A 72,089-nucleotide genomic window follows, 5' to 3' on the forward strand; every position below is an offset into this window, starting at 1 on the left:
AATGGCATCAGGGAGGAAATGACTCTTGGTCTTGAAGGTGGAAGATTCTGGAGCTTTAGCTGGAACTGTTTGCCATACCATACTATTACCTGCTGCAATGATACCCAGAAGATGGAAACCTCACTGGCTTTGCTTTCCTCTCACTACCTCTGCCTCCCGAGTTTCTGTCTGCAGCAGGTGCAGGCTGATTGCCCATCAAGGCTTCTCTGAGTGTTTTCTGCTCATGAGAGAATTCATAGCTAGGGCATAGGGGATCAGTATTCCCTTGAGAACCTGAGGTTCAAAGGACCTGAGACGCAATTGCATAGACAATGTTCATAAATTGTATTTGCTGAATAAATTTTAAGTTACTGGATAGGCCATTTTCCCCTTTTATTTTCATTATGGAATTATTTTTTGTTTGCTTTTGTTCTGTTGCTTTTATTTAACAATTATTTGTTTTTTCTTGTTACAAGTTAGGTTGGGCATCATTCCAAACACAGGACCAAGAAGCTGTGCTTAGGTCCAGATATAAAACTTTGCCAAGGGACTCATTTAAAAAACCATGGGATTCTGAAAAGTATGTGTAAATATGACCTAAATATAAGGGTGAATGATAGACTTGGTGTGACATTAGCGATTCAGCTCTGTCAGAAACCTGCACACCAATTTCCACAGTGGCGGAACCAGCTCAGACTCCCACCCACAGTGAGGAAGTGGAGAGTAATGATGCTGACAATTCTTCAGGCAGTGCAGGAGAGAGACTGAATACAATGTCTCCATGAGTTGTCCTGCAGAAGGTCATTTGTGAGCCATATTGTATATAGTTCTTTAGTGTCCCCTGCAGGAATGAGCTCCACTTTCCCGAGGTGTAACCCAGGTAAGTAATTCATCCATACTTAGGTTTTCTCTATCTTCATTCTGTTTTCTTCCCTGTCACTCTCTGTTGTGTTGGGTGAACATCTCCAGAAAACTTCAGTAAACTGAGCACTCTAATAGAACAGATGACCCAACATCTACGCCATTCTCGATAGCATCCTAAATTTCAGTGGCCCTGATGCTTACACTCTTTACACTAATTAGTTGTGAATATGGGGTCCAAGAGAATCACTCATAAGTTTAAAATCTCACACAATTCTTGTGAAGAGAATGCTGAAAGTCTCTTCTTCAATATGAAGCAGTGAGGTATTGGGGAATTATTATGATTAGATGAGGTCTTAAGATTGGGACTGCAGTGAAAAGGACCTGTATCCACCTGTCACATGAGAGTGCTTCCCTTTTCTGCTCTCTGAATGTGGAATGAAAGGTTGACAGTTTGCAGCCACTTCACAGCCTTCGCCAGAACTCTTCCATGCTAGCAATGCAGTATCAGACTTCTGTCCTCCAGATTCGAGAGACATCATTTTATGTTGTTACAAAGGAACTAAGCCCCCAGGAAAGTGCCATAATACAAACACAGTTTTATTATAGCAAAATGATAAAGTTAGAACCATCCCACAAGCTTCTTAGAGCAAAGTCTTAAAGGGAGGAATAGTTGAAAATTCCATCATCTTCTAGGATACATTCCTCTCTGAATTAGGGCAATACATGGGGTGCATTGCCGAACTCCTGAGCTTACCCTGATCTTTGGAGGTCAGAGTTGTATTGGGTATTGAAAATTTAGGTATAAACCACTGCTAGATGACAAAATAATACTCCTCTATATCCAGTATATTTTGAATTTGGCCCAGAATATCCCAAACTACCATAATAAATCATTTTGTTAGACTGTGCAGCCCCCAAAGCCTCCAGGAAAACATTTTCTAGTAGCTGAGGGCAGAAGGCAAGATTTTTCTTTAGCTTAGTAAGTCTAATTCTTCACTGCATACCATAAATACATAACCTTTACTTGCAACCACATCCAGGAACTGTAAGCCCCTCCAGCCACGGAGTGGCCAGGACCCTCCCCTAAGAACCTCTAACTGCCAGGTTCCACCCACAGAATACTCTAACAGCCCTAACTGCTGGACCCTGCCCCCACCCTACAGAGTAAAAAGCCCAATCTCAGGACATGAAATCCCACCAATCTCCACCCTGAAAAATTCCACCCTCTTCCCAAGAAACTCTCTATAAGCCCTGTATCCTGTTTAGTTTGCCGCTTTTTCTCTCCTGAGCAGAGGCAGCCACCCTCCTGTTTTTTTCCCTCCCAATAAATCTCTTGTGTGAGGTTTGTTGTGCAGTGTGACTTTGTGATATTCCTTGGTTTCTGGCTGCCAGGATACCTTTCCATCTGAGCTGTAATGCATATAGCAATAAAAAGTAAGATGCATACTGCCCTAACCGTTACAGAAAATGGACACAAACTGTTTACTTATGCTCACATTACCTTTCCATATAATCACAGTTTTCTCAGGTATAAGAAATGAACTGCATATATTTTGCCATAGCAACAAAGACACTTATGAAAAGGTAATAAATTCCCAGTTTTCCCATTGTATGTAGCTATTCTTTTCTCCATGTCATTTCTACTGCAAACTGTTTGGTAAATGCTATAATATCTCTTTCCTTAAGGATGTGTTTACATTTTACAATTAGTACATGCTAGGAATAAGCTGATGAGTCTCTTATCTTAAGGAAGATTGAACTTGAGTGTTTTTCATAATTAAATCAATAGTAGGATGAGTCATAGTTGATCAGAATTTTAACTTAGTTGTCAGAGAGTTTATCCACAATATTGTCATCCATGAAGTATACCTTGGTGGTCAGATTTGCACTGGAATTTGACAAATAAGTAATCATTTGGAAAATGAGTGCAATTCTAGTGGATGCTAAGAACATTTTTAAATTTTTTATTTTAATTTTTATTATAAATTAAATTTATTAATTTATTTTATATCCTGACCGCATTTCCCCCTCCCTTTCTACCATTCCCTCCCTTCTCCCCCCATCCACTCTTCTTCCATTTCTGTTCAGAAAGGGGCAGGTCTCCTCTTGTATTAAGGCTGGGCAAGGCAACCCAGTATGAAGAATAGGTTCCAAGAAGTCAGCCAAAGCCTTAGGGACAGACCCTGCTTCCACCACTAGGGGTCCCAGGAGTAGATCAAGCTACACAACTGTCACACAGCCAAGTGATGGGTCTAGCTTGAGGAATCCTGTTGAAGACAGGGAGGAAGGATTGTAGGAGCCGAGGGGTGGGATTGCAGGGTGAAGGTCATCACAAGGGAACCCACAGAAACAACTGACCTGGGCTCATAGGAGCTCCCAGACTCTGGACCAACAGCTAAGGAGCCTGCATGGAGTTGACTTAGGCCCTCTAATGTGCGACAGCTCTAAGATAGCTAAGAGCATTTTTGAGTGAGAACAGAACTATTAGAGAAAGCCTTGACTGCAAGGATGACACTCCACACAGTGATGGTGTAATGAAAATAGTGAGAGAATGATCTGAAGTCATTTTCCTGACCAGCTACAAAGCAGTGGGTTCTTATTTGGAGCAAACTGTTTTTCAAAAATTCTAAAGCAGTTTACACAAACAGAAATGTTTTGTAAAGTTTTTGTAAATGAACAAACTCTGGTGAAGTTTTAAGACCACCTATTTCTACATTATCTCACTTAGGACAGAAATGGAAAATGTTGGGCTGGAGAGAGGGCTCAGCTGTTAAAGGCTAGGCTCACCACCAACACCATAAAAAACAGGAAGTGTTTATGGTGTGTTTTTTCAAAGGTAATATTAGGCTAGAAATAAAGGAAAGGGCTAAGAAATGAAGAGATGAATTTTCAAGTTCTATGAAGTGTAACAAACATGAAGCCAACAGGGTAGAAGGGATAACTTGAATCAGAAGATGGTCTTAAAAATAAATACTTTTATTTCACACTCATATTTTTGCAATAATTTTAATCAAATTTATAAAGGACCTCTCTGGATTTAGGAAAGTGATTAAAGGAGAAAAAATTAGATTCAATGCTAACATAATACAGATTTTTCTAGTCATTAAGATATATTTGGAAATACTTGAAGTAGTATTTTCTAAAGCTTACATATGCATATTGATATCCTCAATAGTCTTCACAAGGTCCTCTAGAATAGTAGAAGATACAGGTCAGAAACTCTATTCTAAGGAAAATGAGTTTCAGAAGAGGTCATTGAATATTTATACTTTATAAGATCTGGTATAGTAATGAAGTCAGGCATCATTTAAAAGCTCAGTGTTTTACATTTCATAATTATTGAATGTAATTGAACAATCATTGTAGTTGAAGTTTCCCTGGTCCCACCTGGCTCCCTCAGTCCCACAGTCCCGCAGTTGCTCAGACCCATATGAACACACAGAGGCTTAATATTAATTAAAACTGCTCAACCATTAGCTCAGGCTTACTACTGATTAGCTCTTACACTTAAACTCAGCCCATTTCTGTTAATTTATATGTCACCACGTTTTCCATGGCTTTACTGTCTATATTCCTTTTTCTCTCTTTCAAGCCTACATACATTTTTACACACAGTGTAAATCATTTAGAGTTTATTTCATCTGAATCTATTTTATTGTGAATCTATTGCTTTAAACTGCAGCATTCTCCGCCCACCTCAGCTTCCCAACATGGTGGAATTACATTTACAGCCAGCTCTGGGAACCATGCTCCCACAGACTCTGGGAAGTAGTGGGTCTATGCTTCCATCCAGCAGCGTATAGCCCAGAATATTTTTTTTTTTTTAGTAGCAAAAGCTATATACACCAGTCAGTGTGCTGTGTGGCTGGCAGATGCCACTGTATACAGTGGCAGGAATCAGTTATGCTGCACTCAAGCCCATACACCAGGAACCCGCCATACTGTAGCTCAAGTCCATATGCCACAGCGTCTCTGTACCTTGTTGTCTCTATATCTCAACCTACATGAGACGTGAAGTTGAAAGCTGGTTTTGGCTCCATTATTGTATGTTTAGAAGCCCTTTTTAAACTCTTTTAGGCCTTATGAAAATTTGAGAGCCCCATGGTGGTATGCCAAATATAGAAGTTTTCTTTGGTGTCCTGCCCAGCCCTGTGGTCCTGCAGCCCACTTATAGAATAATCACTCAGAAGCTTATATTAATTATAACTGTTTGGCCATTAGTTCAGGCTTACTACTGACTAGCTCTTACACTTAAACTCAGCCCATTTCTGTTAATCTATATGTTGCCACCTTTTCCATGGCTTTACCTGTATGCCATTACATTCTGCTCCCTGGACGGCGGGCTGGTGTCTCCTGACTCAGACTTCCTCTTCCCAGAATTCTCCTTGTCTGTTTATCCTGCCTATACTTCCTGCCTGGCTACTGGCCAATCAGTTTTTTATTTATCAACCAATCAGAGCAACACATTCACAACATACAGAATATTCCACAGCAAATCATAGCCATGATTTGATGTTGCAAATTTTATTGATGTATATCCAATCTAAAGGGACCTTTTCTCTATGTCTTTTTATAGCATGTTTTACCCTGTTTCTTCCTATGCTGTAGATCAGAGGTTTCAACATAGAAATCACAGTACTATAGAATATGGAAGTTACTCTCAAATCCTCAGAATTAACTGTAAGTACCTATAAACTAGGGGTCCATAAAATACTACCAAGTGAAAGTCTCATGTGGAGAAGGTTTTCTTCTTCCCTCCAGTATAGGACATCTTAAGACTGGTGGGCATGTGTATTTAGAGAAGGTAATGACCAACACAGTGAATGTCAAGTAAAGTTTCAAAGATAACAAGAAGTCTGAGGTTGGTATTAAAACTGGAGCATAAAAGCTCACCAACCGGAAGAAATTCACAAAGAGAGCAATTGATGGTGGTCTTACAGCATGACTGAAAAAAAAATGTAAGGATTGTGTGTACAGAGAAATTTGCTAGCCCATTGAAGTAGAAACTAGCTACTATCTGGATATAAAATTTTTAGAGACATGACTGTCAGTTAGTAAAATGGATTACAGATGGCCACATAATGGTCTCCTGCCAGAGCTGCAAGGAGGTAACAGTCTCTGGTTGCAAGTGTGCTATATACCAACATTTGCATTACAATCCTCTATATGATATGTATCTATCTTCTACCACAAACTTTTGCAGTGTTGTGGGAGTGATGTCAGGTATGTAATACATCAACAAAGCCAGATGTTATAAGAAGTGCATGGAAATCTGAAGTCTACAATCTGTGGTGATGAGGAGGATCATTCCAATGTTACCCACCTTGGATGATATGCAGATGACAAAAAAAAAAACCAATGAAGAAAACATAGTGAGTATCACATTGGACCCTAAATCCCAGAAGATTAAAGTCAGTGACTCAGTGACATTTCCACAAGTCACACTCCCTAAATAGAACTAGACAAGCAGCGAGACAAGAGAGAAATCTGTGACCTCTTTTGAGATAAAGATGGTCTTACCTTTCACAATATTTTGGAATTTAAAGTTTCCTGACAAGCATTATCTAGGAGGTTTTACGCTTTCTAAAGAGATTTTTAAAATATTTTGATAGGAAATAATCATATAAACAGTGCATTTGAACTATAGATCCATTTGAAAATGAAGAACTCTTTATAGAAGAATATTAATTCAAAGAAACAGATTCATACTTAGTTTCTAATATATTAAGTGTGTATCTATATTAACATAGGATAATATTCAAATATGATTTTTGTACCTTTTCAATAGTTTCCAATATTTCTTAGTCACTCACTGTTTCTATGTTATATTCTTGGGTTTGGGAAAGGTGGTGAACACTGTCCTGTTAATCTTCCCACTAACTGCTCCTTTAACTGACTATTGATGTGGAAAAAGAATCACTAAAAGGGGTCTTACACTTTTGTCTATATTGCCTGTTCTCCTGATTGCTGGGATTAAAGGTATGTACCATCATTCCAGACCCTTACAGAAGGCTTTTAAAAATTTAATTACAAAAATTGATAATCTCATACTCGTATACAATGCATATGATTCCATTAACCCTTAAAAGATGGGGAGAAATGCCATAATTTTATTTTTTGAGTAATATTTCAAAAGAGGCTCATAAAATGTGTAAAGCATCAATACTTTATTCAGACACTTGGATGAAACTCACTAGTAGAGTACTTGATTAGAATGTGAGAAATATAGATTTACTTCTCAGCACTAAAGAAATGTTTATTTATTTGATAATTTAATTTTTTATAGTCTTTCATATTCATTGACAATCAAGGAATGTCTCTGTGTGACATGAACATTGGCCACCTCTCCCTGAGCTGACCAAGGACAGAGCCCAGTCACCTTGCCTGTTGAGCCATGTTGACGTGGAGACCAAGCTTTCCACTAGAAACACTTGTTTCCTAGGTGCCTCAGGGCTTCTATTACATCCTGGTTTCTTAGGCTGTAGATGAGGGGGTTTAACATGGGAATCATAATACCATAGAACACAGAAGCCACCTTCTCCTGCTCTTGAGATCTGTTGGTCCCATGAAGTACATACATGTATGAGAGCGTTCCATAGAATATGGTGACAGCGGTCATGTGGGATGCACATGTGGAGAAGGCTTTTCTCCTTCCTGCAGCAGAAGACATCCTTAGGATGGCAGCCAAGATAAATGTATAGGAAAAAATGACAACAGACACAGTGAATGTCAAGTTAAATCCCACAAAGATTGTCAATACCATGATATTGAGGTCAATACTGGAGCAAGATAGGGCAAGAATTGGTGGTACATCACAGAAAAAGTGATTAATGGCATTAGATTTGCAAAAGTTTGATAAGAAAGTAAAACTTGTATTTACAGAGGCATTTAGGAAGCCCATAGTGTATGAACCAAGAAGCAGTAGAATGCAGAGTCTCTGGGACATGATGACAGGATAGCGCAGTGGGTTACAAATGGCCACATAGCGGTCCACAGCCATAGCAGCTAGGATGAAACAATCACTGGTTACAAAGGTTCCATAGACCAGCAATTGAACTATGCACCCAGTGAAGGAGATGGATGGTTTCATGCTCACAAAATTCTGCAATGTCTTGGGAGTGATGGCAGAGGAGTAACAGAGGTCAACAAAAGCCAAGTGCTGCAGGAAAAAGTACATGGGAGTGTGCAGGGAGGAATGAAGTTTGATGAGCAGGATCATGCCGACGTTGCCCACTAAGGTGGCTGCGTAAATCACTAGGAATACCACAAAAAGTATGTGCCAAAACTCATGTTGACCAGCAAATCCCAGGAGGATAAATTCAGTCACTTTGGTGTCATTACTATGTTCCATGGTTAGTAGAAATCCAATATCAGCTGAAAATTGGCAAAAGAAAAAATAGCAGAGAAAATAACTCCTTTTTGATTATTTATTTTAGAAATTTTATAATGTTTAGTTTTGTAATGACTTCATAGAATGCTTTTCATTGTGTGTATTGGAGCATGTGTGCATAGGTGTATGTACATACAAGTGTATGTGTGTATTTGAAGGTCAAAGGTCGATGCTGGGCAACATTCATCAGGTGTTTTGCAACAAGGTATCTCACTCTTTTTGGAACTTAATGTGTCAGCTGGCTAGCAGTGGGTACCAGTGACCCCTCTGTCTCTTTCCCTCCAGTTCTGGGTTTACAATTGGATCCCACCATGCCTGGATCTTGTTCTACATGGCTTCTGGTGGTTAAAGTCAGGTTCCTATGCTTGTATGCGAGTTCTTTACTGGCTAGACTATTTCCCTTGCCCCTCAAAGGATCTATTTTCTATGACATTGATGGCATTTAAAGACTGAACCTCAGCACTTAGACCACTTTCATCCAGTTTTCAGAAACTGCTTTTGAACAGATCTGTATTCTTAGCTACTGATTGTTATTTTATTAACATATCAATTAACAAAAATAAAATATGCTTATTTCATTCTTAGATTGTTCTTTATGCTGTATATTTTAATGAAAATACCTTCATTAATAATTGTGCTTGAAAATTTCAACCCTACTTTATAGTTCTATATAAACTTTCTCTAAGTTAATTCCATGTCTCATTTTGACCTTCTTCCCTCCTAACTACTCTAATTTACCCAGCATGGACATATTGTCATGTAGACTTCAGCAGATATTTTTAACCAAAGTGTGTGTAAATATTATTTTCTTTGTAAAATTTCAAAATTTTATGAAAACTAATAAAATATGTCAGCTTTGTCGAAAGTTTTAAATAATATTCAGTAATCAAGATTACTTCTTGTACTTTCCTCATTACAGGTAGATTAGGTAAAGTCCATGGCTTGGTGTTGGTCACATATCACACTCCAGGATCTGTGCTTCACACTACTGCTCATTGCTCACCATTCACCTGTGTCCTCAGTGTTGAGTAGATTGGCTACAGCTCACCTCTGCTACAAATAGTTCTTTGTGACAATTTCTCCGTGAGACATAAGGAACAAAATTACTGAATTTGGGTGTTCCTTAGATGCCCGGGTCTTTTCAGATTCACAAACCAAATATGCTATTTCCCTTGTTTAGGGATAGGGTAGATAAAATGAAGAGAAGGAAGCCTCCCATAAGTTGTATTTGCAAGAAAAAAAAAACAGCATAAAGGGAAAAATCATTTTTTCTAAGCAACCAAGACCAAGTTACATTGGCCTTAGGAATGACAACGTTTGTAATATTTGAAAGTTAGTAGATACAATTTTCTACATTGATGTAGTACAGGATTGCAGTCATATCATTTCAGAAGATATGAAACATTATTTGGCAAAGGTTGACAATCTTTCTTGGGAGACATTAGAGAACATGAATGGAGAGGAACGATGTTACCCTGGTAAGTGGTTTCATAAAATTTCTGTAGTGAGCATTATCATGACCAAAAAGTTATGAGAACTAGTGCCTATAAGTGAAGGAATAATATAAGATTCCTGAAGTGACCAAATACACACACACACACACACACACACACACACACACACACACACACACACATATGACCACTTGCAAAAGACCCTTGCTGCACACAAAACCCAGGAAAACAAGAAGAGGACTAGCTGGGGAAAAGAAGAAGTTTTAGCAGGAGTTGGAGGTGATGACAGAAGTTAATATGGGGAGGGTATGATCACAACATTTTGTGCATGCATGAGAAACTATAAACCTCAACCAAACCAAAGTCAACCAAAGCAAAACAACTAAGACAAAGACAACAAACATTTTAGCCTGATTTAAAAATCTAAATGTAAATATAACAAAGCATGTTCATGTTTTTTATTAAGGAAATAATTTTGCCTAAAGGCTTGAAGATACAAACAGACCAATTTCTTGGACGAAAATGCAGAATTGTGCCATTAATTTATAAATTCTCTGTAGTTCCAGTTACATACTTGAGAAAATTTTATGTTCAACTTGACAACTCTATGTGGAAATTGAATGGAAAATAAGTCGAGGGAACAACTTGTTCTGCCAGACAGCAGAAGTTATTGTGAAACAGTAATTATGAAGACAGCATGGCTTGAGAGTAGAAGAGCATGTTGGTGAAGCTGAGAAAAACAAACTACGCAAGCTTCCAAAGCAAGGGGGCAACCAACAGGCCTACCCAGCTCTGCTGCCTATAAACCACATAACGAGGAGCATGGCACAATAACCTGAAAGGTGCAGTAGCGGCATGCATACTTTGGCAGTAACCACAGCTCTATAATTGGACTTAAGACCCACTCAACAAGAGAGAAATCATGCCTGGTACTGGAAACCTAGTCAGCCACTCAGTGCTAGTGAAGTCATGGCTATTGGAGGAGCACATCTAACCACTACTTTACTAAACCAGTATAATCCCTACCAACCAACAATCTATAAACATTTGTCCTTATACCCACAGATAAGTGTAGTCTTTACCCCTCACCAAGGGCACTTCTACATGCAGCAAGCAGAAGAGACCACTAGAGAAAACCACAACCAATAAAAATGCAGAGCTGTGGAGCCCAGTCCCCGTGGCTACATCTACAAAATATGCCTGTACATAAGGCTCAGGGAATGTTGCAGAAGAGGGGGTGGAAAGCTTACAAAAGCCAGAGGATCAGGGAGTTTTCTGTGAGATTGTGTCTGTTAGCTATATCAATAAAGTCTCACCACCATGACTTTCTAAACATGAGCAACAAGAATGAGACCAATATACATGCCAAAGTGGGCGGGTGAAAAACCCATGAGGCCCCAAGCCTACTCAAAGAACAATAGCCAACTAAGAAATGCGGATAATGGGAGAAATAGTCTTCTCCATGGAAGAGCACCTCAGCACCAATGGTCAGTCTTGAAAATATGCAAGAAGCCGGGCGGTGGTGGCGCACGCCTTTAATTCCAGCACTCGGGAGGCAGAGCCAGGTGGATCTCTGTGAGTTCGAGGCCAGCCTGGACTACCAAGTGAGTTCCAGGAAAGGCACAAAGCTACACAGAGAAACCCTGTCTCGAAAAACCAAAAAAAAAAAAAAAAAAAAGAAAATATGCAAGAAGTTACAGTATAAAGACTGAACAGCCGGGCGGTGGTGCCGCACGCCTTTAATCCCAGCACTCAGGAGGCAGAGCCAGGCGGATCTCTGTAAGCTCAAGGCCAATCTGGGCTACAGAGTGAGTTCCAGGAAAGGCACAAAGTTACACAGAGAAACCTTGTCTCGAAAAACAAAAAACAAACAAACAAACAAACAAAAGACTGAACAGGGTATATTTGGGAATATATATGTATATATAATATGCATATGTAATAACAGCTAATAAAAAAGAGGATTTGGATTTGGAAGAGAGCAAGGAAGGGTATATGGGAGGGTTTGGCGGGAGGAAAGGAAGTACAGAGCCACAAGAGATGTTAAAATACACTGTGGTGCTATAAATGCTTGTGCATATGAAGAAATAATACTGAATTCCAACTTTAAGCTTTACAAAAGTTGTTTCCTAATGTATTATGGATTTAAACACCTACATTTTTTGAGAAAAACAATGTTGACTACTTGTGACTTAGCAATACAGAAAAAGTTTAGATAAATCATAAACCAAAAGTCATGACTGTAGAAAAATTCTGAGGCCATAGAGAGGGTTCACAGGGTAAGAGCACTTACTGTACAGTCCCCAAGTTTAGATCTCAACATCCATGTAAAAATTGGACATGACTGCACCAGTTCCCGTAACCTAAACAGAGATATAAGGATTGCTGGGGCTGCTGGCCCCTAGCCTAGGCCCAGGTTAAATTAGAGACCTCTTTTCAAAGGAATAAGAAGCAAAGACATCCAGCATCTTCCTCTGGTGCACATACACACCCACTCAGACATATCCATACACACCACTAAATAAAAGACTTCTAACATCTACACATAAAATTTAAAAAATGTACCCCTTTTGGAATATTCAACAGTACCAAAAGAAAAAAGATTGCAATTTAGTTATGTGAATTTGTTTTCAAAACACATATAAATATTAAAGGTCCAGTATAGCTTTTATAAATTCATCTAATAGAAAGTTTTATGAAAGTTATGAACAAGACAATTGTAAAAGAAAGAAAAACTAAACATTCAACAGAAATGTGTAAAGATATATAGCTCATCATTAATCAGGTAGTTACATATGAAAACCTGGTTAAAATGTAATTTTATTCATCAATTTAAAGTACCAAGTTTTGGTGAGAAGTGTGAATACACAAGAATGCATATATTTTTATTAGAAAAGTAAATTAGTTGTTATATTGAAGACAGTCAAAATAAACGTATGTTTCTACTGGCCAAATCTCCAGTATAAGGTAAATATTCTAAATAAATTAATGACCACAATCAATGGTTGTTCGTACTCACGTACATTTACATGCATGTTTGTACATGAATGTATACAAACATAGGAATGCCCATAGTCTCAATTATTAAAGAGACGATTAAAGAAAAATCAGCAAGTGAACATCTGTAAATTTTTCCCCATAACCCTGCATTCATCAAGTTTCAGAAATTGTTCTGTACTGAGCTGTCAGGGATGGCAGGCAGAGCTATGGGCAGCTCCATAGGTGCCATGGTGGGTTTGTATAAGAACGTGTCTGTAATGTTGGGTATAGAGCACGCTAAGTTTGCAGCTGCTGTGGGCTTCTCTGGCCCTTTGAAATACCATGAGATAAACAGAGCAGGGTAGCCGGGCGGTGGTGGTGCACGCCTTTAATCCCAGCACTTGGGAGGCAGAGCCAGGTGGATCTCTATGAGCTCAAGGCCAGCCTGGTCTACAGAGTGAGATCCAGGACAGGCACCAAAACTACACAGAGAAACCCTGTCTCGAAAAAACCAAAAACCAAAAACCAAAAACCAAACCAAACCAAACCAAACCAAACCAAAACAAAACCCCCAAAAAACCCAGAGCAGGATACATCTGTGAAAAAATACAACCAGGGCTGCCATAATTACTTTGAATTAAAATAATACATAAGGTTTTGGGTAACAATTTTCTAGAGATCAAGAAATAAGGCACATGAACACACACACACACACACACACACACACACACACACACACACACACTGAGACACTGAGACACTGAACACAATGAGGGTGTTTGATAACCAAATGAATTCTGGGAAGAGAACTGGGATGAGAATACCTGAGTGTTCTAAGCGAGTTAATATTCTGATGAGTCCATACACTTCCAAAGCTTGTTCAGGTGTCCATGGACAAATAGATACACCTGGGCTTGATTCTCACCCACAGCTTCATAGTGATAGAGGACTTGACTCTCTCTGGCTCAGTTTTGACTCCTGTAAAATGGGGTCACAGAATTACTTAAGGCAACATGTTCATTGTTGTGATTAATGAAAGCAAATGTTTGCAAACAAGGTTAGCTTCATCTTACAGGCTGATATGTGGACCCTCAGATTAAAACGAATATATACACTTATGGAAATGTGCCCACATCATATTGCACATCGAGAAAAGAGTCTTGCAGTTTCATATGGACAGCGTGGAATATTCAGAATAAAAATGATTTTGAATACATATATATGTATACAAAATAATACACTTTTACTTCTTTTCTAATTTTCCTTTTTCCCATTTTTGTTACATTTTTCTCATACAATGTGTTTTGATTATATTCTTTCCCCACTTTCCTACCCTCCCAACTTGGTGTTCTTTCCTCTCTCTCAAAACAAAACAAACAAAAGAAAACAAAACAAAAGAAAATCAAACAAATAAAAAAAAGCCAGTAAGGTGAAAAATCTAGACAAAACAAATGAAACAAAAAAATGTACACAGATACACACATACACACATATATCAACAAGAATCCATGGGTCTGTTTCACGTTGGGGAACTATTTCTGGGCCTGGGGCCTGCCCTGGAGTGTGGTTGATATACCCAGTGACATTCCATTGGAGAAAACTGATTTTCCATTTCCTAGGAGGTATCAATTACAAATAGCTTCTTGGTTAGGGGTGGGACTTTGTATCCATTTCCTCCTTTCAATGCTGAAATTTTGTCTGGTTTGAGCCTGTCAAAGTCTTGTTTGCTGTCACACAGTCTTTGAATTCATATGTGTATCAGTCCTGTTGTGTCTGGAAGATGCTGTTTACATTCAGGACAGATAAAAATTTCCGATAATTAATTTAGTCATAGTGGTGGGGGTGGGGGGGGAGAGAGAGAGAGAGAGAGAGAGAGAGAGAGAGAGATATTAAACTGCAAATTCAGTTCTTCATCACTTTCATTCCATGGCTGAAAGAAACTCACCCACGACAGGGTACTGAATGGGTGCTCAATGCTCAGTTATACACATGCAAACAAAACATGAAGTCAGATTCATTCTGTCATTTAGTTATTTGATCCTTTGTTGATTCTCATTCTCCCTGGACAATTCAGTGCAATTCAGTTTCCTCACTCTACTTCCAGGATGGCACCAGGGAGGAAGTGGAACCTTCTGGAACTTAAGCTGAACCCCTTTTCATTTCACTACCTGCTGCAATGATGCACAGAAGATGTTGGAAACCCCACCAGTTTTGCTTTCTTTAAATTGCTTCCAGAAACTCTGTGCTGCAGGCACAGGCTGATTGCCCGTCATCAAGCCCTCTCTGGATGTTTCCTACCCAATAGGGAGTTCATAGTTGGGGGGTAAGGGATCAATGTTCACTCCCTTGAGAAACTGTAGTGCCAGGAGCTGAGATGAAATTGGATAAACAATGTTCTGAAGTTATATGTTGCTGACCAAATTCAAAATTTTTAGAGAGATTAGTTTTTTTTTCTGTTATTTTTCTATGAACCATTAGCTTCTTTTTTGTTGTTGTTCTCCCTTATTATCAAATAAGTATTTGTTATTTCTTGTTACAAATCGGACTAAACTTTTTTTAAACACGTATCTAAGGAATTGTGCTTAGCTTTAAATATAAAGATTTGCTACTGAATTCATAAAAACCTAGGGCTTTCTGAAAAATGGAAAATATGACCCAAATTTAATGGTATTAGAGATACAGCCTTTTGAAGAGAGAGCATCACATTGGCTATCATTTATTTACTTAAACAAAATATTAACCCCTGATTGTTTCTTTCTTTATTTGCTAGAAATTTACTGTAGACATCCCTACATAAAGACACTGTATGTAGACATCCCTACATAGAGAAAATGTTACACTTTACAGAAAATATTTCAGCTAGAAACCTTTGGGATAAGGAACTTTGAATTGCATTTGTTTATAGTGCTGTTATGAAATCCAAGTTAATTGGTCTTCAAGGAACAAACTAACTCTAATGAACTTGTAGCTTTTAGCTTACCTAGCAGCTCTAGAAAAGGGAGTTGTCAAATATGCAGGCTGGTTAGCCTTCAAAAAATGTCTGCCATACTCCAGCTATCCCATGTCCTTTCAAATTAAGGGTAAGAAAATAATGGTAAGAGTGGGACATCAACTATCTGGAAGCACTTTAACATGAAAACAAAGGCTTTCTGCCCTTAGAAATTCTGCACTTAATAGGTGTTGGCTAGACCTTTGAATATGGAGCGAGGAATCCATTTCTCACACTATCCTATACTGAACTTGATTCAGTGCATGTGAAGTAGAGAGATTTTTTTTTCTGGTTCTAAAATTGGCCTTTCTCCCATGGCAACTCTCAACTTCTTGCCTCGGGAAGCATCTCTGAAGCCACAGAGGATGACTTATCAGAGGGAGCATATATGTTTGGATGGTAACAATACCCATAAATCTTCAGCCTCTTTGAGGGAGGTAGAACAAATATCTCAATTCTTTGTCTTGCAGAGCAACACTTTTGAGAAATATTCTTCTTCTTTTTTTTTTTTTGTTTTTCGAGACAGGGTTTCTCTGTGTAGCTTTGCGCCTTTCCTGGAACTCACTTTGTAGACCAGGCTGGCCTCGAACTCACAGAGATCCGCCTGCCTCTGCCTCTTGAGTGCTGGGATTAAAAGTGTGTGCCACCACTGCCCGGCTGAGGAATATTCTTTATTGTCCATTAATGACCCAGGAGAACTGAGTTCCAGTTTCACAGTTTGTAACCAAGACAAATAAATCACTCATGCTTGTATTGATCCTATCTATGTCTCCCTCTTCTTGTAGTTATTTTCTGTGCTTTTGGATTAAAACCTTCAAAAATTCAATAAACTGTACAATTTGAGAGAGTGGTTCACACCCACACACATCCACCCCCCTCACAGTGCCATTTTAGACAGCATCCAAAATTCAGCAATCTCTATAACCACATTTTATTTACACTAATTGGCTACAAACCTTGGGGCCTATATGACCACTCTCAGATTTGTTATATCACACAACTCTTTTGAGCTAAATATTGACATCTCTGTTCTCCATTGACCTGGACCAGCAGGTCATTCTTCATTGACAGGCTCCTGAGAAAGAGGATCAGGAGACCAGAAGACAAGGAGATACAAAAGTTTGTGATCAGGAGGTACTGCATAAGCTATGTATTATGGAAAGCAAGTTTATTAATGAGTCCAGCATCTTATGTATTATTTGTGGGGGAAAATAGCACAAAGTCAGTAGAAAGCTATCATTCGATGGGAGGAAGCCAGAGGGAGGCTAAGTAAGCAATGTTATACAAAGGGAACACAAGGTATCCCATTATCATACAGACTGACCACAGGCCACAGACTGTGGTCAGTCGTATGATAATGGGATACCATGTGTTCCCTTTGGCCTGACAAGTCTAGTCTCTCCAGAGGAAAGTCTCTCCCAGGAACGAAAAGCTTAACTCCTTTGAGGCCCTGACCTTAGACTCAGACTGGGCCTTATCATGTCTGCCTCTGGGCAAAGACACAGAACTAGGTTCCTTTTCTCCTTACATCAAGGTCTCCGAGAAAGCCCTGGATTGGTCTGACTCAAAACTCCACCAATATAATGGCATTAAGAAGTAACATCATTTTGAAATGATCATGATTAGATCATAAGTCACATGATTTGTTTTGTCTGTTCTAAAGCTGTTTGTCTCAACAAAAGTAATTTGTATGTCTTTTGTAAATGAATGATCAAGGACAAATTTTTAGTGCCATCTCTTTCTAGATTATCTTACTTGGGATAGAAGTAGAAAGTGTTTGTGGTGTTACAGTTCATAGGGAAGATTAGTGTAGATTGAAAATAAAGAAGTTGTTAGTGAAAAAAATAAGGGATAAAGTGCCATGGGTAATAATAATGGGAATGTGGGATGGAAGGGATAGTTTGAAATGCAAAACAGTTTAAAAATGAATACATTTATTTCACATTCAGATTTTTTTCAGATAATTTCATTCAGATAATTTGAATAGAATATACAAAAGACCTCATATAGGCAATTATGTATAGAATAAAATAATAAAATTCAATGTTAATATTTTTTATATACAGATAAGAGTTTCCTAGCCATTGAAGTTTTTTTTATTGAAAATAGATTCTTCTTTCATATAATAATTCCTGACCACAGTTTCCTCTTCCTGTACTCTTCCTAGCTCCCCTCCCTTCTCTCCCAAATCCACTCCACTCTGTTTCCCTTCAGAAAACAGCAGGGCTCCAAGAGATAACAGTCAACAGGCCAAAACAAGATACAATAAGACAAGGCAAAATCCCTCATAGTGAGGCTGGACAAGGAAACCCAATAGGAGAAAAAGAGTTTCAAGAGCAGTCAAGAGTCAGAGACACACCTGCTTCCACTGTTAGGAGTCCCACAAAAATGCCAAGCTAACAGCCATAAAATAATATGCAGAGGATATGGTGCAGCTCCATGCAGCCCCCCTTCCCCGCTTACTACTTCAGTCCCTGTGAGACCATGTGAGCCCTGCTTAGTTGATTCAGTGGGCCATGTTCTCCTGGTGTTCTCCATCCCCTCTGACTCCTACAGTCTTTCCTCATCCTGTTCCATAGGGTTTCCTGATCTCTAAAAGGAGGGACCTAATGGAGACCACCAATATAGACTCTCCCCATAGTGTTTAGCTGTGAGTCTCTGCACCTGCTCTAATCTGCTGCTGGAAGAAGCCTCTTTGATGATGATGACCAGACAAGGCATGAATCTATGAGTATAGCAGAATATCATTAGGAATCATTTCATTAATTTTGACAGTCATGTTTTGTTCTATCCTAGGTCTATGGGCTCTCCAGTCTCTAGTTCCTCGCCATCCAGGCAGTGCAAGGCATGGGCTTCCTCTCATGGTGTGGGCCTCAAGTTAAACCAGATATTGCTTGGCCACTCCCACAAGTTCTGCACCACCATTGCTGCAGCACATCTTGCAGGCAGGACAGATTACAGGTCAATGGTTTTGTGGCTAAATTGGTGTCCAGGTTTTTCTTTCTGTAGCCTGCAGAGTACCTTGTCTCACCAAAGAGCCTAGAGTGCAGGGGTGAAGGCTCCATGCAGGCACCAGCTCCATCACTCTACATTTAGTGAGCTGTGTTGATGCTGTCCCCTGCAATGTACCCTCCCCACACTCAGTTTTTAGGGAATGACCCTCTGTTCTAGCATCAGCCTGACTTATTTGGGGATCTCCATGGGACCCCTTTGGCCAACAGCTCGACTAAATGCAACCCTGGCCCACCACTGGAAAGCATTTAAGTATTTAAAAATATTCGAAAGGGTATTTCATGAAGTTTTTTTTAATATATTTGTCAATATCTACTATAATCTCCATAAAGTCCTCTCCTTGTTAGTATGAAACATAAATTTAAATTATGAGTTTCAAATATAAGTTTCAGACTATTCCTTATATTATAAGATCAGATACATTAATGGGGGTGGTTGTCATTTAAGAGCTCACTTCTTCAAATTTCATAATTATTAAAATACAGTTGCACAATTATTCTATTTGATATGTTAATTTTTTATTGTTGTGTATCAAATCTAAAGAACTTTTTCCTTGTCAATTTTATAGCATCTTTTACTTCCTTGTTTCTTAAGCTATAGATCAGAGGGTTCAACATGGGAATCACAATGCCATAAAACACAGAGGCCACTTTCATATTCTCCTCAGAATTGTCAGAATGAGGCTGTAGGTACATGTAAGCAAGGGTCCCATAGAAAATGGTGACTGCTGTCAGATGGGAGGCACACGTGGAGAAGGTTTTCTTCCTTCCTGCTGTGGAGGACATCTTTAGGATGGCAGTCATGATGCATATGTAGGAAAAGATGACAACCAATACAGTGAACATCAGGTTAAATCCCACAAAGATAACAAGAAGCCTGATGTTGGTATCAATGTTGGAGCACGAAAGGCTGATAATTGGGGGAACATCACAAAAAAAGTGATTGATGTGATTTGATTTGCAGTATGACAATGAAAATGTAAATCCTGTGTGTACTGAGGAATTTATTGATCCAATGAGATAGGAACCAGCTACCATCTGGATGCAGACTTTTCGAGACATGACTAAGGGATAATGAAGTGGTTTGCAGATGGCGACATAGCGGTCCACTGCCATAGCTGCCAGGAGATAGCAGTCACAAGTTGCAAAGATTGCATAGACCAGTAATTGTACTACACACCCTCCAAATGAAATGGATTTCTCTTCTACTACAAAGTTTTGCAGCATCTTGGGGGTGATGGCAGATGTGTAACAGATATCAACAAAAGCCAGGTGTTGTAGAAAGAAGTACATGGGAGTCTGAAGTCTGGAGTCAGTGTTGATGAGGAGAATCATCCCAGTGTTACCCACCATGGATGTCACATAGATGACAAGAAACACCATGAAGAGGACACACTGAATATCACCCTGGACCCCAAATCCCATCAGATAGAAGCCCTTGACTTCAGTCTCATTTTCTTGTGTCATTGTCACCGAAAATCTAGAGAAGATCAAGAGGAGGGACAAAGAAGAAAGTCTCAGTGATTTCTTCATATAACAGTTTGTTCTGTTTTGATTCATTTTATTTGAGTTGGCTCTTCCTGACAAGCACTCATAATATTTATCAGCTTCTAAATGATTTTTGGTATCTATGATAAGAATCTACTTTATAAGTCAGTGTGCTTGAGCCACGATTCATTTTAAAATGGAGAATACTTTTTAGAAAAAGTCAAATTATTCCTATTTGCAGATGTGTTCAATACTCAAAAGACCATACAGATTACTAGAAAATCCTTAGATTTAGTAAACCCTTTCAATAAAGTTGCAGGATACAAAATCAACACAAAAATTAGTAGTTTTTTAATATATGCAAACAATGAGCTTACTAAGGAAGAACTTAGGAAAAAAACCATTCACAATAGACTTAAATGCATCTAGGAATAAAGCTCAGCACAGAATTGAAATACTTCTATAATGAAAACTAAGACAGTGTAGGAAGAAACTGAAGAACATGATAGATATAGAATGACCATCCACACTTCTGGATTGGTAGAATTAATTTGTGAAAAGTCCATATTACCAAAGCTAGCTAGAGATTAAATGCAATTCCCATCAAAAGTCTTAATTACATCCTTTACAGAACTAGGAAAAACAAAATTCACATGAAGAGACAAAGGCCAACTATAGTCAAAGCAATCCTAAGCAGAAAGGATATACCTAGTAATATAATCACACTTGACCTCACTGTAAAACTAAAGTGACAAAGATCTGGTACGGCACAAAAACAGAAACATAAAGAGAATCCAGGAAGAAATCCTGCAGCTATGGCCATTTAATTTTTGACAAAGGTGTCAAAACATTCTGTGAAAAAGGTCTATTCAACAAATTGTGTGAGTAAAATTGAATGCCTACCTGTATAAGAATAAAATCAGATTCATATTTTTTGCCCCATACAATATCATATCAAAGTAGATCAAAGAACTTTGTCTGAAATCTCAAATGGTAAAACAGAGAAAAACAGGGAAAATGGTTCAGTGTATAGGCATTCACAAGGAAGTACCCAGAAGACCTGACAACTGAGGCTACATGAAATTAAAAAGCTTCTGCACAGCAAAAGAGACTATTAGCAGAATCAACAGACTGAAATAGAAGAAAATCTTCTTCAGCTGCACCTCAGACAAGGGTATATAAAGACACAGGATAGCTAAAGAACTTAGGAAATTAAACATTAAGACCCCCAAACTTCTAAGGAAAACATATTTTAATAAAGCTAGTGGAAAGTTCTTAGAAGAAATACGAGTGATCAATAAGCACTTTAAAAGAGAGTTAAATATCCCTAGCTATCAGAGAAACACAAATTAAAATGACTGTGAGGTTCCATCTCATTCTAGATAGAATGGTTATTATCAAGAAAAGAAAGACAAAAAATAATGCTGAGGAATGGGGAAAGAGAATCCTTATTCACTGCTTGTGTGAGTGTAACCTAGTAAAAATGTTTTGGAAATCAGTATGGACAGTTCAGAAAACTACAACCAATCAAAATGCAGAGTGTGGAGCCCAGTCTCAATGGATGCATCTACAAAACACTTCTATGCTGAAGGCACAGAGAACATTGCAGAGGAAGAGGCAGCAAGATTGAAAGAGCCAGAAGATCAGGGAGTTTGAGGTGAGACTGTGTCTCCTAGTAACAACAGAAGTGACACCTATAAAGTCTCACCAACATGTTTGTCCAAACAGAAAATGAAAAAAGGATGACACAAATGGGCATGTCAAATTGGATAAGGAAAAGCCCATGAGGCCTCTACACAAAGAGCTACAGGCAACTGAGGAAAGTTGGGAGTGGGAGAGGTTGTCTTCCCTAGGGGAGAGCACACCAAATGGTTGTCCATTGCCAAATGGTCATCCCTGAAAACATTCATATATGTAACAATATATGGACTAAACAGGTTATATTTAGAAATAAATGTATATACATATGTGCTTTCAATAACGAAAAAGAGATCATGAATTTGAAGAGCATATGGGAGGGTTTGGAGGGAGCAAATGGAATGCAGAAATGTTGTAGTTACATTGTCTCAAAATAGAAAAGAAATAGAACTACTCTACGATACATCTACAGAACTCCTGTGTAGCTAGAGTTTTCCTGCCTGGCCCACAGTCAGGACAAATCTCTGTCTACCGCCAGTCCCACAGCTGCTCAGACCCAACCAAGTAAACACAGAGACTTATATTGCTTACAAACTGTATGGCTGTGGCAAGCTTCTTGCTAACTGTTCTTATAGCTTAAATTAATCCATTTCTATAAATCTATACCTTGCCACGTGGCTCGTGGCTTACTGGCGTCTTCACATGCTGCTTGTCATGGCGGCGGCTGGGAATGTCTCCTCCCACCTTCCTGTTCTCTCAATTCTCCTCTCTGTTAGTCCCGTCTATACTTCTTGCCTGGCCACTGGCCAATCAGTATTTTATTTATTGACCAATCAAAGCATTTGACATACAGATCATCCCACAGCACTCCTGAACATACATCTAGAGAACTATTACAGATACACTTACATATCCATGTTTATTGCTGTCATATTCATAATAGCAAGAAAATGAAACCAGCCTAGATGCTCATCAACAGACAAATGTATAATGTAAATTATGGATATATGTAATATGAATATATGCAATGGATATATTGCATAATAATGAATGTATGAAATTTTTATTCTTTAGTAGAAAAAAATTGCAGATAAATGGATAAAACTGGGGAGAAAAGATACAAATAGTATAAAAAAGGAATCTACTTCCCAATATCTCAGGTGACTTTTGAAGGGAGATCTTTTCACAAATACTTGCAAATCTTACACATACACACACACACACACACACACACACACACACACACACAGACAGAGACAGAGACAGAGATACAGAGAGAGAGACACACACAGACATACAGACAAACAGACAGACAGACAGACAGACTTACATTACATAGTGTGATTGGCTGCTATAGCAAGAGGCCATTTCAGAATATGAAGTTACATAATCTATCATAAACAATCTAGAGAAGAAAATTACAGAATTATGTGAGCTTGTGGAAAAAGACATTTGGCAGAATTCAACACTTGGTCATGACTTTAAGAAAAGGGACACCAACCCAGCCACAAAACCTTCAACCCATAACCTGTCCTGACTGCAAGATGTGCTGGGGGCAGTGGTGGCTCAGAGTTTGTGGTGTGGCCAACCAATGACTAATCTAACTTGAGACTCCTGCCATGAGAGGGAACCCATGCCTGACACTACCTGGACGGCCAGAGCCAGAAGCTGGATGGGCAGGAGACCTACGGTAGAACCAAATACAACTGATGAAAAAAGAAAAAATGTCAATGAAATAATTCCTAAGGATTTTTTGCTATGCTCATAGGTGGATTCCTAGCCCAATCATCATCAGAGAGGCTTCCTCTAGCAGCTGATGGGAGCAGATGCAGAGACCCACAACTAAACGTTAAGCAGAGTTCAATGAACCCCACAGAAGGATTGTAGGAGCCAGAAGGGTTAAGGATACCAGAAGAACATGGCCCACAGGATCAACTAAGCAGGGATCATAGGGGCTTGCAGAGACTGAAGTGGCAATTACAGAGCCTGCATGGGGGTCTATGCTAGGTCCTCTGCGTATATTCTGTGGTTGTTTAGGCTTGGGGTTTCTGTGTGACTCCTAACAGTGGGAGTGTGTGTGGGGGTGTCTCTGACTCTTTTGTCTGATCCTAGAACCTTCTTTTCTCCTATTGATTGCCTTATCCAGCTTTGCTATGAGGGTTTGTGTCTAATCTTATTGCATCTTGCTATGCTGTGTTCGGTTGATACCCCCTGGGAGGCCTGATCTTTTCTGAAGGGAAATGAAGGAGCATTGGATCTAGTGGAGAGAAGACGTGTTGGCGGGAACTGGGGGGAGGGGAGGGAAAGGAGGCTTCTGTCGGGATGTGTTGTATGAGAGAAAAATAAAGAAAAAGAAAAAAAGAAAGAAAAAAGAGAAGGTTCAAAGTATTAATAGAAGGAACTTTCTCAGTTCAATGAACATCTATAAATATGAATGCTTGCCTCCTTAGATAAACACATCATCATTGCTGCTATTCCTTATGTTTATGGAAATTCTAGTTAGTAGACCAAAGACTGGAGAAGAATAAAAATCATACATGTTAAAGAGGAATAAATACACCTGTCTGCATTTGCAGGTGACATGAACAATACAGAAGATCCCAAGGAGTCCATAGTCATCTTCTAGAGCTCACAAGTCACTTCAGCAAAACTGCAGAATGCAAGATGACCATAGAGAAAACAACTCTGCATATTAACAAGGGAAGATGGAAGCTGAAACTAAGGTCTCATTTATAGTCATTAAAGTGGAATACTTAAGTATAAATCTAATCATATCTGCATAGGATTAGTGTGATAAAACTCAGAAAACAATGATGAATGAAACCAAAGATCTACATAAGTAAACAAGCTATATGGGTTGAAAATCTCAGCATAATGTGATATTAATCCACTTAAAATTGACACACAATGGGATGTAGTTCCTAATCTGTAAGATTTTTCTCTAGATATAGAATAAGGCTATTGTGTAATTTATGTGAAGGAAAAAAGTTGTTTGACTAAGCAAGACTTCCCAAAGAGTAAAGTAACAAAGAGTAACAAGTCAGCACCCTGTTGTCAAGACTTATCCTGACAGCATACACTGTGATGCTGGTGTATGGGCAGATACGAAGATGAGGAGGAGAGGGATCTCAGGTCTAGTCCATTGAATTTTATAAAAATGCAAAAGTCGTTCAGTAGGATGCTGGAATGCTTGACTGTGTAAGAGTAAAAATGAACTGAATATAAATCTTACATCTTAAATCAAAATTAACTCAAAATAGATCACACATTTAAAGCTAACACTAAAAGCTATGACTTTTTAATAAAATAACAAGACAAAATTTAAAATCATAGAGCCTAGCAGAGAGCTCTTAGACAATATATACAAAGGTTTCATTATGTTATCTAAGATGTAACAATTGAGAAAAATTGGGCAGTATAGGATAATAGGTAAAAATAAGTAAATGAAACCTCATGAAAATTTTAAATTAATTTTTGCTAAATAAAAATGATTGAGAGTATGAAAAGGCACAGTATACAGGAGAAAATATGTTCATAAAATATGTCTGAAAAGAAGATACCTAAGGCACATAAGGAACTCTCAAGAAATATTAAGGGTGTATAATATTCATGGTTTGTAAAGTGATTGGTAGATTCGTTTTCATGTTCATTCATATAGTTTTCCAGACAATACTTAGATTCCAACCATACACATTTTATTACATCACCAGTGATGGAGAACAGCACCTTCCTGGTCTTGTGAGCCAGGCTGGACTCCGCTGCAGGTCCCTTGCATTGCCAGTTCCTTCCCACATTGCAGAGATGTGTAACTGTGGGTGAACAAGGGATTGCTTTGCTTTACTTACATCAGAGTGGCTCCACCTCACTGCCTGCAGCTGGAGCAGGCTGATTGCTGACCAAGGCTCTCTTGAATGTTCTCTCCTCTTTGGGGGAATTTATTGCTGGGGCCCCCGAGGGATCAGTATTGACTCTCTTGAGAATCTGAGGTTTCAAGGGCTGAGGCATCATTGGATAAATAACATTCTCTAGTGATTTTTGACTCTGAGGTGAATTTAAACTTTCTAGAGATGATAACAGTTTCGATGTTATTTCTAAAAAAAAAAATTTCATGCTATTTGTTCCTTGTTTTTTGAAACAAAGTTGAAGTTTTTTTTTATTTTTCTCTCATACATTACATGTTGACCACATTTTCCCTTTCCTCAATTCCTCCTAGTGCCTCCCCAAGCCCCTCCCTGTCTCTCCTAGATCCTCTCATCTTCCATTCTCTCTCTCTCTCTCTCTCTCTCTCTCTCTCTCTCTCTCTCTCTCTCTCTCTCTCTCTCTCTCTCTCTCTCTCTCGGGCAGGCCTTCCAGGGCTATTAATTGAACATGGCTTAACAAGGTACAATAGGCACAAACCCTCATATCAGGGCTGGATGAGGCAACCCAGTAGGAGGAAAAGGGTCACAAGTTCAGGCAAGAGTCAACCCCCCCCCCCCAACACACCCACTGTGAACATAAGAACACCAAGCCAACAACCATAACATATATGTAGAGGACCTAGCCCAGACCCATAAAGGGTCCATGTTTGTTGTTTCAGTCTCTGTGAGGCCCCTGAGCCCTGCTTAGTTGATTGTGGGCCTTATTCTTGTGGTATCCTTGACTGCTCTAGGTCCTAAAACCCTTCATACCCCCTTCTGCAAGGTTCCTCTGGCTCTGCCTAATGTTTGGCTGTGCATTTCTGCATGTGCTGGATGATGCCTCTCTGATGACAATTGGGCTAGGCACTGATCTATGAGTACAGCAGAATATCATTAGGAATGGTTTCATTGACTTTTTTTCTCTTTTGCCCAGCCACAAAACCTTCGACCTACAATCTGTCCTGCCTGAAAGATGTGCTGGGGTAATGGTAGTGCAGAACTTGCAGGAGTGGCCAACCAATGACTGGTCCAACTTGAAGCCTGTGCCCTAAGAGGGAGCCCACACCTGGCACTGACTGGATGGCTAGGAACCAGAGGTAGGACAGCTCAAAGTTGAAGTTTTTTTTTTTTTTGGTTTTTCGAGACAGGGTTTCTCTGTGTAACTTTGCGCCTTTTCCTGGAACTGACTTGGTAGCCCAGGCTGGCCTCGAACTCACAGAGATCCGCCTGGCTCTGCCTCCCGAGTGCTGGGATTAAAGGCGTGCGCCACCACTGCCCGGCCAAAGTTGAAGTTTTTTAAGAGAAAGCTTTTAGCATAGATTTAAATATGGACACTAAGAGAGAGAGCGAGAGCCAGAAATTATTCTTTAACACTGATGACTTTTTTCTTCATTATGAACACCTTTGTGCATCTTTGCCTATGCCAAAGAGCCCATGTTTTGTTGTATATAAAATCCCCATCAATATAATTGGTAAAATAAAAGATGGCCTTCTGTAAAACAGAAAATTTGAATGTATTCTAAACTTGAAGGCATATGACATTCAGTTTGACAAACAGAGATAGTGTTACATTAATCAATTCTGTAGTATCACATTGGTCATTGTCCATTTAAAATTTTATACTTGATTTTTTTCTTCCTTTTCTAAAAAAAAAATCAAATATAAAAACATTCCTATGCAGAGACATTTACTCTACTTTTACTTTACTAAATTAGAATATTTCATGTAACTTTCTGTGGAATGAGACTGTGAGTTTCACCTACCTTGAACTTTGCTATGATTAAACATTTAACTTAATGGCTACAGACAAAGCTTGCCTCAGTGAGTTTGTGGCTCTTTGATTAGTTGAATGAAGAGAAAAAGGCTAATGAATTGACATTCAGCAGTCCTCATTGATGGCTCCAATCCCAATTAGGAATTCGATTGCTCATAGACAATCAATATTGACTTGAATGCAGGGATTTATTTTTCCTTTAAAACAAATGTTTGAGAGTCAAGATTAGTATGCTTGTGATTTCCCTAGTGTTTCTTATACTCTGGTTGCCTCACAATCCAATATGTCTACTGCAGCTCGATAATAACCCACAAAGAGAACAGAGTGACAGCCATATCTGTAACCTGGCCCAAGAGGCAAAAATTTTCCATACCACTCAGCTGTCTTGTACTTAGTGCCATTGGTCTGTGTAACACAGAGCAACAAAATCTCTCTCTTATTTCACACCCCATCAGCACTTGATTTTAGAGTATTTGTAGTTGATAGTTTTGTTTATCCCTTTATATGTCTTTATGTTGTGACACCTCCCTTCTAGCATTGTGAGTTTCTGTCTCTTAAGCTATGGAAGAGGAGTCATCACAATTATGATATAGGTATGGAGATATTAACATCTACAAACTGTCATCCAATGGAAGAGGAGAGCCGATTGAATATCTTGTCCAAATGAGACTCAATGTATACTCCATAGATTACCAGAGTCCCTTGTAGATTTCATCATAACCCAAGTAAGCATTTTCTCCTTTTATATCTTTTTATCTACTCTATTGGCTAGCTAGGAAAATCAGTTTCAAAAGGTCAACAAAACTACACATTATGAAGAAACAGTTTTGACAGAAGTAATTTTTCTTCGTACATCACCTAAAAGGTAGTGGCTTCATTGGACACATTTTTAAAAACCTTTTTTATTGATTCTTTGTGAACTTTATATTATGTACCCCAATCCACTCATCTCCCGTCCTTCCATTTCTGCCTTCTGTCCTTGCAACATGCCCCCCCCTGCAAAGAAAACAAAAAATAAAAATAATAAAAAAAACCCCACAAAAATAGCTCGCTGTGGAAGCTGTGATGTGTCATGGTGTGTTGCCAGTCTGCCCTTTTGCCCAAACAGCTTTCCTTGCAAATGTTCATTAAAATGAGTCAAGTGAGTCATTGGTCCTGTTTAAGGCCTCTGGCTTCTGCTACACTATCAATACTGGATCCTTTGGTTCTACAGGACTGGTCCCTTCACATGCTCCAGCAGTTCTTAGATGGGGTGGATGTTGAGGTGGATGTTGAGGTGGATCAACTCAAAGCCCTGGATCTGTGCCTGGGTGGTAGCTGAGTTGGTCAGCCTACCAGCTCTCCTATGGCCATGCCACCAGGGCCAGCTCTTCCTGCTTTGCCCAGGTGAGGGGTGGAGCCGGCTCTACTGCCTGTGGTAGCTGGCTAGTGGCAGGACAGGCTCACTGGCTCTCAAGCCATCAGAGATAGCTCTTACACTGATTCCAAGTTCATTCAGGATGCTCCAAAATGACTCATATAATATTTCACCGGAATATCTCAAAGTACGTTCGTGTTATGGACCAAATGTTTATGTCTCATCACTCGCCTCAGTACCCATGCTGAAACCCTAACACGGAATGTGCCAATATTAGAAAGTGGAGTTGTTGGGTGTACATGAAGTCAAAAAGTTGGGACCCTAAGTTTCTAAGTTCCACAAGAAAGCTCTATTTCCTTCTCTTCTCTCCCTCTGCTGCTGAAGTTAACATTGGAAGTTGTTAGTCTGCAAGTCAGAATTCAACTCTCACTCAAGCCTGCTCAGGTTGTTGCCCTAACACCAGGCTTTTACTCTACAGATCTTTGAGGAATAATTCCTGTTGCTTAGAAACAAACTAGGCTATAGTAACTTGTTATAGCAGCCCAGACTCTCCAAGACTGAAAATTTTACACAGAGTGAAAGGCATCTGTTTCAAGTGTTTAAAAATAGAAAAGCAGTCTTGGATGTAGGTAGTGAGTAGAGGCTGGGGGAATTTTGAGGTGCTGCGGAAAAGTAAAATGGTTCACACCAGGACTGATGAGACAGAGCGATGGAAAAATTTTTATTCCTTACTGGAGCTTAATTAAGAAACCATATATAATATATTGGCAGAAACATAATAAGTATGATGCTCATGAGGAAGTCTCTCAATGTGAGTTTGAAAGGCAGTTTTTCCATCCCACCCCTAAAATATTCAGAGGGTAGTATATGGGACCAAAGGAGATTATTCCCCAACTTTAGAATAACTCACCTCCAAGATTCAATAGTTTCTTAGGGTCCATTACTCCTTTCTCTCTCTCTCTCTCTCTCTCTCTCTCTCTCTCTCTCTCTCTCTCTCTCTCTCTCTCTCTCTCTCGCAGTAGGAATGTCTTTCTTATCATTGTGTGTGTGTGTGTGTGTGTGTGTGTGTGTGTGTGTGTGTGTATTTCTGTTTCTGTGTAAACCAATGTTGGGTTGTTAACAGAAATATGGATGAAGAATTACCTACAAAAGCAGGGACTACTCAAAGGCAGTTGCATCACCAAAAAGCTCACCAACAGACCAGGTGACAACTCAAGAAAGCCACATCCCTGCAGTTGTCTGCACAACTTGCGTGCAGCTTGTAGATCAAGGAGCCTCTTCTGGGTAGCTTGGATGGTCTAACAGCCCCCTCTAGGCACTTGTGTCTCCTTCTCCCTCCCTGGCAACTGTCATTTTGAAGCACATACTGACCATTGTCTCAGATTCATAGTTGGAAAAGAATTTAGAACAAATAATTTCACAAAACTCGCCTGTATTTTATGTAGATGATATTGAGATAAGTATTTGGACATTAGACTTGTGAGGTTGATATGTAGCAAACACATTGACATTGTTATAATGGAAAGAAGACATTTTGCATGTGAGATGGATATGAATTTTAGGGGAGAAGAGGAATTTTACATCTGTGACTCCTGGAAATTCACTACTCCATAGGGCCATGATTTTTGGAAAGTAAGCACACAATGAACATCAAGTCCTCCTGAATGGATGTAGAGAGCTCACAAGCTTCTTTTTGGTCAAATGAGGACACAATGAGATGTGAATAACCATGACCAGGAAAAACATCCTTACCAGAATCACCTCTGCCACTTGATTTTGGATTCCAGTTTTTGGAACCATGAGAAAGAAAATACTGTTGTTTATAATCCACCCAGTCAATGATATTTTGCTATAGATTGCCAAGTAAAACCACGGTAAACAGTATATAGACAAGCACACTTTTATTATAACCAAAAAGGATGAAAATATGAACCAGATAAAGGAAGAGATGCCTGGAGCAACGCCTCATATTTGTGCAAATATAAAACTTCCTTGTCCTCCGTGATTCTTTGCTCTGTTGAAACCGAATAGAGATAGATGCACAGTATTGTCAATCCAGGGAATTCACCTGTGTCTTTGGCATCCAGAATTTTATTGAGGCTTGGTAGCATGCTGGCAACAAGGATAATCTTTATACACAAGCTGCACAGTTAATATCTCCATCCTTCACTTTCTCTGGAGTTTGAAATTGCTAAAGAATATCTCAAACTCCCATAAGAAACCACTATCCAAAGTCCCAGTCCTCTAAGCAAACAACTCACTCTTGTTAGGCAGGATATTGCAACAATTTAGAGATCACATCCTAGGAGCTGAGGGTACATGCCAGACATTTTAAATTGTAAGTTTAATTCTTCACAACACTTCATCAAGACACATAACCTTGATTAAAATCAAGACCATGTCTTAGGTATGAAAACCGAGACACATATCAGCTGCTTGAGTTACTATCTAATTCTTGTCACATTATTTTCCCCTTAAAATCACAGGTGTTTTTCATGGAGGAATGATAAACACACAAAGCACAGACATTGGTTGTATTTTTCTATAGCAGTGACCATACACATAGAATGATAAACACATTGTCTTTCTGCCTGTGTAGCTATTCTTTTTCTCCTTGTCACTCTTATTCCAGGATATTTGGTACATAATACCATATTTATTCTCTCAGGGTTTAGATTTATAACTTTCTGTTTGTTGTTTGAGAGAGGGTCTCTCTCTGTAGTTCTGGCTGTCCTGGAACTCATTATGTAGACCAGTTTGGCCTCAAACTCTTAAAGATCTGCCTTCCTTTGCTTCCTGAGTGCTGGGATTAAAAGCATGCACCACCACTGCCTGCCTAGATTTATAATTTTTATGAAGTTAACTATAATTGCTGATGACTCCCTTGCAATCCCCCTCTCTGTGAATGTGCATTCATATTTGTTATTCTTCCTTGTTTTAGAGACAAGAATTGATCTGCACATGGCTGAAGAATTTAGGCTGGCTAGCATAAAGTCCCAGAGATCCACTCTCTTGGCCTCCCTAGTGCTGAGATTACAAACTCATTCCACTAAACACAACTTTTCCATGTGAGTTCTGGGATTAAAACTCAGGTTGTTTTTCTTGCAACACATTAACTTTATTGAATGGTCACTCAAGGCCCCCTCTCCAATTCTGAATGAAGACTTGAAGGTCTACAGTAATATCAGGAACTGTTGTTGGATCTCATAAACCATGAGCTGCCATCATGAGTTTGTTGTAGAAGAGGTTTAGGCACTACATATTCTCTCTCAATGGTCATATTCAACTCATTTGTGTGCATGCTTTGTTTATTCATTTAAAGGAAGCTGTATTAGGAGGCAGAAAAGAAGGCTCAATAGATTGGAGCACTGACTGCTCTTCCAGAGGACCTGGTTTTTATTCTCAGCACTGTGTAGTGGGTAGCCATTCCAGCTTTGATATGGAAGTTCCAGCTCCCATTGAGGCTTCGGTAACTGTCACACCTACAAGGCGGGGCTGAGAGAGGACCCTGAAGACCCAAGATTTGGATGGGCCAGTTCTCTTGGTTCCTGGACCCTGGATGCTGGAGGTAGACCGAGCAGAGTTCTCCAGAGAACACCGCCGGACTGCACCACACCTTTCCCAGACCCTGTTACCTATCCCTTCACTTGTAAGTTACCCCACAAAATAAACCTCTCTTTTAACTACATGAAGTGGCCTTAATAATTTCACCAATAGCACTGACATAACAGTTCACAACTATCTACAAGTCCAGTTTGAGGGCATCTGAAGCTCTCTTCTGGTACCAGACATGCAAATAGTGCACAGACATACATTCAGGTCAAAATACTCATACACATAAAGCAGGATGGTTGAGCTTGGGGAGGGACAGAGTGGGAGAGCAATAAAAGAGATATCTTGATAGAGGGAGACATTATGGAGTAAAGAAAAAACCTGGTGCTTGGGAAATTTGGGGGAATCCACAAGGATGACCCCAGATTAGACTACTAGCAATAGTGGTGATGGTACCTGAACTGGCCTACCCTGGTAATCAGATTGGTAAATACCCTAACTGTCACCATAGAGCCTTCATCCAGTAACTAATGGAAGAAGAAGCAGAGATCCACAATCCAGCACCGGGCCGAGCTCCAGGAGTCCAGTTGAAGAGAGAGGAGAGGAATTATAAGAGCAAAGTGAGTCAGGACCATGATGGGGAAATTTACAGAGACAACTGAACCAAGCTCACAGGAACTCACGAACTTTAGAGTGACAGCTGTGAAACCTGCATGGGATCAGACTAGGTCCTCTGCATATGGGAGACAATTGTGTACCTGGGTCTGTTTGATGGGCCCCTGGCAATATGATCAGGATCTATCCCTGGTGCATGAGCTGACGTTCTGGATCCCATTACCTATGGGCGGATACCTTGCTCACCCTTGATGCAGCAAGAAGGGGCTTTGTCCTGCCTCAACTGAATGTAGCAGGATTAGCTGTCTCCCCAGGGGAGAATTTACCCTGTTTGAGGAGGGGATTAGGGTTGGGTGGGTTGGTGGGGAAGGCAGGGGTGGGAGGAAGGGGAGGAGGGATGATAAGGGGATCAGTGGTTGGTATGTAAAAGGAATAAAAAAAATTAAAAAAATAATAAAAAAGAAAAACTAGTAAATTCCTGAAATTTAATAAATATGGAGGGTATAATAATGAGTATTTTGTTTTAACAGAGGTCAAGTGGCTAGTTTTTGAATATGCATCTATGGTTGGTATATAACACAGACTGATCAAGGTGTACTCTGGAAAACAGTTTACTCTGAGTGGCAATCTACTGTTTTACAATGGGTCTTTCCTATATTCCTTCAGACCATTGATGTGAAGTACAATATGGTACTACAGTTTTCCTGCTAACAGTTGCTTTTTGACTTAAAGTGATCCTTGGTTCCACTGGAATTCCTATCAAGTTTCTGTAGCTATTTGTTTAAACAAGAGATCCATATGCCTTTTTGAAATGGATATCTACCAGTAAGTTTTTAGATTAATTCATTTAAAATTATCTCTATTGGAGACAGAAATAGAATATGCTCCCAGTAGTTCCCTTTCCCAGAGACAGAGATAATTATATTAAGAGGATGACTAATGACATAAATAAGTACTCTCAAGTACCAAGGAAGGTAGCAAATGTATAAATATCGAGTAGAGATGATAGCTTGGGTAAAAAGATATTTTGTAAATAGGGAAATTTAGGTTTATTTGCAATAATTTGGACAGAATTAGCAATGGACCCCATTGTAGATAATTTAGAGAACTGTTTAAATGATAGAACTATAATGACTTAATTTCGATAATAACAGTATACAAGGAGGAATTTTGTATGCACTTAAAATATATTTGTAATAATACTTTTTCAGATGTACATTTAATTTTTAGCATTTGAATAATCTCCATGAATTCTTCTCATCAGAAGTTGAGATGTTTCAAATGTCCTAGGATGAAAGAGTCTCTAGACATGATTTCAAAGGTCATTGTTTTCAGTTTCAAAATTACTAAAGGAGCTACAGTGATGGTTTGTGAACATTATAGGTGAATTTCAGCTGCAGTAACATACCTCTACTTTGTAATATGATGTACTGAATTTTAATAATTTAAATCCAATTTAAAGAGCCTTTTCCCTGTGGCTTTTATAGCATCTTTGACTTCTTTGTTTCTCAAGCTATAGATCAGAGGGTTCAACATGGGAATCACAATGCCATAAAACACAGAGGCCACTTTCATATTCTCCTCAGAATTGTCAGAATGAGGCTGTAAGTACATGTAAGCAAGGGTTCCATAGAAAATGGTGACTGCTGTCAGGTGGGAGGCACACGTGGAGAAAGTTTTCTTCCTTCCTGCTGTGGAGGACATCTTTAGGATGGCAGCCATGATGTATATGTAGGAGAGGATAACGACCAACACAGTGAATGTCAGGTTAAATCCAACAAAAATTAAAATTAGCATGAAGTTAGTGTCGTTGTTGTAGCATGAAAGAGTGACAATTGGGGGGATGTCACAGAAAAAGTGATTGATCTTTGACTTGCAGAAGGACAGTGAAAATGTAAACCCTGTGTGTACTGAGGAATTTATTGATCCCATGAGATAAGAACCAGCTACCAACTGAATACAGATTTGCCGAGACATGATTATGGGGTAGCGAAGGGGCTTACAGATTGCCACATAACGGTCCACTGCCATAACAGCGAGGAGGTAACAGTCACTGGTTGCAAATATTGCATAAATAAATAGTTGTATTAAACATCCCTTAAAGGTTATTGATTTATCTTCCACTATGAAGTTCTGCAGCATCTTGGGAGTGATGGCAGAGGTGTAACAGATATCAACAAAAGCCAGATGTTGTAAGAAGAAGTACATGGGGGTCTGAAGTCTGGAATCTGTGTTGATGAGGAGGATCATCCCAGTGTTACCCACCATGGACATCACATAGATGACAAGAAACACCATGAAGAGCACACACTGGATATTATGTTGAACCCCAAATCCTAGAAGATAGAAGTCAGTGACTTCGGTGTCATTTCCTTGTGTCATGGCTATCAAGAGTCTATAGTTGACAAAGAAAAGGAGAGAAATAAGAAAGAAAATATTTCATCAGATTTAAGAAAAATCCTTATTTTTCACTCCATTCTTTACTTTGATATCCATAATAAAAACTCACAAATGGGTTTGTTGCTTTGCATGTATATTTTAGCAACGGATTCATTTAAAGTAATGACTACTTCACAGAAAAGTCAACTTTGAATATACAATTCTAAGAAATACAAATCTCATACTTTTCTATTCTCTGATACATGCATCTATAATTGCATAAGGTAATATACAAATATAATTTTGATCACAAAACCCTATATAATTTTTACACATTTATCTTTTTAGTCTCTTAATTGTGCTTCAAACTCTTGAAATTAGTAATGAAAAAAGTTTTGAGACATTTCTAAGGTCTACACAATTTTGTTGGCTTCATGATGGTTTTGTATTTGTTTGTGCTAAAAGAATCCCCTCATTTTATAAGAGACTGATTTGCATTTCCCATGGCATTGAATGATTTTCTCTTTAGCTATTACCAAGGTTAAGGGAAAACCATGTGCTAACACTTTGATCTACATACATTGGTAGCTTATTTTTAAATCACATTTTTTTTTTTTGTTACAGAAACTTTGCACCTGACTGGGTATAGAGCCAAGGTGCGTTCATATGTGGTCTTTTATACAGTGTAGAACTTCCAATTCAAAGATTCAGTCTTTACAATCTTTCCATTTTAGATTGTAAAGCATTGCTCAAGGTGGAATAGTCTATCATCAGCCTTAGTATGGTAGAAATTGGTTCCTGGCCCACTGATACACCTGTCTTTTCTTCAGGGAACAGGAGGAAGTTGCAGTTCCAGTCACACTTGTGTACTGAGATGATTTCAAAGCCCATGGTCATGCTACTAGACTCTGTCCAGCTGGACACTAACAAAGGTGATGCATGTGACATCTAAGGCTCATCTAGGCTTCTTCTCTCCATTCCTACGGAAACTGAAATTATACAAATCTCCACTTTTTTTTATTCCTCATCTGCTACATGGATCAACATTTAAGAAAGTTTTGTAAGCAATATATTAGGGTGGCTGGATACCAGAAAGAACATCAGGTTAAAATTTGAATTTTATCAAATAACATAATTTTCATCATAATGGACCTTTAGATTTTTAAGGGACAATTAAAAGCAATGTTATTTATTCTTCATATGACATTCAACTTCTATTCAGTATCATGTATTTTTTATTTACGAAGTATGATATCCTGCTTCTGTTACTTATTAAAGCCTACTTCAGAAGTAAAACAGATATCAACAAAAGCCAGATGTAGGAACAAGTCCATGGGAGTCTGAAGTCTGGAGTCTGTGTGAATGAGTGGGATAATCTCTGTGTTATCTGCCACGGAATGAATCTGTAGAGCAGGGATCCTCTCTTACTATGCTTTGTGTTACTATAGCACTTGGTAATTTATAAAGAAACTCAGAAAAAAAAAGAAAAAAGAAAAAAAAAACTCTTATTATATTGGTTAAAAAAAAAGAAACAGTATTTATGTGTAAAAAATAGATGTACTTGAGTCATAGTTCTGGTGGCAGATGAGTCCAAGAGGAGAGGCTGTATCAAGTTAGGGCCTTCATTTGCATTGCTCCGCAGCAGAAGGTAGATGGGCAAGAGATGGTGAGAACTCAATCTCTGGCATGACAAATCTCTTTCACCTGATGATGGCTGACTCTGTCCTACAGCAAAGCTGTGAACTTAGCAACAGGCGTAGAACCATCACAATCTGATCACCTTCCCTTAGGGGATGACCCAACACTGTTGCCTTGTGAAATGTTTCCAGAGGTGAACTCCGGGGAACACATTGAGTTTAAAGTAGTTCTTCTTCCTGAAATGTATTTCTATCGTAGTACTCAATATGATTAAGGGTTCTATTGTTTTATGTCACCGAATTTTAGGGATTTTATTCTTTATAGTGGTCTTACTTTATTCCTTAAAGATTTATTTTATTATTTTTAGCGTATGTGTGTGTGTGTGTGTGTGTGTGTGTGTGTGTGTGTGTGTGAGAGAGAGAGAGAGAGAGAGAGAGAGAGAGAGAGAGAGAGGCAGACAGACAGACACACACACACAGACACACAGAGAGAGAGAGGGACAGAGAGACAGAGACAGAGAGACAGAGAGAGACAGAGAGATACTGCAGAAGCCAGAAAAAGCTATCAGATCCTCTGGAGTTTGAGTTATATGCACTTGTGAGTTTCACAATGTGGCTGCTGGAACCATACTGTACCCTCTGAAAGTACAGCAAGTGCTCTTAACTATGGAGCCATCTCTCTAGTTCCTGTCTGTCTTATTTTAAAGGGATGTTATTTCAGTAAAATGTACAAGAAAGGTTTTTTTTTAAATTAAAAGGCATAAATCTATGAATTTGTAGTAATGGTGGATTGTGATTATTGATTATTGATTATTGATTCATTAGAGTCAAGAAGATCTAATCCCTGTCAGCAACAGGGAAATCAAATAACTGACTACATTTACCTTGTAGAATCCCTAAAGGGTTCAGGGATTGGTATTGATAAGTCTACTGGGAGAAGACTGAAAGGAATGTTAAAATGATGGTTCAAAGTCCTCTAGAAAGCAATCCACCTTTTATAACTTTTTTCTTCTAACTTACAGGCCATCAGTTCCCCACAGACAACAGAGCTTCTGCGGCTTACAGTGTGAATACTCAACACAGATCACCTGGTACCTGAAGCCTGAAGACAGATACCATTGGAGAAAGCAGAAATTGTATTGAAAAATCATTATCTTTGGGACTCAAAGAACCCAGCTAACAATAACACGCCCTTCACAGAGAATAAGTGGAAGTATAATTACTGAAGGATAAATGCTAGTATTGAACACTAGGTATTGTTTTCATTCTGTAGCCTACTCAACAGAGTTGAATTATTGTTCACATAATTATAATTCATACAAATAGAACTTTACACCTGTAAAATATTATATAATTAAAGAAATTACCCATGAATGAACAAATTACACTCAAAGTACACACACACAGAGAGAGAGAGAGAGAGAGAGAGAGAGAGAGAGAGAGAGAGAGAGAGAGAGAGAGAGAGGCAAACACACAAAACAAATGAGTATAATTTAAAAATGTTGTGGAGAATTCACCAAAATGAAGGGGGAATTAAATACTATGTGGAAAGATGATTTGTGACTTATCTTGAGTGACTTCTCGCTATTACTTACAATGCCAGATATGGAGAATATAAAAAAAGAAAACGATTTCTCAGCATCTCACATCAATGAAGAAGCAAGATTAAAAAAAATATCAGCAGTTTAATTTGGACACACATATAGAATTGTATAAATGATCAAGTGGGATTTAGTCCACAATTACTCTGGTCTCAGATATGGAAGCCAATCAGTGTATTCAAATATGTTCATAGCAGATAGAAGAAAAAACAGTTAAATATATTTATGAATAAAGACATTTGGAAAAATTCAACACTTTTTCACTATTGCAAGAAAACAGGCTCCTAATATTAGTTCTAAACTTGATAGAAAAAAATTACAGAAACAATCGTTGATGATTAGAGACTAAACACTTGCCTTCTAAGATCAAGATCAAGGTGAATATATCCTCATCTGTTACGATATTTATCATACTTCTGAAAGTTCTACCCAATGCCTAGACCTATAAAAGTATCACATTTCAGGAACCGTAAAATAGCACTGTCCTTCTTGCAAAAGACACAATGGTCTATGTTAAGGAGCTGAAGAAATTTCAGAATAAAAGATGACTATATGAACATTAGTAGTATTTCTATACTAGCAAGAGACTGGTGGGAATTGAGGCTTAAAAATATTTTTACTGAACCAAACAAGGATACAACAAAGAAAGAGAACTACAGACCGATCTCCCTCATGAACATTGATGCAAAAATACTCAATAAAATACTGGCAAACAGATTCCAAGAACACATCAAAACAATTATTCACCATGATCAAGTAGGCTTCATCCCAGGGATGCAAGGGTGGTTCAACATACGAAAGTTCGTCAATGTAATACACCATATAAACAAACTCAAAGAAAAAAAAACACATGATCATCTCACTAGATGCAGAAAAGGCATTTGACAAAATCCAACACCCCTTCATGATAAAGGTCTTGGAGCGATCAGGAATACAGGGAACATAGCTAAACATAATAAAGGCAATTTATAGCAAGCCAACAGCCAACATCAAATTAAATGGAGAGAAACTCAAAGTGATTCCACTAAAATCAGGAATGAGGCAAGGCTGTCTGCTCTCCCCATACTTATTCAATATAGTACTTGAAGTTGTAGCCAGAGCAATAAGACAACATAAGGAGATTAAGGGGATACAAATTGGAAAGGAAGAAGTTAAGCTTTCCCTATTTGCAGATGACATGATAGCATACTTGAGCGACCCCAAAGATTCAACCAAGGAACTGATACAGCTTATAAACACCTTCAGCAACATAGCAGGATACAAGATCAACTCAAAAAAATCATTAGCCTTCCTATATACAATTGACAAAGAGGCTGAGAAGGAAATCAGAGATACATCACCCTTTACAATAGCCACAAATGACATAAAATACCTTGGGGTAACACTAACCAAGCAAGTGAAGGACCTATATGACAAGAACTTTAAGTCCCTGAAAAAAGAAATTGAAGAAGATGTCAGAAAATGGAAAGATCTCCCATGCTCATGGAAAGGCAGGACTAACATAGTAAAAATAGCAATTTTACCAAAAGCAATCTACAGATTCAATGCAATCCCCATCAAAATACCAACACAGTTCTTCAAAGACCTGGAAAGAATAATACTCAACTTCATATGGAAAAACAAAAAACCCAGGATAGCCAAAAGAATCCTGTACAATAAAACAACCTCTGGAGGCATCACGATCCCTGACTTCAAGCTGTACTACAGAGCTACAGTAATAAAAACAGCTTGGTACTGGCATAAAAACTGACATGTGGAACAATGGAATCGAATAGAAGACCCTGACATTAATCTGCCCACCTATGAACAAATAATTTTTGACAAAGAAGCCAAAAGTATACAATGGAAAAAAGAAAGCATCTTTAACAAATGGTGCTGGCATAACTGGATATCAATATGTAGAAGGCTGCAAATAGATCCATATCTATCACGATGCACAAAACTTAAGTCGAAGTGGATCAAGGACCTCAACATAAATCCAGCTACTCTGAACCTGCTAGAAGAGAAAGTAGGAAGTAACATTGGCATAGGAGATCACTTCCTAAATATAACACCAGTAGCACAGACACTGAGAGAAACAATCAATCAATGGGACCTCTTGAAACTGAGAAGCTTTTGTAGAGCAAAGAATACGGTCAACAAGGCAAAGAGACAGCCTACAGAATGGGAAAAGGTCTTCACCAACCCCACAGCTGACAGAGGACTGATATCCAGAATATATAAGGAACTCAAGAAATTAGACATCAAAATGCCCAACAGTCCAATTAAGAAATGCGCTATAGAACTAAACAGAGAATTCTCAACAGAGGAAACTCAAATGGCTGAAAGACATTTAAGGAATTGCTCACATCCCTAGTTATCAGGGAAATGCAAATCAAAACAACTTTGAGATACCACCTTACGCCTGTCAGAATGGTTAAGACCATAAACACTGAAGACATCTTATGCTGGAGAGGATGTGGAGCTAGGGGAACTCTCCTCCACTGCTGGTGGGAATGCAAGCTTGTACAACCACTTTGGAAATCAATATGGCGATTTCTTAGAAAATTGGGAATCAATCTCCCCCAAGATCCAGCTATAATGCTCAATCATACCACAAGAGCACTTGCTCAGCTATGTTCATATCATCATTGTTTGTAGTAGCCAGAACCTGGAAACAACCTTGATGCCCTTCAACTGAAGAATGGATAAATAAAATGTGGTACATATACACAATGGAATACTACTCAGCAGAGAAAAACAATGACATCATGAGGTTTGCAGGCAAATGGATGGATCTAGATAAAATCATCCTGAGTGAGGTAACCCAGAATCAGAAAGACAAACATGGTATGTACTCACTCATGGGAGGATACTAGATGTGGAACAAGGATGACTGGACCACTACTCACAATACCAGGGAGGCTACCTGGAAAACAGGACCACAAGAAAGACACGGGGATCGCCCAATGATGGAGAAATGGATGAGATCTACATGAACAGCCTGGACGTGAGTCGGGGTAATGAAGGGCGAGGGTCGAGGGAAAGAGAGCTTGGGGGAGTGGGAGATCCCAGCTGGATAAAGAACAGAGAGGGAGAACAAGGAATAGGAGACCATGGTAAATGAAGACCACATGAGAATAGGAAGAAGCAAAGTGCTAGTGAGGCCCACAGAAATCCACAAAGATACTCCCACAATAGACTGCTGGCAATGGTCGAGGGACAGCCCGAACTGACCTACTCTGGTGATGGGATGGCCAAATACCCTAATTGTTGCTAGAAACCCCATCCAACGACTGAGGGAACTAGATGCAGAGATCCATGGCTAGGCCCCGGGTGGAGCTCCGGGAGTCCAATTAGCGAGAAAGAGGAGGGTTTGTATGAGCGAGAATTGTTGAGGCCAAGGTTGGATAAAGCACAGGGACAAATAGCCAAACGAATGGAAACACATGAACTATGAAGCAATGGCTGAGGGGCTCCCAGCTGGATCAGGCCCTCTGAATGAGTGAGATAGTGGATTGGCCTGATCTGTTTGGGAGGCATCTAGGCAGTGGGACCGGGTCTTGTGCTCATTGCATGAGTTGGCTGTTTGAAACCTGGGGCCTATGCAGGGTTGCTTGGCTCGGCCTGGGAGGAGGGGCCTGGACCTGCCTGGACTGAGTCTACCAGGTTGATCTCAGTCCTCAGGGGAGGCTTTGCCCTGGAGGAGGTGGGAATGAGAGGTAGGCTGGGGGGAAGGGGAGAAGGACGGGAGGGGGGAGAACAAGGGAATCCATGGCTGATGTGTAGAACTGAATTGTATTATAAAATAAAATAAAATAAAATAAAAAAAACTGTAAAAATTTTTTTTACTGGTGATTGAAAAATGAAACGTTTAAGAATTAAGTGCATGAATTAGGCCTCTCCCCATGTCCAAGACTCCCACCATTTGGGTTGCCCAATCCTAGTGGCTGCTTGCCAATGACTGCCCATTTGTGGTTATGTAGGTTAAAGGCCCTAGAGTAGAACCTACTACTATTATTTTGTAGTCTTGAAATAGAACTAAAGCAATTCCCAATGACTCACCATTATGCCCTTAGATTAATGCATTTCTAAATTCTTACTAGAGAAGCTTTTTTTTTTTTTTTTTTTATGCAGTAGTTGGCTATGAACACAGAGACCTGCAACTTGTCAAGGTCAGAGAATGAGATTGCAGAGTTCTCAGCCTTAAATAGCTCATCTATACCACATCCTCTCCTCCTATGGCTCAGGGATCATCAAGGAAAAGAGGGCATAAATAGTGTAAGAGTCAGAGGGAGTGGATGACAAGAAAGAAACTGCTTTTAGTGTACAACAGGATAATTGCACATGTAAACTAACAGCAGTTGTGATAGCACATGTGCAAGAACTGTGCAAGCTCAAGCCAGACAAAATCCCAGTGTGGAGGGAGTAGGTGGGCATGAAAGTCAACTCTTGTTTGGAGCAACTGTTGAGGGAGGGCCAGTCAATTTTCTTCATGGGTGTGGCTCCTGGTAAGCTGACCATGCTTCAGTGGTGACCTCACATCTAAAAGTGTTTGGGTAATGCAAATTGAACTTAATGGGTTTAAAAAGGTGTGTGTGTGGTGGGGGGAGTGAAACAAGGTTGGGTTAGTAAGAAAGTGGGTGTGGATTTTGGAGAAGTTGGAGAGGTAAATATGTTAAAGATATATCGCATGAAATTCTCAAAGAACAAACATAAAATGAAGAAAAAAGTGCATACAGCATTCCACTTCTTTCAGAACATTTTGTGTCACTATGCTAATGAACACTCCAATATTGGAGGGACAGGCACCGTAGTGGAAGCACAGTAGGGTTCCTGAGAGTAAACTGCACACCGGTGCATCCGATTAGTTTTTGATCAAGATGCAAAATTATTGAAAGAAGGATAATTAGAAAATTGGTAAAGTATATGAAAAGACTATTTCTCTAAAGGGATGTATGTACAAATATATGAAAACCTGTCAGGCTTATTAGCCATTAGGAAGATGCAAATTGTCAACATGATAGGATATTATCACACCGAGCATGATGAGCTACTGCTGCACAGTCATCGTTGCTAACATAAAAACAGTAAAACTGAAGCTGGCAAAGACTCAGAGCTCTGGATCTTTTATAGATTGTTGTGGGCCTGGAAAATGGCATAATAACTCTGCAAAAATAATTTGGAAGTGTTTAAGGAATCCAAACATACAGTCCAGTCTCTGTATTTCTAGCCAATTTTGCTTACACAAAACTTATGCTGATGTCAAAATGGGAAAAATTTAAAAAAAAGCTTCATTGGCAATAATTTAAAAGTGTTAACAGCTAAAATGTTCTTTAGCAAACTGTTGGTTAAACAGATCACATTACTACATGGTGAAATAGCACTTAGAATCTGTGAGAAAAAAACATGGACAAGTGGTGGGTCTCCATGGCAACACCTAATTCGCAAAGGTCTTGTAGTGTATGACTTTGTGTATAACCTTATCAAGATGGTAAGATTTTAAGATAAAGAAGGGACTAGTGATTGGCTTGAGTTAGAACTAGTAGGTAGTTGCGTTGGTGTGTTTATAAAGGGCAAATGTGAGAGCAGTTTGTATAGAATCAAATCTCTGATGGATATTTGCTATCTTTACTAACATGGCAGCTCTGGGAATCTACCTAAAGAAGGGAGAAAATGCCATCTAACCACAGGGACACCGTAGCAATAACAAAGCTACAGTTTTAAAGCCTAGGGTTATTATGTAAGAAGAAACCATGGAGGGAGAATCATCCAAGGTATAAGTGACTCTTCTGCATTATCTTTAAAATTTCCTGTGAATCTGTAAGTATTTAAAGCCTGAAAGCAGAGTTAGTAGAAAGGCACAGAGTGTGCTGTGCAGTAATGCAAGCATCAAAGAAGCAAATTCATGAAAACTTCTCAGCACTGGGACAGACACTGAGTTGTGCTCCCCCAAATGGCTATGATAACACATGCCAACCAATGATTAGTTGACTCTTTCAATTATTTGTTCCTTACCTTCTTCCCAGGAAACACTCAGCCAGGTGAAAACAAACCCCTCACCCGATTGTTATCTCACCCATGATGGAGTGCATCCTCTAGGCCTTAGGTGAGATATTCTGGGACTCTGCCTCTGACTCTTTTGTTCTGTTGCTTCCTGTTCACACTGCAGTGATCACAGCTGATGCTGAAAAATGACATTTGTTTTACTTACACTGGATTTGCTTCCAGATTTTCTCTCTGCACTTGGTTCAGGTGATTGTCAACCTAAGCCTCTGTGTTTCTTCCTCATCAGAGAGTTTATACCTGGGGCTTAAGGGATGTATACTCCCTTGACAATCTGAAGTCTCCAAGGCTGACTTGGAATTGGATAAACAATAATCTGTAGTGATTTTAAAAATTAGCCTGTATTAATCATAATAAAGGGTTTAATTATATTTTTATATAGATATATAATATATTTTAACTATGTTTCCTATTAATCTCTCTTATCCCCTTCCACTCCCTCTGTTCATCTTTATCTTTCACAGTTAGTTATTTTAAATTCATTTATTCATGTGTTTGTGTGAATGTATACACATGTGTGTGTGTGTCAAGGTGCAGGTACCTGTGAGTGAGTAGAGGCCAGAATGGGGCATCAGATACCTTGCATCTGGAGTTACAGGTGATATGGGACTCCCAGCTTGTTAGAAAGGTGGTAGGACCTGAACTCTGGTCCTTATGAGCAAGTGTACTCAACTGCTGAACCTCTCCAGTCCTCTCTTGCCCCTAGCTAGTCATTTTTGACGAATTAATTTAAATTTTCTGTATAGGGATTTTTATTTAATCTTACTTTATTTCTAGGAAGGAGACTTCCTTCTCATGCAACTGGTCTTTAACAAAAGCTAATTATCTCTTCTTATGAGTCAAGTTCAGCATCTTCTCCCATATTTGTAAAGATATTGGTGTAGAGAAAAATATCTGTCAATATAATCACTGAAAAGAAATCAATATCTAACCTAAACGTAAGGGCATTTTGTCCCCAGTGTAACAATGAGGGAAAGTGCTTTGTAACATCACATTGATTATTGCTATTTATTCTAAAATTGCATTTCTTTCTTCTTTCATTTCACCCTAAAAAAATTCTATGTTCTTTTAATTAAGACCTAGGCAAAGACATGTTTTCCACCTGTACTTTATAAAAAGTACTTCTTTGTGATTATAATTTCATAATTTTCTATTTCCTTTTCCTCTTTCAAAATCCTCCCATGTACTTCAGATTGAGTTTCTGTAGCTCCTAATAGTGCAAACAAGCATTATTATTGTATTATATAAACATATATTATATAAACATGTATTATATACATGCTCTTTATAAAAGCATTATAGCTTTTAGACATCTATTTCTATATGTATTTTATATATAGTAGTAGAAAATACTTTAAGGAGTTCTTCCATGGGTAGGAAAAAGATGGAGTAAGAATAGTGAGGGTAATTAATGACAAAAATAATCACTTTGAAGTGCTAAGAATGTAAGACATGTGAAATGTATTGGGTAGAAAATAGTACTTGAACCGTAAGATAATATCAAAGTAATGTATGTGTTCATATATAGATTTGTGTAACAATTAGAACTAAATTCATAATAGACTTCATTATAAATGATTTAGGAAATTTTTAATACTAATATTGATTATGTAGAATACTAATATTGATTATGATGGGATCAATATCCATCTCTGGTGCATGAACAGGGTTTTTGGAGCCCAATGCCTATGGTGGGACACCTTACACAGCCTTGGTATAGGGGGAGGGGCTTGAACCTGCCTCAGCTGAGTGTGCCAGGCTCTGTTGACTCTCCATGGCAGTTCTTGCCTTGGAGGAGGTAGGAATGGGGGATAGATTGGGGAGAAGGCTGGGGAGTGGGAGGAGGGAGGAGAGGGGGAACTGTGGTTGGTATGTAAAATGAATAGAAAAGTTCTTAATAATAAAAAAAGAAAAAAGAAACTACTATGACACTAAAAAATTTGAAACACTAAAAAAAATTGAAACAATATTTTTTAAAGTTTTATGTATGTTTTTTAAATTCTCAAATAAGGCCTATAAAAACTTCCTCCTGAGAAATGTAAGATGCTTTCTAAATGACATTACATGAAAATCAGTTTTAGGAACGGGTCTTAGGACATTTCCCACATTCTAAACTATTACATATTGATATATGTAGCTCTGATTTATAGCTGAGAATGTTTTCAGATTCAGAATTATCAAGTTATAGTAACACATGTCTATCACATACTTTGATGTTCCCAATTTCAAGGATTTGCATTCAATCTAAAGAACTTGGTGCTCATTGCTTTAAAACCTTCTTTGACCTCCTTGTTTCTTAAGCTATAGATCAGAGGGTTCAACATGGGAATCACAATGCCATAAAACACAGAGGCCACTTTCATATTCTCCTCAGAATTGTCAGAATGAGGCTGTAAGTACATGTAAGCGAGGGTTCCATAGAAAATGGTGACTGCTGTCAAGTGGGAGGCACACGTGGAGAAAGTTTTCTTCCTTCCTGCTGTGGAGGACATCTTTAGGATGGCAGCCATGATGTATATGTAGGAGAAGATAATGACCAACACAGTGAACATCAGGTTAAATCCCACAAACACAATAAGTAGCATGATATTAATGTCAATGTTGGAGCATGAAAGGGTGATGATTGGGACAACATCACAGAAAAAGTGATTAATGTTTTTGGAATTACAATAAGGCAATGAAAATGTAAACCCTGTGTGTACTGAGGAATTTATTGATCCCATAAGATAAGAAAGAGCTACCAACTGGATGCAAACTTGTCGAGACATGATTATAGGGTAACGAAGGGGCTTACAGATCGCCACATAACGGTCCACTGCCATAACAGCGAGGAGGTAACAATCACTGGTTGCAAATGTAGCATATACCAACAATTGCATTACACATCCTGTATATGATATGGAGCAGTCTTCTACCATAAAGCTCTGCAGCATCTTGGGAGTGATGGCAGATGTGTAACAGATATCAACAAAAGCCAGATGTTGTAAGAAGAAGTACATGGGGGTCTGAAGTCTGGAGTTAGTATTGATGAGAAGGATCATCCCAGTGTTACCCACCACAGAGGTCACATAGATGACAAGAAACACAATGAAGAGGACATACTGAGTGTCGTGCTGGACCCCAAATCCTAGAAGATAGAAGTCAGTGGCTTTGGTGTCATTTCCTTGTACCATGGCTACTAAGAATCTGAAGGGACCAAGACAAGAGGGAAAAATTAGGACTTAATCAATGGAAGGATTCTTATACTTCATTTTATTTATTTATTTGTTTTACATATCTCAACCACAGTTCCCTTTTTCTTATCCCTTCCCATTCCCTCCCTTACCTCCCCTCTGTCAATCCCCCCAACTCCAATCTACTCCTCTGTTTCTGTTCAGGAAAGGGGAGGCCTTCCATGGATAACAACAAAACAAGGCATACCAAGTTGCAGTAAGAATAATCACCTTCCTATGTATTAAGACTGGTCAAAGCAACCCAGTACTAGGAATATGGTCCTAAAAGCCAGCACAAGAGTTAGAGACAGTCCCTTCTCCCACTGCTAGAAGTCCCATAAAAAGACCAAGTTACACAACTGTCCCATATATGCAGAGGGCCTAGGTCAGTCCCATGCAATCTCCATAGTTGTAAGTTAAGACTCTGTGAGCTCCTATAAGTGCAGGTTAGTTGTTTCTGTGGGTTTCTTTGTGGTCATTGGCTCCTACAATCCTTCCTCCTCTCTTCTGCAGGACTCCTTGAGCTCCACCTAATGTTTGGCTGTGGGTCTCTGCATCTATTTCCGTCAGGTGTTTGATGACAGCTGGGCTAGGCTCCAATGGTCCAGCCTGAGATCCATGTCACATCACTTTTATAAAGCTTTATTTATTTTATTTTATGTGTATGAGTGTTTGCCTACATATATGCATGCGTATCCTATGCATGCAGTGCTCACAGAGGGCAGAAGAGGGTGCTAGAATCACCAGAACTGGAGTTATAGATACTTGTGAGAAGACTTGTACATGCTCAGAACCTAACCCAGGTCCCCTGCAAGAGTAGCAAGTACCCTTCACTGCTACTCTCTCAACTATTTCATATTATTTTTTGACCTAGGTGTTCATGATAAATACATGTAGTTTTGATAGTTTAATGAATAACTTTTCTGTATCTAGAATAAGAGGCCAGCACATGGTCAATGTATTTGAGCAAGGAATTCATTTTCAAATAAAACATAATTGATAGAAGAATGTTGACTTTTTATGAATAAGTCTGAGAAATCTAGATTGACATACCTTTCTGTTCTAATAAAAGTTTTTGTTTACTTAAGTTAAAATTAAAATTTTATTTTGTTCATTTTAGTAGCCTGTAGTTTTTCTTATTCCTCTATTTTTTAATTATTTAATTCTGGTCATAGCTGTTGCAATTAGTAGTGTATGCAAGAAAAAGGTTTTGAGACACATTCATGCTCCACATTTTTGATGATTTTTACCACATGACTTATTGTTATTTTTTTAATGACTATCATATAAAGAGTTCGCCTCACAAAATGGGTATCTTATAAGAGGTAAGATAACACTTCCCATGGCATTTTCATTTTAGGTCCAGCCATTTTTTTTTTAAAAAATCATGTGGTAACAGTTTAATACTTACAATATCTTATTTTAAATAGTAACAACCTTGTTTTTCCTCTATTGACCTATTAAGTATAAAGCTAACATGCATTCACATAGTGTGAAACTTCAGCTTCTGTGATTCAGTGCCATCATGCTTAAACTTCCATCCATACTGCCAGGTATCGCTGATTATGGAATAATATCTGACGGCTTTTCGTATGGTGCATATGGACATCTTTCCCATCAATACCTGTGTTTTTCTTATGAGACTAGAGATAGACCACACTTCTTCAAAAAACTCCTCTGATTGCATATTAATTAGTGTGTGTTGTGGTGGTATTTTACTTGTACTGAAATGTGATTTTAATTGTATGTTAATAAATAAAGTTGCCTGGGGGTCAGAGTTTTAGAGCCATAGCAAGTGCGTGGCGGTGGTAGCGCACGCCTTTAAGGACCTGGAGGGCGGTACATACAGGCAGTGACAAGGCAGTCACGTGTTTAGTTTACAACCAATGAGAAGGCAGAACATCTAGACTATATAAAGACATACACACAGAAAGAGGCCCCTTTTTCGGAGAGCTCTCTTGGCTGAAGCAGGATAGCTGAAGCAGGAAGGGTAAGGCTCTTAGTTCTGACCTCTTGGCTTTCTTCTCTGAATCGGCTCTGTTTCTTATTTAATAAGACGGTTGGTTACATCTACATTTGGCGCCCAACGTGACAAGAATCCATTAAAACCGCTTAACTTGGCTTGGCGGCAGGTCCGGGTTCCCGCCAGGGTGGCCGGCAGGTCTGGTTTCCCGCCAGGGCGGCCGGCTCCCTAGCCTGGGCCCAGGTCGGCTTGGCCTCAGGCCGGACTAACCTTGAGCTACTTGCTTAAAGCCAGTCCTACAAACAACTCAGGCCTGCCCTGCCGAACAGGGCCCCTGCCTGTAAAACCAACGCACGTGGTTGGAGCTTAAGGTAGCCAGAGCCAAGGCTTGACTAGGCTCAAGCGGGAACACGTGGCTGGATTCAAGCTCTTAGGCAGAACTTGTGGCTACGCTTGCTTGCTCTCTCTCTCTCTCTCTCTCTCTCTCTCTCTCTCTCTCTCTCTCTCTGGACTCACACCTCGGACACTAGGTGGCTGTTTGAAATTCCCTCGGATTGGTACTGTTCTACAAGGACTTGGTAAGTCACTTAGCATATCAGATATTTTAAAGGAAACTATTTAAAAGAAAAATTTTTTTTTTTCCACATTAAAAAAAAATGGGTTTTCTGTGTACATTGGAAGAAAATTGGGCTTTGTTTGCAATTTTAGACAGTCTGACAATGGAACAGCTATATGAGAAGATTAATGTTGATCGAATTATGCATTTTATTACTATGTTTATCCTCATTTTACTATTTAAAAAGATAGTCAATTTAAGTGCCAGGGTGACAGCTTTAGAAAAACTTATTAAACCTGTAAAAACTCAGACAGAAGAAACTAACAGTGAAGTTGCTTCAAGATTGGATCATAGGGTTACAGAAAGAAAGCCTGTTTTCACACAGTCACCCTTAGTTTGTCCAGTAACCGTACAGCAGTCGCCTGATCAAATGACTACACAAAATATTTGGGCTCCAATTGAAATGTTAGATTTACGAAGGTTTAAGGAGGCAATAGTATCTTATGGCATGCATTCCCCATATGTAAAGCAAATGTTAAACTCTTGGTCAACATATAATAGGATTGTACCACAGGACTGGCGGGAGCTGGCACAAGCTGTTCTTGAACCCAGTCAAAGGCTTCAGTGGCTAACTTGGTTCAAGGACGAAGCTAAAAACATAGAAAAGCAGTGGAGGGATAAAGGAATACAAGTCTGCCAGGATCAGCTTATTGGAGAAGGTCAATATGCTTCAGCACAAACACAATGTTTATATGATGTCCAAACCCTAATTTTATGTCGAACAGCAGCCTTGAATGCATGGGACAGAGTTGAGGAACCAGGAAAAAAAAACTGAGTCATTTACAAAGGTTGTACAAGGCCCAAAAGAATCTTTCACAGATTTTTTACAAAGACTGGCTTCAGCAGTAAAGAGAATGGTCCCGGGTTCAGAAGCTAGTAAGATAATAATTGAATCTTTGGCCTTTGAGAATGCGAATGCAGCATGCAAAACAATAATCAGGCCGTTAAAGGCAAGATCTGCACCTTTGGAAGATTGGATTAGAGATATGGTTAATGTTGAAGCTCATGAGCATGATGATACGTGGGTAGGAGAAGCAATTTCAAAAGGTTTGAGGAATGTTAGATGTTTTGGATGTGGAAAGCAAGGACATTTGAAAAGGGACTGTAAACAGGTCATTCCTAGAAACAATGTTTCTTCAAGGAACAATGGCAACAGAATGCCCCTTCCTTCTGGAGTATGCAGAAGGTGTGGTAAGGGAAAACACTGGACCAACGAATGTAGATCAACAAGGGACAGACAGGGTAATCCTTTGCCTCAGTCTTCGGGAAACTCCCAGAGGGGCCTCATGCAGGCCCCAATAGCAAATCCAGTTCAAACCTTTCCTGCAGTTGTAGAGGAAACCCCTACCCAGAGCAATTAAATAACCAAATGCCTATTGGAATAAGTCATGCTGGTCAGGATGATGAAACAGAGAGAATAGAAAATTCAGGAGCAAATATAAAGAAAATTTTTTGGCAAACTTTTATTAATGAACAAAGACCAAAATTATCGATAAAAATAAATGGTGTTTTGTTGTCTGGTCTGGTAGACACAGGTGCGGACATTACCATAATTGCACCAGAATTTTGGCATCCAACTTGGCCTCTTCAGGAGGTAAATGTTCAACTGTTAGGAATTGGGACATTATCTCAGGTGAAACAGAGTGCAAGATGGCTCGAGTGTATAGGTCCAGAAGGACAGAGAGGAAAATTGAAACCATATGTAGCTAACATAGCTATGAACTTGTGGGGTCGAGACTTGTTGCAACAATGGAATACTCAGATTAACATCCCTCCAATCTCAGAAATAAATCATAAATTAGCACATGTTTCTGAGAGAAATATTAGAAGGCATTATTCTGAGTGGTCACCAGCCATCCATATTATACAAGAACAGGGCACAACAACTGATGATCTTCCAAAGACACCAACAGCTCTACCTTTAAAATGGTTAACAGACAAGCCTGTATGGGTCCAGCAATGGCCTTTAACAACAGAGAAACTCCAGGCTTTAGAAGAGCTGGAAGAAGAACAGTTAAATGCTCAGCATATTGAGGAATCAACCAGCCCTTGGAATTCTCCTGTATTTGTTATTAAAAAGAAATCTGGTAAATGGAGAATGGTAACAGACCTTAGAGCAATTAACAAAGTAATTCAGCCAATGGGCTCTCTACAATCTGGAATTCCTCTGCCTACTCTGTTACCAAAAGGATGGCCTCTCATAGTTATTGATTTAAAAGACTGTTTCTTTTCAATACCGTTACAAGAAAAAGACAGAGAAAGATTTGCTTTCACAGTGCCTACTTATAATAATTCTCAACCGGTTAAAAGATTTCAATGGAGGGTCCTCCCATAGGGAATGTTGAATAGCCCAACTCTGTGCCAATATTTTGTACAACAGCCATTGGAAGTGATACGTAAAAAATTTCCTAAATCTATAATTTATCATTATATGGATGATATTTTACTAGCTGACTCAAATGCAGATACTTTAGAAAGAATGTTTGAAGACATAAAGAAAATTTTGCCTTGCTGGGCATTACAAATTGCTCCTGAAAAGATACAAAGAGGAGATTCTATTAATTATTTAGGATATAAAATAGAGCTACAAAAAATTAGACCCCAAAAGGTGCAAATTAGGAGAGATAGACTACAGACTCTTAATGACTTTCAAAGATTATTTGGAAATATTTCTCATCTACGAACTATTGTTGGGGTAAAAAATGATGAACTGCATAATTTGTTCAAAACCTTAGAAGGTGACAAGGACTTAAATAGTCCAAGAGAGTTATCACCTGAAGCTGAGAAAGAATTGGCCTTGGTAGAAAAGAAAGTACATGAAGGGCACATGGATCGTATTGATCCAAAGCTGGATTGCATTTTGGTTATTTTACCTTCTAGGCATTCTCCTACAGGAATATTAATGCAGAGTGAAGATATTATATTAGAATGGATATTTTTACCAAATAAACCAAATAAAAAATTAAAAACTTATGTGGAAAAAATCTCTGACTTGATTTGGAAAGGAAAATTGAGACTTCGTCAATTAGCAGGAATAGACCCAGCAGAAATTGTCGTACCTTTAACTAAGGAGGACATTGAAAAATTATGGACAGAAAGTGAACCTTGGCAAAGAGCTTGCAGTAATTTTTTGGGAGAAATTAACAGCAAATATCCCAAAAGCGATAGAATTGATCTTATAAAGAGAGCTGATTGGATCTTGCCTCGAATTGTACGGGAAAAGCCCATATCTGGAGTTCGTACATTTTATACAGATGCCAACAAACAAGGAAAGGCAGGTTACAAATCAGAAAATTTAAGTAAAGTGGTTCAAAGTCCTTGTAATTCAGTTCAAAAATCAGAATTATATGCTATTCTGTTGGTATTAATGGATTTTTCAGAACCTCTCAACATAGTAACTGACTCTCAGTATGCTGAAAGAGTAGTATTACGTATTGAGACTGCAGAATTTATCCCTGATGCTTCAGAATTAACTTCATTATTTATTCAATTACAAGATACAATCAGGAAAAGGAGTCATCCTTTATATATAACTCACATTCGATCCCATACTGGTCTGCCAGGCCCTCTAGCACAAGGCAATGATGAGATTGATAAGTTATTAATAGGAAGTGTGCTGGAGGCCTCAGAATGTCATAAAAAACATCATGTCAATAGTAAAGGTTTAAAAAAGGATTTTTCCATAACCTGGCAACAAGCCAAAGAAATAGTAAAGAAATGTCCTACTTGTTCCTTCTACAACCAAACGCCATTACCAGCAGGATGTAACCCAAAGGGTACTCAAAGGAATGAAATCTGGCAGATGGACGTGTTTCACTTTGCAGAATTTGGAAAACTGAAATATGTACACTACACTATCGATACTTATTCAGGATTTCAGTGGGCAACTGCTTTGAGTTCTGAAAAAGCTGATTCTGTAATCACTCATTTGCTAGAAGTTATGGCCATCATGGGTATACCTGCACAAATCAAAACTGACAATGCTCCATCATATGTCTCTGTTAAAATGAAACAGTTTTTTGCTTATTACAATATAAAGCATATTACAGGCATACCACATAATCCTACAGGTCAAGCAGTTATAGAAAGATCAAACAGAACTCTAAAGGATATGCTAAATAAACAGAAAGGGGCAACAAAAACCCCCAGAAATAGACTGCATAATGCTCTATTAACTTTGAATTTTCTTAATGCCAATGAGAAAGGAACAACAGCTGCAGAGAGACATTGGATAATAGAAAAAACTACAGAATTAAATCAGCCTATATATTTTAAGGATGTGCTGACCTCAGAATGGAAACCAGGGTATGTGTTACATTGGGGACAAGGTTTTGCTTTTGTTTCTACAGGAGAAGATAAGTTGTGGGTACCGTCAAAATTGATAAAGGTTCGATTTGAACAAGAGAAACCTCTTAATTAGAGGAGGTGATAGCTCATCAACCAACATGGACATCCAATTTAAACTAACTTATACCAGTAACACATGTCTTTTCATTTAATCAGATAATAACTTGCCAAAAAGGAACATCCTCAAAATTAGTCTTGGGGAAAGGTTTTTGTTTTTGTCTTTTAGGAGAATGAAGGTTAAGGAATCTGAAGAACACTGGACAAATAAGACAACTGAAGAAAAGGGACAAATCATCTATCCCAGGAAGCAGAGTGAAATGGCGTATGGGTATATATTATCTAAAAATTTTATGTCTTCCTAAATGTTTGTTTCTGCTTTTCTCTAAAGATTTAACACTATTGGTCTTCTAATAGTCCCAGTCCAATTAAAATTTAAAGCTGACTTTGGAGTTGGAGAATGGCTCTCTCCTTCTTTAAACTCAAGCATGTTGTTAAAAGGAAAATGCAAACTCCCTGTATCATGCCAGAATAAAAGAGCCATCTTCTGCTATGAGACAGGAGAAAAGCCAAATTAATTAAGGGACTATTCTATTACTAATCTCAACTCTTTGATTCTATTCTGATTCTTTAAACTTTTCTTAAAGTATAAATTTTATATCAAAACTTACAAGATTAATACATATATATATATATATATATATATATATACATTTTAAACTTTGCTAAGATATGAATGGTCATATAGAGTACTAATTAATTCTAGAAAAAAGGCTTCAATTAGCTGCATATATATGTCTTTGTGTTCGAGTCTCTTATCAGTTTTCTGCAGGAATTCACGGCCAGGCCTAACATCAGCTGAAGTCTCCAGGAAGAAGTTGGGGCCCCACAACAACAACAATTCCACGTGGACAATAATAACATCACTAAGCTGACAGACATCATCTACAGATCAGCTTTGAACTACAAGGTGCTCAGAGCAATTTTGAGATGACTAGCTGAGACGATCCAGTCTCAAAGACTACTTGAATAAGGACTTGAGATAAACCCTGAACTTTGGCATTATACACAAACTGGATAATGAAGGATATAGTTACCTTTCCTAGAATTTGACAATTAACCTAAAATTTTTCTTTCAGGATAAAGATAACTTCGCCCATACCAAGCAGGAAGCAATTTTAAGGATACGACACCCACATTCCCAAAGAGGTAGTGTGGGGCGGGTGGTTTTTTGGTCTTTTTATGGGTTTTGGGTCTGGGATAATTTTCATTGTTTAGGGGGGTTGGTTACAAGTTGTTGTCAAGGGTTAGGAAAAAGACTAAGCAGATTAGATTTATGGTTCTTATTTAAAAAAAAAAAGAGAGAAAGAAAGAAGAAGAAAAAGACAATTACTAGTTTTAAACATTTTACATTGGATTGGATTGTTTTATATTGTATACAAATTATATATATTGAAATTGATATTGTTAGAAAATGCTATATGTATATTTCTAATTGTACTTATATCGTTCATTTAACAATGCAATTTTCTGATCCTTGAATGTTATTATTACCAACTATTAGGATATAAAGAAATGATAGTAGTTAGACATTACAATAGAACTTGTAGTCATATTAGATATGTTTTAAAAATCGAGCAGATATATTTTAGATAGGTCATCTTCAAACCCTTCGGAGATCTACAGAATATGGCATTTAAAATGTTTTAATAACTTAGAAAATTTTTCTTTTTTGTTATGACTATGAGACATGTCGGCTTCTGGCAGTACCAATCTACTTCAGAGAAAATATGGGCATTGAAGAAACTGCGTATGGAGTTAGCTTTCATTGTGGCAAAAGTTAGCCACTGGACAACAAAGTATCCTCGAATCAACAGGACAAAATTGACAGACAGGACATGAAACAAAGGACTACTGATTCTTGGCTTAAACAAGCGTGGTTTTGGCTTTATCAAAAGGCATCTTCTGAGGCCAGGACAATATGGCACCATCCCTGACGTGGCCTTCGCAACTTGGAAAAGGTACAGTGCCCTTTTCTTCGAAGGCAGCTGAACAGGCAGTGGGCCGATGGCTTCTGATGTGCTATGGAACAGCAGCTGAAACAGTTATTCTTGAAGAGTAACTAAGCTCACGCCTCTCAATAGTAGACTGGCATTTGATAGAGAGATGTGGAGAAGAACGGGATGCTGAGATGAAGCCATATGTACACAGCCAAGAAGAATGGAGAGCTGAATTAAAAAAACATCAACATTTTCCAGAATTTAAAATCCTGAATCATGACATGACACTAGTGGAATTCAGGTGTTTCTGGTGCATGGACTGCTCTCACCCAATGTGAGGTTGAACTGTTGACCTTGTGTACATCCTACTTCACAAATGAGTCTGTCAGATATGCTAAGCCTATATAGGCTGAAGATGATGCCCCAGCATTGCGGAGAAACCTCAGGTGACTGTCCAGGCAGTTGGCTGTTTCTGTCAACTCACAAATTTTTTGGAAGTTGCTTGCATGCACTTTCTGTTTTTATTTTTGTTAGCTAATATTATTTCCTTCTTGGGTCTCTGAGGGAGTTGAAGATTAGTTAGTTATAGTTGAAGGTTAGTTAGTTATAGTTGAAGATTAATTAGGATAGAAAGTGAATTAGATACATTTTGGACTTAACAAAATAGGATAATGAAATTATTATCTCGGAATTTGTCAAATACAAATGGACTAGACATTGTTTAGACATTTATTATTTGTATATATTGTATATAGTTACTGTACTTCTGTATATAGTTTTTCTTTTGTTAGTTATAACCTTTTTCTTTTCTTTCCTTTTTATTAAAATAGAAAAGGGGAAATGTGGTGGTATTTTACTTGTACTGAAATGTGATTTTAATTGTATGTTAATAAATAAAGTTGCCTGGGGGTCAGAGTTTTAGAGCCATAGCAAGTGCGTGGCAGTGGTAGTGCACGCCTTTAAGGACCTGGAGGGCGGTACATACAGGCAGTGACAAGGCAGTCACGTGTTTAGTTTACAACCAATGAGAAGGCAGAACATCTAGACTATATAAAGACATACACACAGAAAGAGGCCCCTTTTTCGGAGAGCTCTCTTGGCTGAAGCAGGATAGCTGAAGCAGGAAGGGTAAGGCTCTTAGTTCTGACCTCTTGGCTTTCTTCTCTGAATCGGCTCTGTGTTTCTTATTTAATAAGACGGTTGGTTACATCTACAGTGTGTGTGTGTGTGTGTGTGTGTGTGTGTGTGTGTGTGTGTGTGCTCATGCCACAGAGCATATGTGGTGTGTAATGGTCAAAGAACAACTTGTGTGAGTTGGTTCTCTCCTTACACCACTTGGATCTAGGGGATCAAACCTAGGGTGTCAAGATTGTCAGGAAACATTTTGATGCTCTGAACTATCTTGTGGGACTAAAGACCATATTTAGAATCACTCTTGCTTGTGTATGGTCATGACCCAGTGGAGCACAGACAAACGTTCTCCCTCCAAGCCTGAATCAGTTCTTCACACCCACTGTTATAGAGACAGGTACATCTGGATATCAGCTCCTAGGAATCTTCATCTGTTAGCTAGGTATTGATAGTTGGGGAACTTGGCATGTCATATGTTAAGGTTGCCATCTATAAAACAGAATAACAGTTTAAAATGTGGATTTCAGATAAACAGCACAATCTTAGTAGTGATGTGATCTAAATATTATATGAGAAATATTAAAAGATTAAAAATACATTGTTCATCTGAAATCCAAAATCAACTGTGCATCCTGTGTTTTTAAGTCTGGTGACAGTTCTGCTGTTTCATGGGGATGTTGGTCTGCTTTAGGCTATTTCTGAAATCACATGAGTCTGTTTTGTTTTACTACAGTAAAATATTAGAGACTTGGCAAATTATATAGATAACGGAAATTTATTGGACTCACAGTTCTAGAAGCTAGTCAGTCTAAGACGGAAGAAGTGCACTGAGGGACTTCTCACAGCATCACTCCAGACTGGAAAGGCAAGAGGAGTGAGAGGAAGAAAGACTTAAATCAATGACAGAGATGACCAACTCACTCACTGCATAAGTCAGACGTGAGAACAGTGAGCTCACAGGCCTCTAATAAAGATTTTCTTTCCTTAATATGCACCTATGAAGGACCCTGCAACAATGGAACAACTTTCAACCTAGAACTCATACTGGCGATTCATTACTGATTTACCAAATACAAGAAGATAAAATACTGAGCCAGTAACAGGGAAAGCTTGGAGCATCAGCTAGATTCACACTATTGAATTCTCCAGGCATGGTAAGAGGGTTTAAAAGAATGAGGATTGTTCAGATTGCTCTGGAATTTCTTCTAGGCATTTTAGATAAGAACCAGTGCAGAGCCTTTCAGAACACAACTTACAGCTTATAACTTCTGGTTATAATGGACAATAGCCTACAGAAGACACTAGAACTTCCCTGGCTTAGCAAGATGAACTTCTAACATTTGGTATATAAAGAATGAAAAAAGATACAAAGCCTATGGAGGAAGCAGAAACTTCCAGGGAAAAGGACCAGTTTTGAAGCTCTCAAGCAACCTACCAAACACACACACACACACACACACACACACACACACACACACACACACACAGAGACAGACACATGCTACTGCTATAGATTATAAATGTGAATTAATTATTGAAGGGTGTATGAGGTCATTCAAAAAGAACTTCCGCACTGTAGAGTATTGAACTCAGGGCTGTATATGCTAGGCAAACATTTTAATCTTGAGAATAATCACAACCCCAGGCTACTAAAAACTAGCTATTGAATTATATCATGTGATGGGATTTTTGCTTCACCATTTTGTTCATTTTTGTATATGTAATGTGTTATGTCACAATGTAACCCATAGAGGAAAACAAACACCTCACATCCCCAGCCCATCAGTAGAGCACTCCATTGGTCTTCTATGGGTAACTCTCAGCAGTGTTGTGTCATCACAGAGAAGTGTAGCTAGAGTTTTCCAGCCTGGCCCACAGTCAGGACAAATCTCTGTCACTTGCTAGTCCCACAGCTGCTCAGACCCAACCAAGTAAACACAGAGACTTATATTGCTTACAAACTGTATGGCTGTGCCAGGCTTCTTGCTAACTGTTCTTATATCTTAAATTAATCCATTTCTATAAATCTATACCTTGCCATGTGGCTCGTGGCTTACCTGCGTCTTCACATGCTGCTTGTCATGGTGGCGGCTAGCAGTGTCTCCCTTCTGCCTTCCTGTTCTCTCCTTTCTCCTCTCTGTTAGTCCTGCCTATACTTCCTGCCTGGCCATTGGCCAATCAGTGTTTTATTTATTGACCAATCAGAGCATTTGACATACAGACCATCCCACAGCAGAGAAGCTTGTCAGGAACAACTTATTTTTAGTGATGGAGTATGGAAAACTATGTCAATGTTGATGTTAACTTCTCTGATACTTTCAATTCCTTGAGAAATAAGCACCACAGGACAAACATAATTAATGAGAAAAACACTGCTGCCTTCAGCTTTAGTTTAATGAGGGCTGAGAAGAAGTATATTCTAGGAAATTGTTTTGTCATTTAAATTTGTCAGAAACTAGGCAAAACTGTGTCGTTCAAAGGGGCAGACTCTATTTTGAGAGGAAAAGCAATTACTAGGCAGATCTAGACTAGGTACATTTAATGCACAATCCTCCAGATAGGAGGGGAGGTGGGGAGAAATTGAGAGGAGTTGAGGTGTGTGAAAGAAATCTATTTTCAACAAAAGATTAAAAAATTGAGTACTTTCTAGACAGGGTGACACTGTTTATCACTTTAGCTTTGGTCATTGTGTAACTGGTAAAAAGATATAAAGTTATAGAGACACCTTTTTAAGAACTAAGACCAGCCTTCCCATCATTTCACAGGTAAAACATATGGGTCAAGGATGAGTAGACTCAATATGAATTATTTCTTTTTTGTATGTGATGGAGAAATTTCTCATAGGATATGATAAGAAAAAGGGCCATTATCAGAATATTTTAAATAAACTCAATCTGTACCTAGTCTCATTACATAAAAAGAATGTATACGTAAGAGATTTTGTGTAGTTCTGTTATGCTGAAAAGAGAAAAAATGGTGGAAAAACTAAAAGACCTAAATATATAGACAAGCCACATTCACAGGTTAAGAACTCAATAAAACAAAACAGCATATCGGACACAAGTGTAACATAGTTTCTGCCAAGTCTTGAAGGGTTCTTTTTGATACATAGACCAGGCTATTTAAAAAAATGCATATGGAAGGGAAAAGTTGTTAGAATGTCTAAAGTATATGCACCACATTTTCTTTATCCATTCTTTGGTTGAGGGGCATCTAGGTTGCTTGAGGTTCAGGCTATTATGAATAATGCTGCTATGAACACAGTTGAGTAAGTGTTCTGTGGCATGATTGAGTATCCCTTGGGTATATGCCTAAGAGTGGTATAATTGGGTCTTGAGGTAAATTGATTCCCAATTTTCTAAGAAGTCGTCATATTAATTTCCATAGTGGCTGTACAAGTTTGCACTTCCACCAACAGTGGAGGAGTGTTCCTTTGTTCCACATCCTCTCCAACATAAGCTGTTATCAGTGTTTTTGATTTTAGCCATTCTGACAGATGTAAGATGATATCTCAGAGTTATTTTGATTTGCATTTGCCTGATGACTAAGAATGTTGAGCAATTTCTTAAATGCCTTTTGGCCACTTGAGATTCTTCTGTTGAGAATTCTCTGTTTAGATCTGTAGCCCATTTTTTTATTTTTTATTTTTTCTTTCCGAGACAAGGTTTCTCTGTGTAGTTTTTGTGCCTGTCCTGGATCTCCCTCTGTAGACCAGGCTGGCCTGGAACTCGCAGAGATTCACCTGGCTCTGCCTCTTGAGTGCTGGGATTAAAGGCATGTGCCACTGCCGCCCAGCCTGTAGTCCATTTTTTAATTGGATTGTTTGGTATTTTGCTGTCTAGTTCTTAAGTTCTTTATAGATTTTGAGATCAGCCCTCTGTCAGATGTGGGGTTGGTGAAGATCTTTTCTCATTCTGTAGGCTGTCGTTTTATCTTATTTACTGTGTCCTTTGTCTTACAGAAGCTTCTCAGTTTCAGGAGGTCCCATTTATTAATTATTGCTCTCAGTGTATGTGCTACTGGTGTTATATTTAGGAAATGGTCTCCCATGGCAATGCATTCTAGGCTACTTCCTACTTTCTCCTCTATCAGGTTCAGTGTAGTGGGATTTATGTTGAGGTCTTTGATCCTCTTGGATTTGAGTTTTGTGTATGGTGATAGATATGGATCTATTTGTAATCTTCTACATGTTGACATCCAGTTATGCCAGCACCATTTGTTGAAGGTGCGAGCTTTTTTTCACTGTACAATTTTGGCTTCTTTGTTAAGAGTAAGGTGTTCATAGGTGTGTGAATTAATGTCAGGGTCTTTGATTTAATCCTATTGATCCAAGTGTCTGTTTTAATGCCAATTCCAAGCTTTTTTTTTTTTTTTTTAAACTATAGCTCTATAGTAGAGCTTGAAGTCAGGGATGGCGATGCCTTTAGAAGTTGCTTTATTGTAAAGGATTGTTTTAGATATCCTAGGTTTTCTGTTTTTCTGTATGAAGTTGAGTATTGTTCTTTCCAGGTCTGTGAAGACTTGTCTTGGGATTTTGATGGGGATTGCATTGAATCTGTAGATTGCTTTCAGTAAGATTGCCATTTTTATTATGTTGGCTCTACTTATTCATGAGCATGGGAAATCTTTCCCCTTTCTGATATCTTATTCAATTTCTTTCTTCAGGGACTTAAAGTTCTTGTCATACAGGTCTTTCACTTGTTTGGTTAGAGTTACTCCAAGGTATTTTATGTTATTTGTGGCTATTGTAAAGGGTGATATTTCTCTGATTTCTTTCTCAGTCCATTTATCATTTGTGTATAGGAGGGCTACTGCTTTTTTTGAGTTAATCTTGTATCCTACCATGTTACTGAAAGTATATATACAATGGAGTATTACTCAGCTGTAAAAAACAACGACATCATGAACTTTTCAAGCAAGTGGATGGAACTAGAAAAATATCATCCTGAGTGAGGTAACCCAGACTCAGAAAGACAAACATATTATGTACTCACTCATAAGTGGATACTAGATATAAAGCAGAGGATAATTAGACTACAACTCAAAGCTCCAAAGAAGCTAGGAAACAAGGAGGACTGTAAGAGGGTTATACAGATCACCTTGGGAAGGAAACAGAGATCTCCATGAGCAAATTAGGGATGAGTGGTGGGCAATAGAGGGGTGGGGATAGGGGAATGGGAACATGAGGGATCAGGATGGTCAAGCTGGGGGAGGGATGGTGTGGGAGAACAATGAAAGCGATATCTTGATTGAGGGAGACATTATGGAATAAGGAAGAAACCTGGTGCTAGGGAAATTCGGAGGAATCCACAAGGATGACCCCAGATTAGACTACTAGCAATAGTGGTGAGGATGCCTGAACTAGCCTACCCCTGTAATCATATTGGTGAATACCCTAACTGTCGTCATAGAGCCTTCATTTATTTATTGATGGAAGTTGATGCAGAGATCTACAACCAAGCACCAGGCTGAGCTCTGGGAGTCCAGTCAGTCAAAGAGAGGGAAAACGGATTATATTAGCAAGGAGGGGGTCAGGATCATGATGGGGAAATCTACAGAGACAACTGAACTAAGCTTAAAGGAACTCATGAACTTTAGATCAACAGCTGTGGAACCTGTATTAGACCGGACTAGACCTTCTGCATACAGGAGACAATTGTGTAGCTGGGTCTGTTTGATGGGCCCTTGGCAGTGTGATCAGAATCTATCCCTGGTGCATGAGCTGGCTTTCTGGATCTCATTACCTGTGGGCAGACACCTTGCTCACCCTTGATGCCTCGGAGGGTGTATGGCCAGGGGGGAGGTTGGTTCTGCCTCAACTGAATGTGCCAGATTTTGCTGTCCCCCCATGGGAGAACTTACACTTTGGAGGAGAGAATGGAGGCTGGGTTGGGGGGGATTAGGTAGGGGTGGGGGGAGTGGGAATAAGGATGAGAGGAGGATCTGTAGTTGTTATGTAAAAATGAATAAAATATTGAAATAAAGAATGTCTAAAGTAATTCTGAAAAGGTAAAGATCAATCCACTTGATATTGAAATCTTTATTCTAGCTGTAGTGACCAATGCTAATGTTGGTGGAAAGATAGACACACATATAAAACAGAATGGAGAGCTCTAGAATAGATATTCACAAGCTCTGTCTGACAACTTGAACAAAGCTACAGAAGCCAGTGAGAGATAATAGTGCTGTTTGTTTGTTTTAATGCATGGCTTTGTTGTACTTGGCCATCCACAGGTAAAGTGATGATCTCAGTGCAAATCTTACACCATATACAAGTATTTACCCCAAAGGGCACACATAGATAAATGCAACATATAAAACCACAAGACTTCTAGAAGGGACCAGAGGATTTGCATCCCAAGGCTCAGTGAAGAGTTCTTTTAGACATGTCACTAAAATAAAAATTTATTAAAATAGACAAATAAATTGAACCTTATAAAAATCACATTTTTGCTCAAAGACCTGGTTAAGATTGCTCAAAGACCTAATTAAGATAAGGAAAAGGCATGCTATACTCTAAAGAAAAAAATTTAATGCACATATATAATGCTAGACTTTGTATAGGGTATTAAGGAACTCTCAAACTGAAAATTTTAAAAAGTCAAGTTAGAAAATAAGTAAGATAGACCCCCACCATACCTTATAGCATCAGAGGTCCCTAGAGGCACAGGCTCCACCTCCAATGATTAGAGGAAGAGTTGGGCTGGACAGCCCTAGTCTCTAGGCCCTAGACTCTGGGGCACATCCTGTGCCACTCCTCCACCCATCATAGCCCCAGCAGCCTGTCAGCAACTGAGACTTCTGCCATCCATCAGACCCTGTAAATTTCCAGTCCCACTCTGCCCTCCAAACACATAGAACTCATCCCAACACACACCCATGAAAACACAGGCAATAGATAATCTCACACCAGTGAATCCCAAAGAAAGGAAACACATACACAATACCACCATTACCAAAACCAAAAATTAACAGGAATTAACAGTCACTGGTCATTAATATCTCTTAATACCAATGGATTTAATTCACCTATAAAATGACATAGGTTAACAGAATGGATACAAAAACAGGATCCATCCTTCTGCTGTATACACCTCAACTTCAAAGACAGACATTATCTCAGAGCAAAGGGTTAGGAAAAGATTTTCCAATCAAATGGACCAAAGAAATATTCTGGTGTAGCTATCCTATATCTAACAAAACATACTTCAAACTAAAATCAATCAAAAGAGATGGAGAAGAACATTTCATATTCATCACAGGAAAAATGCATTAAGATGAAGTCTCAGTTATGAACATTTATGCCCCAAATACAATGGCACCCACATTTCTAAAAGAAACATTACTTAAGCTTAAATCACACATCAAATCTCACACAGTAGTAGTGGGAGACTTCAACACCCGACTCTCACCAATGGACAGGTCTTCCAGACAGAAACTTAACAGAGAAATAAGGGAACTAACAGATGTTATGACTCAAATGGACTTAACGATCATCTATAGGACATTACACTCAAACAGAAAAGAATGTACTTTCTTCTCAGCACCTCATGGAATCTTCTCTAAAACTGACCACATGTTTGGTCACAAAGCAAATCTCAACACATACAAAAAAATTGAAATAACCTCCTGTATCTTGTCAGATCACCATGGCTTAAAGTTAGAATTAAACAACACCACAAAATTCAGAAAACCTACAAACTCATGGAAGTTGAACAACACTCAACTTAATCACCATGTCAAGGAAGAAATAAAGAAATTAAAGAATTCCTAGAATTCAATGAAAATGAATGCACTTCATACCCAAAATTATGGGAAACAATGAAAGCAGTGCTAAGAGGATAGTTCATAGCACTAAGGGCCTACATAAAGAATTTGGAGAGATCCCATACTAGCAACTTAACAGCACACCTGAAATCCCCAGAACAAAAAGAAGCAAACTCATCCAGGAGGCGTAGATGACAGGAAACAATCAAACTGAGGGCTGAAATCAATAAATTAGAAACAAAGAGAACAATACAAAGAGCCAATGAAACAAAGAGAAAATCAACAAGATAGACAAACCCTTAGCCAAACTAACCAAAAGGCAGAGAGAGAGAGAGAGAGAGAGAGAGAGAGAGAGAGAGAGAGAGAGAGAGAGAGAGAGCGCATCCAAATTACAAAATCAGAAATGAAAAGGAAGACATAACAATGGACACTGAGGAAATCCAGAGAATCATTAGGTCATACTTCAAAAACCTGTACTCCACAAAATTGGAAAATCTTAAGGAAATGTACAATTTTCTGGATAGGTACTACCTACCAAAATGAAATCAAGATCAGATAAACAATTTAAATAGATCCATAACACCTAAGGAAATAGAAGCAGTCATTAAAAGTCTCCCAACCAAATAAAGCCCAAGGCCAGATGGTTTCAGTACAGAATTCTACCCGAATTTCAAAGAAGAGCTAATACCAACAATACTCATCAAATTGTTCCACACAATAGAAACAGAAGGAACATTGCCAAACTCTTTATGAAGCTACAGTTACCCTGATACTCAAACCACCCAAAGATGCAACAAGGAAAGGGAATTACAGACCAATCTTTCTCATAAAAATTAGTGCAAAAACACTCAATAAAATACTGGCAAACAAAAAATCTAAGAACACATAAAAAAATTGTCCACCATGATCAAGTAGGTTGCATCCCAGAGATGCAGTAGTAGTTCAACATACAAAAATCTGTCAATGTAATTTACCATATAAACAATCTGAAAAAAAAAACATGATCATCTCATTAGATGTTGAAAAAGCCTTTGACAAAACCCAACAGCCCTTCATGATAAAGGTATTGGAGAGATCAGGGATATAAGGAGCATACCTAAATATAATAAAAGCAATATACAGAAAGCAGAGAGCCAAATGGAGAGAAACTCAAAGTGATTTTACTAAAATCAGGAGCAAGACAAGGCTGTCCACTCTCTCCATATGTATTGAATATAGTACTTGAAGTTCTAGCTAGAGCAATAATACAAAAAGGGAGATCAAGGGGATAAAAAATGGAAGAAGAAGTTGAACTTCCACTTTTTGCAGATGATGTGATAGTATACATAAGTGACCCCCCCCAAAAAAAAAATCTAACCTGGAACTCCTACAGCTGATAGACACCTTTAGTAATGTGGCAGGATACAAGATTGACTCAAAAAAAAAAATCAGTAGCCCTCCTATACACAAATGATAAACAGGCTGAGAAAGAAATCAGAGAAAAAACACCCTTTACAGTAGCCACATATAATATAAAATACCTTGGGATAACTTTAACTAAGCAAGCAAAGGACCTGTATGACAAGAACTTTAAGCCCCTGAAGAAAGAAATTGAAGAAGATATCAGAAAATGGAAAGATCTCCATGCTCATGGATAGGTAGGATTAACATAGTAAAAATGGCAATCTTACCAAAAGCAATCTACAGATTCAATGCACAAGGATACTTGCTCAATTATGTACATAGCAGCATTATTCCTAATAGCCAGAACTTGGAAACAACCTAGATGCCCGTCAATAGAAGAATGGATAAAGAAAATGTGGTATATTTACACAATGGAGTATTACTCAGTGGTAAAAATCAACAACAGCATGAAATTATCTGGCAAATGGATGGAACTAGAAAAAAATCATTCTGAGTGAGGTAACCCAGACTCAGAAAGACAAACATGGCATGTACTCACTCATAAGTGGATAGTGGATGTAAAGCAAAGGATAACCAGGTTACAATACAAAGCCCTAGAGAAACTAGGTAACAAGGAGAATACTAAAAGGGATGCACGGACTGCCCTAGGAAGGGGAAATAGATGAGAGCTCTGAGGTAAACTGGGGCAGGGCAGAGGGGGCTAGAGGGAAGAGAATAGGGGAGGAGACCATGAGGGATTGGGATCGTGGAGTTGGGGGAGGGACTGAGAGGGAGAACAGGAAAGAGATATTTTGATCTAGGGGGCCATTATGGGATTAGGGAGAAAACTGTTTCCAGGGAAACTCCCAGGAATCCACAAGGATGACCCCAGCTAAGATTCCTAGCAATAGTGGAAAGGGTACCTGAACTGGCCTTCTCCTGTAATCAGATTGGTGACTACCCTAATTCTCAGCATAGAACCTTCATCCAGTAACTGACAGAGGCAGATGCAGAAATTCGTATCCAAGCAGTGGGTAGAGCTCTGAGAGGCCAGCTGAAGAGAGGGAGGAGGGACTATATAAGCAAGGGGGGAGGGTCAAGATCATGACTGGGGAAACCAACAGAGACAGCTGACCCAAGCTCATGGGAGCTCATGGACTCTAGACCCAAAGCTAGGCAGCCTGCATGGGACCAACCTAGGCCCTATGCATGTGGGTGACAATTATGTAGCTTGGTCTGTTTGTGGGCTCCTAGCAGTGGGACCAAGATCTCTCCCTGGCACATGAGTTGGCTTTTTGGAACCTATTCCCTATGGTAGGATGCCTTGCTCAGCCTTGATGCAGGGGGGAGGAGCTTGGTCCTGCTTCAACTTAACATACCATGCTTTGTTGACTCCTGTGGGAGGCCTTACCTTTTCTGAGGAGTGGATGTGGGGAGGTAGAAAGAAGGTGGGGGAGGGAATGGGAGAAGAAGAGAGAGGGAAAACTGTTGTTGGTATGTAAAATAAGTAATTTTTTAAAAGTTAAAAAAAAGAAAATTAGTAAGATACATGAACAAGTGTCTCACCAGAGTTCTAAATGAATCACAAATAAACATATAGAATATTTCCAATGTCATTGCCTATTATGGACACGAAAATTATGAGTACCATGAAATCCTCACACTAACATGATGATAGTATGAAACACATATTTATGATTGCCAAAATAAAAATAACGACAATACTAAATTCCAAGCAAGACACACAATTGCTGAATATCTCAGCACTGTCACGGGACTGTAAAATAGTAAATCATCTTAACAAAAGTTTAGCAGTTTCTAAATTCTGGAATTCTAAACATATGCTATGTGGCACTACTTTTGTTCTTTTGGTTTGTTGTGCACAAGACTTACTCCACAGAAAAACACACAAGCAAATTATCATAACATCCACGTGTAATAGCTTCCACCAACCCACATGCTGAGTAATGGACTGGTGAAGCAAATGTTGAACAATGATAGTGTGGACTAGTACTTAAAAATAAAGATTGCACTATTGGTAAATGCAACGATTTGTATGAACTTCAATGAAATTTTGCTGATTCAATGAAAAAGCTTATTTCCAGTATTTATATATATTGCATAACTTCCATTTCATAACAGTATGAAAATGGCAAGATTGTGGAGATGGGGAATAAATAAGTGATTAGCAGGGCTTAGAGGTATAGATGGAGGGAGACAGTGTGTCTATGCATGGTAACAAGATAAGAGTTTGTATGGAATACAAGATCTGTGATGGATTTTTATGGTGCTTCTATATGAGTTCACTCTGTGAGAACCTAGTTGACTCATGTACATGTACACTATAGTATCATCAAAGTGTTGACGCTGGTGTCATAGTGTGATATACAGGATATTAACTTTTATAGAGAACTGTAGGGTTGTGGGAACTCTCTGCAGTATCTTTGCAACTTCCTGTGAATCTATACACTTTTAAAATAAAAATAAAAGAGGAAGAAGGAAAGATAGATCAGGCTTTACAGCGATGCGAGATTCATCTGAGCAGTATATGAAGTTTCCGGAACAGGAGTCCACACCAAATTAATGCCGGACAAATGGCCAAGCTAGTACACAAGCAAGATGCTATGCCCTTCAATTTTGTTTGGTTAATGAACTGGAATCCTCACTCTCTTATTTACTCATTCACTTTTTTCCCCCAGGCAACACTCGGACAGTTCAAACCCCTCACTACATTGCATTACATCACCAGAGATGAGTAGCGGCCTCAGGGTCTTGGGAGAGTCATGCTGGGCTCTGCTTCTGGCTCTTTTGCTTTGCAGTTTCTTCCTCACTGCAGAAAGGTGCAATTATGTTAGTGATAGGCTTTGCCTTGTGTTACTTACCTTGACGTTGCCACCAGAGTGTATTTGCGCTGCTGCTGGCTAATGTAATTGCCCACCTAAGCCTTTCTGTGCGCTTTTTCCCATCAGGAAGTAAATAGCTTGGGCCTAAGGGATTAGTACTCAGAGAACCCTAGGCTCCTATGTCTGAGATGGAATTGAATAAACAACATTCATTTGTTATTCCCTGCCGAAAACCATAACTTCCCTGAGGGGACAAAAATTGGTTTCTGTGTTACTTTCATTAGGATCTGTTTACTAGATTTTTTAAATATTTCAATTTATTTCCACCCTCCTCCCTCCCTTCCTCTCTTTCTTCCTTAATCACTCCTCTTCCCTTTTATCCCAGTCTTCCCTAGCCTCCTTTCTTCTCTTCCTTCCTCCTTTTCTTCTGGCACCCTTCCTGAATTCCTTCCCATTTCTGTCACTCTTTCATCCCTCCTTCCTTCTCTCTGAATAATAAGTCACCCATATGGTAATAAATTTGAAATGGAAACGTGAATAAAAACCATATCCTTCTCCAAGGCTTAATTCCCAGTGTCTCCTTTCCTATTTGGTGATCACTACTGCCCTGACATCTTGTTATTCAGCAAGCTATAAGCTCTGCATTGTGTTTGAAACATATTAATATTTATATCCTTTATGCTAGTACCCACAGATGACGGTGTTCTTCAAGGTACTTTGCAGCTTGCATTTCACTTAATATTCTTTTTTTTGTTTTGTTTTTTCAAGACAGTGTTTCTCTGTGTAGCTTTGTGCCTTTCCTGGAACTCACTTGGTAGCCCAGGCTGGCCTCGAACTCACAGAGATCCACCTGGCTCTGCCTCCCGAGCGCTGGGATTAAAGGCATGCGCCACCACCGCCCAGCATTTCACTTAATATTCTGACTGATCTAAGTATGTCTGTGCAGAGAGAGGCCACACTCTCGTTTGTGGTTGCCTTATATTTTATTGAAAGCTGAGTTTCTGAATCTGTTTCATTTGCTTTCTTCATTGTCAGATATATAAATTGTCTCTAACATTTTACTAATATAGATGATAATAAATGTTATCAATTTGCACTCACAAATTTTACATTTATTTTTATATGTCATGCTTTTTTGTTCATAATTTCTGTTATTACTTCTTTTAAAAACACACATTGCTCTGAGTAATGGTGGTGTATGCCTTTAATCCCAGCACTCAGAAGGCAGGGGCAGGTAGATCTCTGAGTTCAAAGCCAGCCTGGTGTACACAGTGAGTTCCAGGACAGCCAGGGCTACACAGAGAAATCCTGTCTCAACAAAACAAAACAAAACAAAATAAAACAAAATCCCAACAACAGCAACAACAACAACAGCAAGCAACCCACTTGTTGCTTTTGTATCTCAGCATTCAACTATCTTATTTTTCTCATAATTAATAGCTTAAATATATAGCAATCTAGTTAGAATTCAATTTAAGTTATTCTTAGTAGACAGAAGTTTTCCTGTGTCCCACCTGGCCCTCAGAAGCTTATAATATAATCACTCAGAGGCTTATATTAATTACAAACTGTTTGGGCTATGGCTCAGGATTCTTGCTAGCTCTTTCATCTTAAATTAACCCATTCCTATTAACCTATGTTTTGCCACATGGCCGTGGTGTTACCAGTCTGTTAGCATGTTGCTTCTTGGGCAGGGGGCTGGCATCAGCCCTGACTCTGTCCTCTTCTCCCTGTGTGTTTGCTTGGATTTCTTGCCTTGCTCTTATCCTGCCTTACCATAGGCCAAAACAGTTTCTTTATTAACCAATGGTAGCAACACATATTCACAGCATACAGAAAGACCATCCTATAGCAATTCTCGACTTTATTTACTCTACTTCTAAACAAACCTCTCCTTTATTTTTCCTCTAAATGTATATATTTCATAGGACTGGGGATCGAACCTAGGATCTTTTACATGCAAAACGAGCATGCTAAAACAAACTGCATCTCAGCTCTTCCCCAAAATCCTTGCTAAGGTATATACAATTGATAAACAGAACTGTATACTGTAAGATGAATTGCTAAACAGTTTTATTAATAAAAAACCTGCAGCCAGATATTGGGATGAAAACCAAGAGCTCAGAGGAATAGGACAAGCCACAGCCAACCTCACCTCACCAACTCCTCAGCTTCCAAA

General features: G+C 38.8%; 4 protein-coding genes across 4 annotated transcripts; all 4 read right to left on the reverse strand.

The window, feature by feature from the left end:
* Positions 1 to 7,264: 7,264 nt before the first annotated feature.
* On the reverse strand, positions 7,265 to 8,194 carry LOC131908186 (olfactory receptor 5AK2-like). The gene has a single exon (XM_059259234.1). The coding sequence runs from the start codon at positions 8,192 to 8,194 to the stop codon at positions 7,265 to 7,267; it is 930 nt and encodes a 309-aa protein (XP_059115217.1).
* A 10,991-nt stretch (positions 8,195 to 19,185) lies between these two features.
* LOC131908188 (putative olfactory receptor 5AK3) lies at positions 19,186 to 20,133 on the reverse strand. The gene has a single exon (XM_059259235.1). It carries the CDS (start codon positions 20,131 to 20,133, stop codon positions 19,186 to 19,188), a length of 948 nt encoding a protein of 315 aa, XP_059115218.1.
* A 14,293-nt stretch (positions 20,134 to 34,426) lies between these two features.
* Positions 34,427 to 35,371, reverse strand: LOC131908189 (putative olfactory receptor 5AK3). The gene has a single exon (XM_059259236.1). The coding sequence runs from the start codon at positions 35,369 to 35,371 to the stop codon at positions 34,427 to 34,429; it is 945 nt and encodes a 314-aa protein (XP_059115219.1).
* Positions 35,372 to 46,876: 11,505 nt separating this feature from the next.
* On the reverse strand, positions 46,877 to 47,824 carry LOC131908190 (putative olfactory receptor 5AK3). The gene has a single exon (XM_059259237.1). It carries the CDS (start codon positions 47,822 to 47,824, stop codon positions 46,877 to 46,879), a length of 948 nt encoding a protein of 315 aa, XP_059115220.1.
* Positions 47,825 to 72,089: the final 24,265 nt, after the last annotated feature.

Source organism: Peromyscus eremicus, chromosome 4 (genome assembly GCF_949786415.1).
Source record: "Peromyscus eremicus chromosome 4, PerEre_H2_v1, whole genome shotgun sequence".
Taxonomy (NCBI): Eukaryota; Metazoa; Chordata; class Mammalia; order Rodentia; family Cricetidae; genus Peromyscus; species Peromyscus eremicus.

What these genes read in the sequence shown, in the direction of transcription:
- LOC131908186 (XM_059259234.1), bottom strand. Translation starts at nt 8,194, where the DNA reads ATGGAACATAGTAATGACACCAAAGTGACTGAATTTATCCTCCTGGGA.
- LOC131908188 (XM_059259235.1), bottom strand. Translation starts at nt 20,133, where the DNA reads ATGACACAAGAAAATGAGACTGAAGTCAAGGGCTTCTATCTGATGGGA.
- LOC131908189 (XM_059259236.1), bottom strand. Translation starts at nt 35,371, where the DNA reads ATGACACAAGGAAATGACACCGAAGTCACTGACTTCTATCTTCTAGGA.
- LOC131908190 (XM_059259237.1), bottom strand. Translation starts at nt 47,824, where the DNA reads ATGGTACAAGGAAATGACACCAAAGCCACTGACTTCTATCTTCTAGGA.